General features: G+C 41.0%; 1 protein-coding gene, 1 long non-coding RNA gene and 1 pseudogene across 3 annotated transcripts; 1 reads left to right on the top strand and 2 right to left on the bottom strand.

Moving 5' to 3' along the window:
- Positions 1-4,012: 4,012 nt before the first annotated feature.
- On the top strand, positions 4,013-5,734 carry LOC106839449 (uncharacterized). Of its 2 annotated transcripts, XR_011499315.1 has the most exons (4): positions 4,075-4,304; positions 4,679-4,805; positions 5,006-5,097; positions 5,432-5,734. It is a non-coding gene; the product is annotated as an uncharacterized lncRNA (long non-coding RNA). The 2 variants fall into 2 exon arrangements; XR_011499316.1 differs by lacking the exon at positions 5,006-5,097 and having other exon boundaries at positions 4,013-4,304.
- Positions 5,735-25,737: 20,003 nt separating this feature from the next.
- LOC123281997 (olfactory receptor 7A10-like) lies at positions 25,738-26,666 on the bottom strand (annotated as a pseudogene).
- Positions 26,667-50,318: 23,652 nt separating this feature from the next.
- LOC106848560 (olfactory receptor 1571-like) lies at positions 50,319-51,266 on the bottom strand. Its single transcript, XM_070500822.1, has one exon. It carries the CDS (start codon positions 51,264-51,266, stop codon positions 50,319-50,321), a length of 948 nt encoding a protein of 315 aa, XP_070356923.1.
- Between the last annotated feature and the right edge of the window lie 20,823 nt (positions 51,267-72,089).

Raw genomic sequence — 72,089 nt, 5'->3', positions numbered from 1 at the left:
CCTGTGTTAGAGCTGAAGCCAGCAGCCCCTGAGTTGGCACCTCAAGGGCCAGAGCAAGGGCCACCATTAAAGGCAGCCCCAGAGCCAGCTCATGCACTTGAGCCCACTGGACGCTGACCTCCACTCAGCCTTCCAGTTCCATCTTCACCAGCCACGAGCCCTCCAGATCCAGCCCCGGAGCCCACCTGCCCCTGGGCTGTGACCACCGAGGACCAGCTGTGGGAGGAGAAGCCGAACATCTTGGACTTCCCTCCCCAGCTGGTGGCAGAGCAGCTGACGAGGATGGCTGCGGTGAGCAGCGGAGCTGGCAGGGCAGGTGACTCCTGCCTTCCAGGTGCCATGAGCACCTGCCATTCCCTGCTCAGGAATCTGATGATCTGGGTCCACATCCCTGCTCCCTCCCTTACCAACACTGTGACCTGGGTAGTTTTCTTTCCCCCCAAGCCTTCGCTGTCCCCTAGCAAACAGGGCACAGTAGAGACAGACACTCAGAGCATCTGCTGCACAGGGTGGCTGTGCAGATGAATGAGGTGGGAGAGAGTGGAAGGTGGGCAGAGTCTGGCCCTTTGGTGGGGGATGGGAACTCACTGAAGTGCTGCCAGGTCCTTGGGTGGATCCCCCATCTGCGCAGGTGGCCAGAACAGCCTCAGCACTTATCAGGCAGGTGATGTGTATTGATTCCAGTGGAGAAAAACAAAGCTGGTGGTTGTCCCTGCCTCGGGGGAATGTGCATGGGAATGGGGAGTGGGACCGGAGGGGGACTGGGATGGGTAGATGATGGCCCTTCTGGTGGGCATGTGTGGGCTGCGTTCTGGAGCTTGGAGGAAGTGAGACAGGGCTGGGAGCAAATGTCATCTCACTCCCCCACAGTACTGTGTCCAGGTTCATCCTGGACTGGGTGCATTCAGTGGACACAGCCAAACCCAGGGACTCCCACAAGCCTCAGGCCACATGCTCTGCTTCCTGAGCTCCAGCTCTGATCTCACCCTGCCTGGGCCTATGGAGGACTGTGGACACTGAGCTGGGGTGCAGCAGGGCTGGGTGACACTCCGAATCTTCTTCAGGAGCTGTTCAAGACATTGGTGCCCGCCCACTGCCTTGGCTCCATCTGGTCCGAGCGAGACAACAGGGAACGCGAGTACCTGGCACCCACCGTCCGTGACACTGTGACGCAAGACAACACCGTGGCCAATTCCATCCTCATCACCTGCCTTGGGGACCTGAGCATGATAGCACAGGACAGGGCCAGGGTAGTGGAGCTCTGGGTCTGGGTGGCTGAGGTAAGTCGTGGCAGGCCCTGTCTGGAGGCATGGGAATTGCCTCTTGTTTCTCAGCTCTCAAGATTGAAGCCTGGCGTCTGAGTCCCTGGACTGTCCCTTGACCCTCCTGCCAGGGCCACACTGACCTTGACTTGAGGTCCCAATGGGGACAAGCTCACTTCCTTCCTTGTGTTGAGCTACAAATCCTTGTGCCTGGAAGTGTTACTTGTCGGGTGCCACATGTGCCCTCCCTGGCTTCCCTGGACATCTGTCTCCTCAGGGACAGGAGAAGTCCGTGAGGGGATGAAAGCCAGAGGGAGCAGAGCTCCAGCTCCCCCTCAAGGCTCCATCTCTTCCCTTCCCCAGGAGTGCCGAGGCCTCGGAAACTTCTCTTCCCTCCACACAATCCTTTTTGCCCTGCAGAGCCCTACCATTACCCGTTTCCAAGACACCTGGGGACAAGTTTCCAGGTGGGTAGGCTGCTCTCCAGCCAAGCACCATCAGGGTGAGGTGGCCCAGGCAGCCGGCTTTGGGCCGGCATGTCCCCCAAATTCAGCTGAGACCACCTGGGAGACAGTGAATACCGGGCACAGGGACTGATCTGGGTGCTGGGTATCTGAGTCTCTCAGGGCCCTTAGGCCAGCAGTTCTGCCCCAGTGATTCATTTCCTTCCAGACCAGATCCTGGCTTGAGCCCAGGTGGAGATTATCAAGTGTTTCCTTTGCAGCAACAGAAGTCTCTATGCAGCTGAAATCAACACTGTTGCAAAGAGACCTGTTTGGGACATATGGGAATGGAGGCCCCAGGGGACAAGAGGAGAGGCCCCTCACCAGTGCCATGGGGACCTGAGAGCTCAGAGCACCCCAGTGAAGTCCCTCATCCAGACCCCAGGCAGTTTGGATCTGCTGGCTTCTCAAACAAAAGGGATTTGCCCTTCCACCAACCCACAGTTTTTCTTGTTATCTTTCTTTCTTTCCCCACCCCGCAGGGAGAGTTGTCGAAATTTTAAGAAGTGGTGCAGGAGAGAGCAGCGCGTGAACAGGGAGCTGCTCATGCAGGTAACCTGGAGGCTGGAGATCTGGAAGGAGGCCAGAAGGAGAGGGGAGGGGAACATCCTGAGGGGATCCTAGGAGGTGAGGTGCATGGCAAGGCTCGGCCCAGGCTGGGGGTCAGAGAGCCCTGTGAGGGTGAGGCAGGCCAGAGCCACTCAGCCAGGCCCCCCAGGACACCCTGCCCTCTCCCTCCCTGTCTGTTCAGCTGGGGTCTGTACAAACCCTCGAGAAACCAGAGGTCGGGGACTTGGTCAGATTTGGAGCTGGGGGTGGGGTGAAGGCAGCGGGGACAGGGCCTCTGGCTGGGACGGGGAGCAGCCTCTCCTCAATGGGTCCTTGAGCCAGTCACTGCCCCTCTGGGGGCCTCGGTCTCCCCCTCTGGGAAGTGGAGGGAAATGATCGGTGGTGCAGGCCTCCCAGCAGGGTGATACTGTCCAAGGGAGGACAGGAACGTGAGGAGATCTGTGCTGGCTCCTCCTTGAGAGGTGAGGGGAGAGCAGTGATGAGATGCAGATGACCCTGTGTCCTCAGGAGACTCCTGGAAGCAGGTGACATTTTCCTCACACTTTTCAGATGAGGAAAGAGGCTCAGGGAGGCCTGGGCAGGCCCAAGGTCACACAGGAGTGAGTCCTGGAGCCAGGCCTGATCTAGAATCAGACCACCCTGGAGGTGGGAGCAGCATAGGCAGCAGTGGCCTAGAGCCAGATGGCCAGGGTCTGAGTTCAGGGGCCTTGGTGGACATGTGGAGGGAGTATGGTTGCACTGTCCTTGTCCTCAGCACCGACAGGAGGCAACCTCTGTGTTAGTGACCGCAGAGAGGGCCTGCCAGGGAACCCAGGAGAGGCAGCAGCAGCAGGTGAGGAGGGTGCCTGTGGGGGAGGGGCCCAGGAGTCAGAGGAGAGGGGGCTCCCCCTCTAGCTGGAGACCTCCCTCAGGAGAGGGGCCATCCTCCTCCAGGGCATCTGCTGTGGCCACCTAGCCTGATGTGCCTGCATTGGCAGTGAGCAAGAGAGGGCCTGGAAGGGCTGGCAGCAGGACAGATTTGGGGTGGAGAGGAGCAGGGGCCACACCCCCTGGGGTTGGCCAAGAACCAGCCCTGGGATGTGACTGGTGGACTTTGGTGCTCCTGGAGGGAAGGGGAGGAGGGAATTGTGGGTGTTGGGGTGTCCCGAGGATCCTAGGCTGCTCTGTGTGAGAGTGTGTGGTGGGCAGGAGGCTGGGGTGAGGAGTTTCAGGGGACGGTTCATGGGGGCACCTGAGAGCGGGAGCTCATCACCATGCCCACCCTGATGGCGGCACAGGGTGTCGTCCCCTCCATGGTGACATTCTTCAGTTCCCTGGAGCTGCTAGAAGCTACGATGGTGGATTATGTGGAGGTGCGTGAGCCTGGAGGTGGGTCCGGGGGCTCAGGCTCCTGAGGGTGGGGAGGAGAGAGTCCTGCCCTGAGCCCTGAGCTCTCTGCATTTGGCAAAGATCCTCTCAGCAGGGCCTCCAGCCTCGTGTGGGAGTTGGGACATCAAGCTCATCTCCCCAATGAGTAATGCAGGCTCCGCAGAAGCCACCATCCAGATTCCTTGGGCTGCTGAGGCTCAGAGTTGCCTGACTGTGCGGCCGCAGGAGGTGGTGTCTGAGCTGGACTCAGCCACTTCCTCTGGCCCTGCCCATGAGGGAAGAGAAGACGGGCACCTCCCAGTCAGGAAGCACATCAGTGGCTGAGCTGTCCCTTCCTGCCTGAGGCCTGAGTCTCCCCACGTATCATCAGAGAGGGTTAGATTACAAGGTCTCTTGCCTCAGTTGCACTGTGCCCCCTGCACTGGAGCCTAGAGACTGGCCGAGTTCCAAGTCTTGTCTCTGGAAGGGCCTGCCCACTGGCAGCAGTGCAACATTGGAAGAGGTGTGGACGGGGGCTAGTGCTGGCCTAAGGGGGCCGTTTCTGATGGACTGGCTGTCTGCCTTTCAGGGGAATGTGCTGAACTGTCGGAAATGGAATGAGGTAAGCGGCTGCAGGCTCATGCTGGGGAGGGTCGGGGTGTGGAAATCAGAGAGCCCCCGCCCATGGGCAGGACCCCCTCTGGCCCAATCCCCAGGGTCGGACATTTATTTGCACAGTTCGATATACAGAGATGGGGATCCAATGGCATTGGTGGGTGGGGGAAGGGCTGGCATCAAAGATGCCTTCCTGGAGGAGGAGCTCTTTCGGGCCAAATGTGAGAGCAAGCAAGTCCTGACTGGAATTGCAGGGAGGCAGGGTTCCCAAGTGGGCAAAGGCCCAAGACTGGCTCCTTGCCCCCCTCCTCACCCCCTCCAAGAGCCCGGTAGTGTCCCCCACTCAGGCCCTGTGAGCATCCTGTGCTTGCTCTCTCCTAGGAATTCAAACTGATGGAGGAGATCGAGCTGTTCTAGGAGGCTGCAAATCTGTACACCGTGCAGCCTGACGAGCACTTTAGGGCCTGGTTCCAGGCTGTGGAGCCCCTGAGCAAGGAGGAGAGATGAGGTGGGTCAGGAGTTGGGGGAGGGCAGGGCAGACTCTCTCTGCTGACCAGCTCCAGAGCCCATGACGGTGGCTTCATGGTCAGCCTCAGATCTGGTGGCATCGCGACCCCTGGGGCCCTTGGACTCCACCTACGGGCAGGCTCCAGGACGCACATGTCATGTGTGGCTCCTGAGAGCTCCCAGCTCTACTCTGTCCTGTAGCTATAGCCTGTCCTGCCAGCTGGAGCCCTGATACCACTGGGCCAGAAAGATTCGATTTCTCTTCAAAGACAAGAAGAACCGCTCAGGACAGAGTGAGTGTCTGCACCGGCAGTGGCTGAATCCACGGGCTCAGGAAACATTCAGGCTGAGTGTGGGCCTGGGGAGGCAGACAGCTGGCACTGGGTCCCAGGTCCACTGCTGAGCAGTCCTGTCCTGGGCAGTTGCACTCACGTTTCTGGGACTGGATTCCTCCTCTGTGAAACGGGTGACGCTAAATATCAGCCCCTGTGTCAGAGACAGATGGGGTGCTGTTGGCTGTCTGAGCACTCAACACAGGGCTGGAGCACAGAGCACCTTGGGGGCAGGGAGGGGGTGTGCCCTGTGATTCCAGGGCAGGCCCCTCAGGAAATGCCTCTCTTTCTCTAGGCACCAGACCCCCAACCAAGCGCCCAGTGGTGGTGATCCATGACCCTCCTGAGACCAGCTGAACTACAGCACGGACACAGTGGGTACACTCAGGGTGCACAGGGCCACGTCCTCTGATTCTGACAAGGAGAACTTTGTGATCCATTTCCTGGGGTCCCCTGGAGGCCACGAAGGAAGGCACCAAACCCTCTTCTCCCTCCCCGCTTTTCCCCAGCACCTATTTCCGTATTTGCAGGGGCCGTGTTTTTGTTGTCAATGGTAAATGGTCCGTTTGGGTATTATATTAAATTGTTGCTTCTTTCTAATCCTGGGAGTGGAGGTGTGCGTCTTTTGCTCCCCGCGCTCATGGTAACCACATCCAGAAACTCACATTCCTCCTCGAATTTAGAAACCTCGCAGCATCAGCAGCTTAGTTTATGTGGAGAAGGGAGAAGGGCCAGTCCCCTCCCAGGCTACTGAAGGACATGCCCAAGTCCCCCTCCCTCCGAGGACAGGATCATTGCAGTGTAGTTCACCCTGTCCAGGAGCAGAGAAGGCCCCCGCTGACCTCTTGGGACTAAGGGATTGGAGGCATTTTCTCAGGCAGAGTGACAACCACTGAGCTGGGCGTGTCTTTCACACTAGCGTGTGCCTGTCGCTAGCACATGTCCTGCCCAGGACAGTGGCTCCTTTCTACACTCTTCAGGAAGAGTTAACAGTTTCCCGGTTTCTCTTGCACACAGATTAGAACTTTGCTTTCTGATTCAGTCTCTGGAATGGCTTCAGCACTTAGTGAGGAAAATACCGTCAAAAGCTCAAAACGTGCATGTGGGAAGGACGAGGCCAGAGGAAGGTCCTGTGCACAGGGACCATGGGCAGGCAGGACTCTGCCTTCTTGGGCCTACTGCAGGGCTCCCTGTTCACCCTTGGCCTAGACTTGCTCTTCCTGGGCTTCTGGTCCCTGACTCCAAATACCATTTCCTGCTTGTTGTCTATCCAAGGGGAAAGCTGTGGGATTTAGCTTTTAGGGCCTCAGCCAGGTCTCCCTCCATAAACCTACTGCTCCCTATAAGCCAGGATTTTCAGCATTTCTGCACTTCTGCATACAATTGTATCTTAGGGTAGAAATTCCCTAGATGCCCCTAGCCTTTCTGATGATCCTCCTGACCAGGAATGACCCCAGAGTCTCCCTGCTGCCAAGGGTGACTTCTGGGCCTGTGTGCTTTTCAGGCCCGTGGTGTTGGACAGTCCCACATTTACACAACCTGGAGTATTTGTAGTGGCTTTTCCTAAAGTCGTTGCTGTGCCTGAGCCCAGCAAGCGTGCAGCCCCTGGGCTGGCTGTGTTCTTTTCCACAGTCTTGTGTGGTGGTTCTGTCATGGGGATGTGTGCCTTTCCTGTTGGGAGCTTTGAAAGAGGAGGCCTAAGAAGGGTGTGAGTCATGGGTCCTGCTGGGAATGCCAGCAAACTGATGATCTGTGGATGTTCATGGACACAGCCTTACAGAGGGAAATGCTGAAATGCTTCCCATCTGGGTGCTAAACAGACACTGCTCTGAGCTCAACCAGAGCACCAGCTCCAGAACCAGGAATGAAAGCCTGACCACCCAGCCTTTGCCATCTCCTCCCTTGGAAACAGCCTGAAAGACAAGGGATGGGTGAAGCCCCTGGCACTTCTGACTTCTCCCCTGCTCCTTGTTGGCTGCAAGCATCACTCAGAGACTTGGCAGACTGGGCTCTTCCAGGGAGGCCGTCTCAGCACAGCCTGGAGCTGAGGATCAACCCTGGTACTCGGCAGCCCAGGGCCTTGCTGATGCGGCACAGCCACCCAGGAAAGAGATTAGCCAGAGGAAGGTGGGGAAGGCTGTGCTGGCCCTCAGAGGAGAAGGAGTTGTGGCAGTTCCCAGGGCTAGTCCAGGGCTGGGATGAAGGCATGGGTGTCCCAAGAGTGCCTCCTCCAGGACTGGGGTGCTCCTGAGAGCTGAACCGGCAGGTAGCAACATTTAGTTTGTTGCAGGAGTACAGCTGTAGACACAGGAGGCAGCATTTATCCCATCTTTGGATTTCCAAGTTGGAAGTAGACTGTGGAAGTCCACGAGGTAAGGAATTAGAAAATCTGGATGAAATGTTTCTTGTTCAAGACACACAGAAGTTACCAAAACTGGCTTCCTAAGAGCTGACTTAGGAGAAGAGAAAGTAACAATGTGAGTCCCTTAAAATGCCTCAGGTGAATATGGTGTTGGCAGGAAATGCTCAAAATGTTTGAGGAATGGTAAGCCGGGGGCCATTTAAACTATTCCAGGTCCAAGGTGGGGACAGATGCTTCCATCTTGTCTTCCAGTGCAAGAGAAAACAAGATCATGGTGGGATTCAACTCAGTCTTTCCAAAGTGGTCGATGAGACGGGGTTTGTACTCCTCACTCACAGACCTCGAGAATATCTTGCCATGTGGTCCATGCACAGATGCACATTCCATTTCTGGGAGCTAACAAAAAATCTGTCCAGTTGACAGCCACACCATCCAGCTCAATGCCATCTCCCCACGCTCACAGTGCCCTGCAAACCTGTCTTGCTGATTTGAACACGATTTGCCTCATCACAATGAGAGAGCCATGCCAGGGTGTTCCAGAGCCCTGGGAACCATGTTCACACCACCTCCATCTGCCAAGACAGGAGCATCTCTGGATGAGTAACCTGAGTCCAGAATCCTGCCTTTCCCTTGGCTTGGCTTAGGTTTTGTCCCTGAATGGCATGACTCGACCATTCTCCCAAATGCTGCCCCTCAGATTAGGTGTGTCTGGATGAATTACCAGGATGGATTGGCCTTTCCTTCGTTGTTGAGGAGAGCGACGAGAACACCCCTCGACTCGCCAACCTGCCCCTGGGTTTCCATATCTACCAGGCCTGTCCCCGTGATCCCAAGACCTTGGAGAGCACCCTGTTCTGGCTCTCTGGAGGGAATCAGACTCTCCCTAACTACAAGTGCCCGACAACAGCAAATCCATGGCCACCATTACAGGAACCACTTCAGCACTGTCAGCCAAAGTCGGAAGCCTTCTGGAGCTCTCCAGAAGTCCCCAGGTAAGAGGGTCTGAATCCTGGAGAGAGAGATTCTGCTCTTCCCCAATGCCTTTCTCTCATCCAATCACAGGGAAAGGCAGAGCTCTATGTTATTCCTCCCAGGGACTTCCTCAGATCAGGAAATTATTAACTGGTTTGGGAAGGAAGACCACGGTGAAGGAGAAGTGCCATTGAAACATTGAGACTCAGCCCAGAGTCATGCTCAAGGCCAAGGCATCCACCCCACAGCTCCTGGGAATATTGGCTGAGGACAGCTCACAGCTCTTTCCCTCACAGGACATGCCCACAGCATAGGGAAGTGACTAACCCGAGGATACAGCCCTCTCCAGGGACAGCCAGGGGCCCATGTCTGGCATATAAGGGAGTAAGAAGCCTGGTTCCCTTGTCTCAATTTGGGACAACACCAAAGGGCCGTCCCAGCTCCAGAGATCCCTGAGGGTTGGCTGAGATTCAGTGGCAATGGGCTTGTGCTTCAGCTTCTCCTGCGACCATCTCTGCTTTGCTAACTTCCCATAGGGATATCTCTCCAGAACACTTCCATACACTCTCCACATGCAATACTCCCCATCAGACTCAGAGTCTCTTGACAGGGCCCCGATCTGTGACAAACAGCCGTCAGCAGACATGACTTCTGACCATAGCAACATGAGATTCGGCCAATTCTGTTCTGGGAGAATCACCTTTTAGACAATCTGAGAGGGTAGGTCATCGTAATCTTCAGGACAACCTTAGGTAATGCTCTGGTAAGACATTAAATGCAACAATTAAGAAATCCATGACTAAAGATGTATTTCTCCTCAGATTTACATCAAACATTGGTCGCCAGGGTGAAGGGACCCCTGTTTCCGAAGTCTCGTTGGGCAAGGCTGATGGAGACCCCATGACCTTGTTGCTACACCATCTGGAAAGCACGCCTTCTTCCATTGCCAATGAAGGACATCAAGAGCACCTGGGGCCTTACACACCCTCCTTTCTCCTTTGGCCTAAAAGTGATGCCCTTGGGCAGAAGTAGCCACATGTCCATTCGAAAACCAAGAGGGCTAGGAAACCTAGTCTTCTGTGTGCCAGAATGAAAGGAGAACTGGATGCAGTCCGCCACACTCTTTCTCTACACCAAAGCAGATAGTCGCTCTCCCTGTCACATACAGAGTTCCCTTGCCCTCTTTCCCCAGGAGGACATCCTAAGACCCACTGAACTCAGGATCTCTGGCTGATCCTTAGGCTAACAGATCAAAGTATTCAGTGGCCACACATGACAAAGAATACAGAACTTTCAGGATTGGATCAGAATATCCCCCAAAGTAACTATCACCATCTATTGCAGTCAGCATCTCCCAGAAATGCTGGGGAGGGGGAGAACCTGATTTCCCTAGTTGTCATGTCATAATATTCCAAATGGTACGTTTTCTGCCCAAAGTTCCAGGGCATACAGAGAGACAAAGAAGGATGGCTTCTACCTAGGAAAAGTCCAAGAACAGAAGGGGCCCCTGAGGAAGCCCTCAGGGGCGAGCACACAAAGCTTTCTCTGGTTGTTGCTGTTCACATTCCTGTGTCGAGCCTCTGTCTTACTAAGCAGCAATATGCTGAACACCTCTGTTTCAGGGTCAAGATAGAGTCAGAGGCCAAGGATGCCGGAAATGGATTTGTCTCTTTTCTTCAGTCTTTGTCCGTGACTATATGTACTGCCTCATCTCGATTTACAGGGAAAACCTGGGAAACCTACCAAAACAAGTCTGTTTTGGTTCCTGTAGGCAGAATATGGAAAATATTGCAGTTGTTTTTGGTGACAAAACTGAAGGTCGTGGAGCCACTGTCCACCTCAAGGTGAATTTTGTGTAGAAAAAAATTAAACATAGAGTTATCAATGACCTAGCACGTTCTCTTGGGATGTTCTGGCATGGAGGGCTGTGGCATCTGATCTGAAGGTTCCACGGTGGACCATATTTCCCAAAGGCCAAGGGGCAGAGACACGCAGCTCCTACGTTTCCAGTCAAAAGACTCCATTTCCCAGCAGGCAGCAGACGGGAGGGGCGCGGCTCCAGGCCTGTCTGAGCAGGCAGGTGGCTGGCGTTGGCTCCGCCCCCACGGGGGCCATCCTATTGGCCACGCCTCCTCACACGCTCCGCCCCCCCGACCCCGAGCCAATGGGGAGGCCCCAGACATTAGCGTCAGGCGGGCGGTGTCACCGCGGAGCCAGCGAAAGGGGCGGCAGGTTCAGACCGGCGTGAGGGGCGTGCGTGAGGCGGAGAACTACGACGCTGGGGCCTTCCGGGCGTCCAGGACTACCAGGTTCCCCGCTGCCCAGTGCGCCCGGGGGCTTTCCTGGCCAGGCCTCGTCTCGCCTGGTGTGGACGCCTCCCTTCTCTCCCCAGCTCCCTGTCCTGGAACGACCTGGACACCCCGCTTTGTTGTAGCAGGGCGGTGGGTTTGGGGGACAGTCCAAGAGCCTCCTGAGTTCTCCTTCTTCTCTGTTTTACTGGGATCGCCTGTCGAGGCCGAAATTTGCAAGCGTAGGAGGAAACGCAGGGCAGCATTTCTTTGTAGGAGTTCAGAGGAAGGCCCCTTACGTTTCATGCCATGCTGAGCAGGATGGTTTGGAGAAGGATTTGGTCTATGATCATAAAGCATTTTCAGAGGGAAGCAGAGGTGATTCCTGTCACCATTGGGTCCTGCTAGTGTTTATGCTGTTGCAAGGGCGTCGTGATTAGCATTAAGTTTCTGGGTAGATAAGGCAATGTTCCTCTGCTCCCTGGAGAAGGAAAGGTCGTTTAGGAGGTCGCTTAACAGCATTCTCTGCAGAAGGGGCCGGAGGTGGTGTTCTCTGCCTCCTGACGGTGCCCATCAGATTCTGGGTCGGCACAGTGAGCAAACTTTTGGACTTAATAACAGGTCACCGTGTGAAGCACTCCTGTCACTTCAGCGCTAGCATCTGCGTGAAGGATCTGCATGGATATTTACAGGGTAACGGCTTGCTGTTGTGTTCAGCGCTGCAGCAGTTGTGAAGCCAATGAGATGATGCAGGGCTGTGTCAAGCGTAGAACCTGGCAGACAGCAAGTGAGAAAGGGCCCAGGAGGGGCCATCTGCCCTTCGTGGAGGCATGGCTTCAAACGTGATGACTCGTCCATGGAGGAAAGTGGATCGGTGCTCTCAGGCTGTTCTGTGATGACATCTAGCTGAGCACAGCATTTTCACAAGTGCTGAGGGGACGTGCGATGGTGTGAGGGAGCCTTTTCATTGGTAGTTACTTTGGGGGCATCACTAGGGAAAATAAATTATAGAGAATGTAGTAACACCAAGTCCTGCCAATACAGACTCTGATTCTGGAAGGAAACTCGGGAATCAAACATCTTTCTCTGATCTATCTTTTCCAGTGTTTGTGCTTAATCAGGTGGCCTTCATTCCTCAATAGTGTTTCCCTGTCTTTCATGGTTTATTCTTTTTCTCCCATTTTGGGAATGTCTGTTTATGCTTCTTCAAAAATTTGTTTCTGCAGTCATTAAAAGAATCTTTTTCCAGCAATTAATGTATGGTAGGCAGTAAATTTTATTCTGGATATTAAGTAATGACTAAGACACTGTTTATTCTCACAAGGCACTCATTGGCTAAACATGATGGGAGATGTAAAAAAACTGTAATATCCTGAGGTGACATTGAACTCTGGTGAAGTTTATCCAAAGAAGTTGACTCTTCAATGAGAGTTTAGTGAAAGCGTCACAGAAAAGCTTGTGACTGTGCTCAGCCTTGAACAAGGTGTTGGAATTCTCCCAGGTGGTCGGGAGGTGGGAGCACTCCAGGATGAGCAGGGAGGGGAGGACATTTAGGGATAATTAGACTGTAAGGTGTGTTTATAAAATGACAATATGACATTGTAATTGTAATGCAGATTATTACTATCTGACCAATACTCAGTAGCAGAGGGTGGGAAATGAAACCACATGAGCTTGGTCTGAGAGAACACAGTCAGATGAAGAAAGAGCCTTATATTTTGGCCACAGGATTGTAGTTTGATTCTGAAATTAGTGGACAGTAAATGCAGGTTTCATGCAAGGGGACAGCCGTGATCAGGTCTGCTCTGTGTAAAAGTCACCCAGGTCAGTGTGAGGAACAGACTGTTGCTGCTTTCAAAGTGTGAGAGAGACTGAGGGACGGAAACAGCACAGAAACCCTGGGAGTGGAAGGAGAGGAGCGGGTCTCTGAGGGGGGAAAAATAATGTATCCAAAAATTCCGACTACTTTTTCTATTAGCTAGTGAATGTTTACTAGAAACAATGCCAGAAATGTTGTATTCATCATTTAAATCTCCCAGAAACTATGAATTTGGTATCATTATCCTATTTTATGAGGAATGTGACTGACTGTAGTGATAGTGCTTGTGCAGGGCACATAATGGAGTCTGGAGACATGTTCACAACTCATCGTTTCCAGGTATTTTGCATTTTGCAAGTATTCTAATATTTAATTAACTTTATTTTTTGAACAGTTGTACAGTTACAAAAGGCTTGCTTTGATAGTACAGAGAGTTTCCCTCAGCTCCATTCCCAGTTTCTGCTCTTATGAACACATCCTGTCTGTTAACCTACACTACATTTAGTCCTTTCTGCCTAGCCTCCCCTGGCTGTGACAGGTTCTCAGGCTTTTCTTGTTTTTGAAGAACTTGTTACTTTTAGGGAGTAATGGTCAGGTGTTTCATAAAATGTTCTTTAACAGAATTTCTCTGTTTTATTCTCATGATTAGATTGGGATTATGGATTTGGGGCAAGAAGATCAGAGGAGTAAATTGCCATTTTCATCTCATCATTTCAAGGGTCCATGCTCTCCCTGTGACTTCCCCCCATTGATGTTGATGTTGGTCACCTGGCTGAGGCTGAGTTTGTCAGATGTCTCCCCTGCGCAGTCACTCTGTCCCCTCTGTCCACCTCGTCCCCTTTGTAGGGACTTTTGTCTGTGCAGCCCACGCTTAAGGAGCGGAGAGTTAGCCTTGACCTCCTTTAGCGCAGAATGTCTGCATGAATCATTGGTGTTCTTCTGCACAGGAGATTTGTGTCTTTTCATTTCTTTATTATTCAGTTATTTTCATTGGTGCAGTCATTGATATTCGGTACATTCTTCGGGTTATAATCCAACAACTTTATTTATTTTGTTGCTCACATTGTTCCAGCTTTGGCGATTGAGAGCTCCTTCAGTTCGCTGATGTGTCCCTTTGGCGTACCCCCACCATTCTTGTCTTTTTTTGAGTGGCATTTCATTACTTTCTTATGTTGAATGACACTTTAGTTTCATTTTCCTAGATTTCCTTGCCGAATCCTAGAACCAGTTATTTCTACAAGGAGCGCTGTTTCCTTTTGTTGGAACGTGGTATTAAAATTAAGATCTGGGTACCAGGTGTGTTTGCTGCTGTCAGGGCATTAGATCCTTTCAGCAGACATAGCAAGGAAATATATCTGTGTGTAGTAACCTGTGTGTATTCAAACCCCTATAAATATATCTATACTCAGCCTTCTGTGTCTATGTTCAGCTAAAGTAAGTTCACACTGATGTCTTCAACCCTGTTTCCACGTGGATCATTCTACCCTCTTCTCCTTGCTTATCTGTAAACTGCTACTCCAAATAATAACCTTATCCACACTGTTCACTATCCATTTGCTTATCTGCTCATTTTCAGTGCACATGTATAGAAGTATCAGTGTTGTTAACAATGCCCCCTGGGTCACAACTTTATCAGCTACAATACAGTGCTTCTGCACAGTTTCTTTCATCTTCAGTTTTATAGACTCAACTCACTTCCCAAAGTATAGATTTCTGCACTTTTTCACCCATTCCCTTCATTCAGAGTGTTTCATACATTTGTAATACAGTTAGATTTTTTCATTCACTTCTGGGATTCTCTTGGACACACACCAAATGCAGATTCCTGGAGACATTATAGTCATATACAGCAGAGGTTTACAAATGGCCACATGTTGTTCGTAGGCCATGGAAGCAGGAGCAAGCACTTGGCTGTCACGCAGTTAGGAAACAGCCTAAGTGAGCAGTGCACGCATTGAAGGAAATCTCCTTTTGTTTGTACAAGAAATTCTCAAGCATTTTGAGTGTAATAACAGAAATCAATAGAAGCTAGCTTGCTAAGAAAGTAGTACATTGGTGTCTTCAGTCTTGCTTCTGCTCTAATGACAAGGATCAAACCCAGCTTGCCTCCTACTGGGAAGAGGCAGATGGATAAGAATACCAGAGGGAGGGGCGTCTTCAACTCCTGATGAGCTGTGAGGTGCACAAGAATAAATGCTGACACCTGGGTGCAATTTAGCTGGGCCATGTGTCTGGATAAAGAAAGAATTAAATCCAGCTAATTAAATTTAAGTCTTAATATCCTGAAAGGCAATTTTACTGCTAATATGACTTTACTAATATTACAATTATTAGCATATTTAGAATCCAAGGATAGAAGTAAGAGCAAAAGGAGACATTTAGTGGGAAAAACTTACTTCTCTTGCCCAAATTGCATTTTGGAAGTTAAGAGCTGTACGAAAGGATGCAGCCCACACTGGCTGTCTTTTCAAAGCATTATATTATTTAAACTTTAACATTAATTTTTCAAAACTTCTAAACTATTGCTTCTGTTGAAAAAAATCTTAACAGTCACATAAAGGGAAAGGAATCTTCTGCAGTGACGTCACTCTGACAGACCTGTCACCATGCCTGAGTGACACAAGCTCCATGTTGCTGCAATGCCGACAGATGTCGAATGCTCTCCTTGCTCTATACTCACTGCCGACCACAGAGAGGGCACCATAGGTGGCTGCGCAGTGTTAATAACACACACTGAGAGGGGGGGACTTTATGAAAGGTACAATTACATCCTTCATAGGTGTTTACTCACTTCATATATTATACGCCCATCTTACAGATGAGGGAGAGAAGTCTGAGACGTTAAGCACCTGAATTAAGCCCAGACAGCTAGTCCAACAGCTGGAACTCCAACTTGGGTTTTTCTGATGCAAGAGCCCACCCCCTGATATGTTCTCACTATGCCCAATTTATTCTGTTGTTGCATGTCTAAATGTCTCCAACTGTTTCTTGACACAGTTTCAGAGACGTCTTTATATATAAAGCATCATCTTACCTGACTGAATGCAAGGGAATACCTCCAAATTTTAAAAACATTTTACTTAATTAAAATACAAGTGATACTGATTTCTAATAGATTTATACCAATTTGCATAGCTCCTAGCACTTTACTGTTTATTTAAAAACACATAGATTTGGATTACTTTTTTGTTAATTTTTATTTCTCTACTGTATTATTTTAAATGGAATATCTTCATATGTTTTTACCCATCCTTTTGCACTGTTATTCATAATTGGAATATATCAATAGAAGGTTTAGTTTAGGACAGGATAACATATATAGAAATAAAGATTCTTGTTACTAAATCCCATGATGTCATATTTCTGTCTCTTTCCATACAAAAAAATTCAAAACAATTTCAAAAAACCATAAATTGCTTTGTACACCCCAGAAAGTAGACTTGGCATAAATATTGCACAGATAAAGTAACTCATATTTCCTGTCTTTTCAAGGATTAATGACACTTATAGACTACACCTCTTGCTCAGGTCATTTTGAAAACTTTTCATATTATTGATTTTTTTATTTGTTTGCTTCAATTTAAGACGTTTATTGGGAAATAACTGTGGTAAGTTTATTCTAAAAGTTTTATATCCCATCTTGGAACCCTGATACACAGATTTTTAATGTCTAAGTATAGCAATGCTGGCCTGGAGGGAAATACAGACCTGGGAAAACTTCACTCTCCTCTATTCTAATTTACTTTTGGAGAAATGAAAGTCCATGATGAGAAAAAGTCAATTAAAAAAAGGAAGAGACAATTATGTAGTCGTTTATAGGGCTACTCAGACTAACATCCTTTTCTTGACTAGTGGCTTTAGGACATTTTTGGCCATGATCCACTGCTAGAAATATCTGTAATAGACATCATAAACACATACACAAATCTAAAATGATGGTCTCACATCTGGACATGTGAAGGCACAGATTAGGAAGGATTACCAGATTTCACTAAAATTTTCTGTTCAAAAAAATCCTTTTAGTAGAAACTGCAGGCTGTGGTGTAGTAAAGTGTGTTCACCATCTAGCAGTGTTTCCTTAGGGCAGGTATCTCCCTCCCCTCCTCCAACCCGAGGCCACCTCTCACTGCCCCAGCTCAGAAATGCAAATATACTCTGCTTACCTGCAACCACTTCCTAACTGCAGTATCTCTTGCTCTTCAGACATTTATTTCATTTCTTTTCTGATATAAAGTGTCAAGTCTTTCCTCACACTTTGCAGCTGCACCAAACATTTTTATTCTACATTCCTGTTATGAGGAAATATGTATGTATAAGCATGCATATATACATATGTACAAGTACACATGTACATATGAACATGTGTACCTGTGTATATGCAAATGTACATATTTGTGTATATACATGTGCATATATATATATACATATATATATATATATACACACACACAGAGATATATGTTTAACTATGAAGTATCAGCTAACATAGAATCAAAACCATAGGGAACTTAACCGTCTTTGGAGAAAGGCATGTCATTTCCTTCCCTCTCTCCAGAACTTTCAGCACAGCACTAAGCATTCAGTTTGTTGTTCTTATGTGCCATCAAGTCAGCTCTTACTCCTGGCGACCCTATGAATGAGTGCTGTCCACAATGCCTTGTCCTCAACAACCATACTCAGTTCCTGTATACTCGTGCATATGGCTTCCTCTATGGAGTCAATCCATCTTATGTTTAGTCTTCCTCTTTTCCTGCTGCCTTCTACTTTTCCCAGCATTATTGTCTTTTGCAAAGATTCCTGCCTTCTCGGGATGTGCCCAAAGTCAGCAAACCTCAGTTTTATCATTTTCACCTCCAGGGATAGTTGAAGCTTAATTTACTCTAGGACCCACTTGTTCATCTTTCTGGCAGTACAGGTTATCTGTAGAGCTGTCCTCCAACACCATATTTCAAATGAATCCGTTTTGTCTTGTCTGCCTTCTTCACTGTCCAGCTTTCACACTAGTACATAGCAATGGGGATTACAAGGGTGTGGATAATCTTAGCCTTAGTCTCTAAGGACACTTCCCGACATTTGATGTTCTTTCCAAATTCTCTTATTGATGCCGTTCCAAGTCTCAGCCTTCTCTTGATTTCTTGGCTACAGTCTCCATGTAAATTGATGGCTTAACCAAGGTAAACAAAATCTTTAGCAATTTCAGTGTCTTCATTGTCTATGTTACAGTTATGTAGTTCTTCTGTAGTCAGGATTCAGTAAGTCCTCAGAAAATACTTGCTGAATTGGACTGAGTTTTCTGTTCTAGTTCTTCATACCAACAAGCTTTCCATCATCAGTTACAGTCTTACACAATAGTTGGCCCATGCATTCTGATTCTTTTCTCCTAATGCCGCATTAAAACCTTCATTTCATCATAATGATAATGATCATTATATGAGACTAGAGTTTGATTCATGCCCTTAGTCAAATTATTCAAACTTTCTTGGCTTGCGTGCTAAAATAAAAAACACAGGAAATCTCCTTAAAGAATAAATGCAAAATTTCTATGTGGATTTCCTCATTCTATTTTATCTATGAGGAAGATAATGCATCGGAGTTTGTAGCACATTTCATATTTCTGTAATGAACAATTGCTTTTCTAATGACAGATAGCTATTAAAAGATGACATTTTGATATTTAAGCCAAAGCAGGGTATTGTAGAAAGATATTGTAAGTGTGATCACTTTTAATGATAGATAACTAATGAACAATCACTTTTAAAATGGGAGATAACTATCAAAAGATGGCATTTTGATATTTAAGCCAAAGCAGGATATTGTAGAAAGGATCTTGTAAGTGTGATCACTTTTAAAATTCACTGGCAGCAGGGAGACAGTGCTTATGGGTCAGGGTAAGATCCTCCAGGACTTGAACAAGGAGGTTACTGAACAAGAAAATCACAGAAAATCCTTAACTATTGGATAAAGATAGCTGTGGTTAAAGTATCACGTGCAATATGTCATTTAAATTAAAGACAGAACAGTGTCTTAAAATTTTAGTTCTTCAAGTATAGTCTCAGCAAAGAATAAATTAACATAAGAGAAATATGTAGCCTAATTGATATATTTTGTTATTTCAGCAAAGAGATGAGAGAATATATCAGGAGAAAGTAGGTGTTCTTCATAAAGCATGGACATGAAAATCAAAAACAATTCTTTGTATGTATGTATGCTTTCACCACATTCTATGGGAAGAGACAACCTCTTTGATGATTTTAAAAGCTTTTAAAAGCCCAGTTAGTGATCCCACAAATAAATTCCACTTTGAAATAATTTCTCGACTACTTGATTAGAAACTCACTAAGACACCAGCTAAGGCTTCACTGCTTAGCAGCTACAAGAACTTCAGTATGCCATTTCATCTTATCCTGAAGGTGGAGTATGCATATATATGCAAACATATTTGAAAGCATATTATGTATGGTCTTTTACCTTCAAACCTGTGGTATTTTATATTCAATTCACTCACATCTCATCTTCTGCCATAACTAACACACAGTAATCTAATAATAATTGCATTCATTAGGATAATTGTTTTGTTGTTCTCAATTACAGTATGTCCTTACACGCTTTTCTGATTTCTTATTTGCTTCTCACTATGCTCATCTCTACCAGGTGAATGATGGAGAGTTGGTGGGAAAACTCCTACTTAGCCCTCAAAACCTATTAGATCCCACGTCTCCCATAAAAACCTCCGTGTTAATGCAGGCCTCAAAAAAATGAGTTTAAATTGTTCACTCCTCTTCAAGTTTTTAGAAAAGTTGGGCATTCATTGCTTAAATGTTAGTAGAATCCACTAGTGGAACCCTCTATTCCTGGGCTTTTCTTTGTTGGGAGGTTTTGTTCCATTTCTGCTGTCATGCTTCCTTGATATTTCATGTTTCTTGATTTTCAGCATGTTAAGATTTGCATTGCTGTCTGCATGTACGAAGACATGGTCCCCTCCTCTAGTGTTTGCTGACTGGCTGGGGAGAGGAATACCTTCCCTAGAGCCTGTTAGTGATCCTAAGGCATTTTCAGAACATATATATCTATATAGTAAGACCTCCAACTTTGTTCTTTTTCAAAACATTTTTGTCTATTGTAGGTTCTTTGCCTTTCTATCAGAACCTTAGAAGTGGTTGTCAATTTCTACAAAAGCAATTGCAGAGATTTTGATTTCACAGCATCTATAGATTATTTTAGGGAGAATTGACATGGTCCAATACTGAATCTTCCAATTCATGAACATGGTGTGATAGCCATTCTCAGAATGCCCCAAGATTCTTGTTCCTGGTACATGAACCCTGGATACATCTTCCTTTGAGTGTGCATTGAAGGATTTAGCTCTCAAGACTAGGATACAATTTATGAAAAATGAAGGTATTTTGCAAATGTAATTAAGGTCTCAATTTAGTTTAGAATCGTTGGGTTCAGTCCAGAGAAACTTGGTTCCAAAAGGGATCCCCTCACAGGGATTTTACCCCATGGGGAAAGGAGCAGAGGAAGACCTCAGCAATCCTCATCACTGCCATGGTCATCTGCAGCCTTTGAGATCAAGAACCCCACAGTCTTCACCAACACTGAGCCCAGCTCATGGAGCTGCCCATAGATTCCAGTGCTGTATCATCTGCCCAGGGCTGAAACTGTCACTTTTGTGAGACCTGTTCCCAAGGCCTGAGTCACTCCTGCACCCACTCTTCCACTCTTCCTGCTGTCTCCCACTCTCCAGCATCAGGAGTCACAGTGCTGTGCCATGTGAAGACCAGAGCTGCTGCTGCACTGCCCTCTGCCCCTCAGCTGAAAGTCACGGGTTTGACCCACCCATCACTGGCCTGTGCTGCTGCTGCTGTGTGTCCCATACCTGAGTCAGGGAATTGAACAAAGACTTAAAAATTGTAATAAAGAATGAAAAAGAAATTCTGGAGCTAAAGAATACAATGATTGAAATAAAAAGTACCTTCTAGGCCTTCAACAACACAACTTGATCGATTATAAGAAAGAATGTGTGAAGTTGAAGGCAGATCTCTTGAAATCATCCTGTTAGAAGAGGAAAAAAAAAGAAAAAGAATGAGAAACCATGAAGAAAGCCAATGAGTTATGTGTTACCATTAAGTGAGTGTTTGTTTTTTGCATTATGGAAATCTGAGAAGGAGAAGAGAAAGAGAAATAGGCAGGAAGCTCACTTGAAGGAATATTAGCTGAAAATTACAAATCTGGGAAGAGATATCGACATTCAAGTACATGAGACTCCAAAATACCTGAACAGATTCAACCCAATTCCAATGTGTGTGTGGATTTTCCCTACACAGCCAAGCAATTCTCCAACACCAGCTGGGTGTCCTAAAGTTTGACTCAATGCTGACACTCTCTACCTGGAGACAGCCTTAGACACCACAGGTTAGGAGCTCAGTCCCACAGACTGCTTTCCACTTCAGAGGCCAGTTGCAAGTCAGGTTGTTACCTATGCTTCTGACCAGCTGGTTGCCATTCAGAGGTTCCCCTGATCTCTTCCTGGGCTCAATTAATTTGCTAGAGTGGCTCATGGGTGTCAGACAAACATGTTACTTACTAGGTTACCAGTGTACTATAAAAAGATTTAACTCAGGAACAACCAGATGGAAGAGGTGCATAAGGCAAGGGATGAGGAAAGGGCGTGGAGATTCTCTGAGTGCATCACTCTACCAAACCTCTTTGTGTTTACCAATCTTGGAGATCTCTGAACACCATCCCTATGGGTTTTTATACAAGCTTCACTACATAGGTATGAAATCATTGGCCACTGGGGATTTACTCCAATTTTCAGCCCCTCTCCCATCCCAGGAGGTTTTGGGTGGGACTTGAATTCCAACCCTCTCACCACATGGCTGGTTTTCCTGGCAACCAGTTCCTATCCTTAGCTGGAGTCCAAAATCACCTTTTTAATATAACAAAAGAAACTTTATGGCTCTCAACACTTAGGAAATTCCAAGACTTTTAGGAACTCTGTGACAGAAATGTGATGAAGGCCAAATATATATATTCTTGATTATAAATCACAATATCACTGATATAAACAGAAACTTGATGGAGCCTTGATTGGACCTCTGTCAGGATGCTTCCAGTTCTCAAACTCTGGCACAGTGGTGCTCAATCAGAGATGATTTTGCCCCTGTGGATATTTGGCAATGTATTAAGGGATACAGCAAACTCATATAATCCACATGACAGTATCCACTACAAGAATGTATTCAGTTCCCAACGTCAACAGTAAGAAGGTGAGGAAACCTTCCCAGACCAGCACTTCTCCAACTTCATGTGCATACAAATGGACAAAGTCTGTAGTTCAAATGCAAATTCATCAGGTCTCCAGTGGGCCCAGGGACTGTGCATTTCTAACAAGCTCTCAGGTGGTGTCAATGCTGCGGGTCCTGGTCTGTGGATCACAGTGTGAGTAGCAAGGCTGTGGACCTGAGTAAGAGGTAGTTTTAGGTCTTCTCCACCCACATCTTCTTTGGATGTAATTTTGAAAGAACAGTTTTTCACTCACTCTACAGGTAGTGATAAATTGTGCTTGACTCTTTTAAATATGATGGCTCTTCAAGGACATCAAATAATATATATCTGAAATAGACTTTACAGGCAGAATAAGGGCCTCCAAAATACTGTCCACATCCTAATCCCAAGAACTTTTGAATATGGTGGTTTACATGGCAAAATGGAATTCAGATAGCAGGTGGAATTAAGTTACTATACATTTACCTTAACATAAGAAGGTTGGCCTGAATAATCTGGTCGGACTAATGTAATCATGATCATCCCCTAATTGTAGAGGAAGAGGAAGAATTGGAGTCAGAGAAATATTTGAAGATGTTGTGCAGCTGGCTTTGAAGGTGGACGAATGGCCATGAGCCAAGCAATGCAGGTGGCCGCTAGGAAGTCTAAGAGAAAAGGAAATTTATTCTTTCTTGTAGCTTCCATAAGAAACCCGGGACTGCAGTCATCTTGATTTTAGCCCAATAAGATGCATTTTGGGCTTCCAAACTGTAGAATGTTAAGGTGTAAATTTGTTTGTTTTAAGCCACTAGTGTCGTAATTTGATAAGCAGCAATTGTAATCTAAAGCAGACATTCATCTAAAACTGTTTTGTTCAAGGAAACTGATGTTAAGCTTCTCAACTCATTCATTTAGATTTTCTTGGGTCAAGGCATTTTTTTGTTGAAATCCCACCTTAAATAAGAAAAGAATATTAAAGTCAATTTGCAGACATATGGCTCCCTTAGTGCAGAGAATTTCTCATTGTCTAAACATAAATGTGTTTCTAGCTGAGGCCTTTGAGTCTTTAAAGGAGGAAAAGAAATTCGTCATTAAAATTAAGGTCACTCGTTCTACTCTAAATCTTTGTGCCAAAATTTTTACATTCTTTCAATTTCATGTTTCTTCAAATGTTTATTATTTTTATCCTGTTCCTCTTTCTCTCAAGTTTCCTTTCAACCAAGAAGATGGGATTATCAATGGATCTGTTTTTGTGTGTGTGTATGTATACACAAAGACATTCCTCAACTTACAATGGTTCAACTCCTCATTTTTCAACTTTATGATGGTGAAAAGCAATACATAATCAGTAGATACTGTACTTTAAGTTTTGAATTTTGATCTTTTTCCCAGAGAAGTGATATGTGGTACAATACTCTCCCATGATGCTGGTTTGTGGCAGCAAGCCACAACTCCCACACAGCCATGCGATGACGAAGGTAAAGAACCCAAACACTTACAACCATTCTGTACCCATATGACCATTCTGTTTTTCACTTTGAGTACAGTGTTCAATCAATTACATAAGATAGTCAACCCTTTTTTTATTGTTGTGTTTTGCTGAGGAAGGTTTGCCCTGAGGTAACATCCATGCCGATCTTCCTCTATTTTTTATTATGTGGGTTGCCAGCACAGCATGGCTGCTAACAGAGCAGTGTAGATATGCACCTGGGAACCAAATCTGGGCTACTGAAGCAGAGAACACTGAACTTAACCAGTTCAGTGGGCTGGCCCATCAACACTGTATTTTAAAATAGATCTGTGTTGGATCATTTTGCCTAATTGTAGGCTAACGTAAGTGTTCTGAGCACATTTAAGGTGGTCTAGGCTAAACTATGGTGTTTGGCAGTTTAGATGCATTAGATGTATTTAAATGAATTTTTGAATTATGACACTTTCAACATATGATAGGTTTATTGAGATGTAACCCCAGTGTAAGTGAGGAAGATTTTTACATATATATATATAAATACATATTAATATTACATAACATTAATATTAATATAAAACTATAGAATTCTATATAATATAAATATATAATTAATGTTATATAATATATTATAAATAAACATATATAAATTTGCCAATTTTTACGTAATTATACTCCAATAAAGTAGAGTTTAAAACTTCTAGAGGTCCATAACCCAGGGTCGGGTTTAGAGCACAGGTAGCTGAGTTATAAGACCTAGGAGATATATCTTATAACTTGGAAGAAAGAAAACTGTCATATACAGAGATAGGAACTGTGAAATTAAATTAATGCCATTTTCACTTGATAAACTATTTTTCTCACAAACTCTAAGTTTTAATCTACATATATAAATGGAGTGAACTAGCATACATTTCTTGAAGAAGAAAGTGCAAAACAGCTGCACACAACATGATGGATGAGCTTCAGAGACAATGTGAGGAATCACAGCTGAATATAGACTCACGAGGAACACAGCAGAGATCAGAACAACTCTCCTCCACACTATCTCATTCGATAATCAAGGCACTTTACTACCAATTGCTTCTACAACAGCTTATTAGGCAGCAAGAGCTAACTGATACAAAAATAAAAACAAACAGAAGTGAAGGCAATTATAATAATCTGCTTCTTCTCATTCTACGCATTTGTCCTGATATTTGAAGATAACATTCATGATTACTCTGTTACTTAAGATTATTTCAGATAAATGTATCAAAATTTGACTCCACTGAGGTTCCTTTCCAGGTAAGCAGGAGAAGGTGGAAGGACATGCAAGTTTGTTCAAAACCTGTGACTGAATCACATGACCGGGTGGGAATTCAAGCTCTCTAGGGAGTCATCCTCTCATCAGGAGGAGATAAATACATACATGTTATTTAATGTGTGATATTGATATTGTTGTTCACTGCCCATTTAGTGTTTATGACAAAGTTTTTACTGCATTTAGAGTCATGGAAAGGGTATGACTTGTGGCAGCACTGGAAGTTTTCAAGATGAAATGAAGATAATTTAATAAAAAGTTTGAACACACCAACCAATTCAACCCAATGAAAAACCCACTTACACACAGGCATCAATCTCTCAGACTTCAATGTGTATATGTATAGCTAGAAATAGAAATATTTTACTTAGTAATACAAAGTACCTTACAAGTCTACTTCATCACACTTAAGCTCTATTCTGATTCGGAGGCCAAATAAAGTCAATCTGTTTATTCAAATTTGTGTTTGTGTATACTCCACTTGGAGACGTGTCTTTGGTAATCATTTTGCTGTCACTATGGAGGCACTGTGGACACAGATCTGAATAAGAGAACAGGATTCTAATGAGGAGAATAAAATTCAATGACTACCTATCAAACACTATATATATCAAAGTCTACATTTTCTGGGTAAGAATTGGGGTAGTGATATACAAAGGAACGATGTACAAAAGTGTGTAAAACAGTGGTCTCATATTTTCCCCTATTATAAAATTATATAAATTGCCTTGGTTGTCAATTGTAGTTTTTTTAAATATGAGTAATACAGCTCATCACTATTGTATAAGGAAAACAGAAAAATTTTTGGGGGTGGTATATGTCATTAGGGAAGAAATTATTTTTAATAAATTCATGTTGTCCATGAAAAAAATGGGAATTTTGAAATATTTCAAACACAAAGTTGGGAAAAACTTTGATAAATAGGAAAAAAATAAATATTAGAAAACTGTTTCTATATCAGAGTAAGTGAAAGCTTAACAGAATGAGCTACTTAAATTGTATAAAGAAGTTGAAGTCAAAGAAATGGACAGATATGGAAAAAAGGGAAAGAACAAGTTTTACTTGCATTATACAATCAAAGAAAAGCAATTTCTGCCTCAGAAACTTTTAGCACTGCAATCAAGGATACTTCTTCTGACCCAGGAGAGTTATTCCTTTTATAGCTATCACCTCAAGGAATGATTTCAGAGCCTTCTTTATGTCTTTATTCCTCAGACTGTAGATGAAGGGGTTCAGCATGGGTGTGACCACAGTGTACATCACTGAGGCTGTGGCACTGGAGTGTGAGCTGTGGGTGGCAGCAGAGCTGAGGTACACTCCTAGGCTCGTACAGTAAAATAAGGAGACACTGAAAGGTGAGATGCACACGTGGAAAATGCTTCATACTTTCCCTGAGCTGATGAGATCCCACGTATGGAGAAAACTGTCTTAGAGTAAGAGTAAAGGATACCAACCTGGGGACCACCAGCCAGCAGCACAGCTGCAACACGTATCACCATGTTATTGAGAAAGGTGTCAGAAGAGGCAAGTTGGACCACCTGATTGAGTTCACCGAATAATTGGGGGATTTCCACATCGGTGCAGAAGGACAATCAACACCATTAAGCTTTGTAACAAGGAATAAAAGGCACTCACGAACCAGGACACCAGAACCAATAGTCTACAGAGCTGGGCGTTCATGATTGCTGAGTATTGCAGTGGGTGGCAGATGGCCACAAACTGGTCATAGGCCATTATAGTCAGGAGAAAGTTATCTATTCCTACAAGTAATATGTAAAAATACACCAGGAGATGCAGCCTTCGTAGGTTATGACTTTGCTCTGCATCTGGATGTTCAGCAGCATCTTTGGGATGGTGGTGGAGGTGAAGCAAATGTCTACAAAGGACAGGTTGGAGAGGAAGAAGTACATGGGTGTGTGGAGGTGGGAGTCAGAGATGGTGGCCAGGACGATGAGCAGGTTTGCAGACACAGTGATCAGGTACATGGAGAGGAAAAGTGCAAATAGAAGGGACCGCAGTTCTGGTTCCTCTGAAAATCCCAGAAGAAGAAATTTTTAAAAATGTGTGTCATTCCCTGGTTCCATGTGTTGAAGGTGACTACTAGGAAATAGAAAAATAAATGACTTACTTTCACACAAGCAAGCAATAGTAACCTAGAATAACTGCGATATCTATATTTAGAGTCAAGAAATTTAATTTCCAAATTTTGTGTATGATCTTGTCCCCATTAAGGCATCTCCAGTGCTACTTCTCTTTAGGAATTCCTTTTCCACCATCAAACTGTTCCTCAAAGATAATGTTCCTAATGTTTCATTGAGTATCTTTCATGCATTTGAGTAAGATATATTGAATATAAGCCATATTCCAAGCACCATCCAGAAAATAGAACCTAGAAAAACAAAGTCCCTAATCTAATGATGGAGAAAGAATATGACCAAATAAAAATAATGATACAACATATGCAATGGTGACAGACACTGATAAAAAGGTGGCACATCAAAAGGAGACAGTGGATGGGAGTGTTATATTTTATTGGGAGTTGAGGCAGGAGCTGCAAGTGAGGTGACGTTTTAACAGAAACCTAAAAGAAGAGTGAGTGGAGACACAAGTTTCTCTGAAGAAAGGTGTGCCTGGCAGAATTACCAGCCTTGCAAAGACCCTGAGAAAGACGATTGCTTTATAGAATCAAGATACAAAATGTGTCTAGGGGAATGAGCAAGGCATAGAGTGATGAGATGGTGTGAGAAAATGTTGAGGAATGAGGTGGCCTCCCTGCTGCTGCTGAAACCTCAAGAAAAGGGGAGTCCCTTGTCCATATCATGTAAAACTTACACTTTATTAATCTGGTTGCAAAGGAACCCTGTGAATTACAAAGGCTATCCTCTCACACCTTGTCTGGATGAAGTTCTGGACCCTCTATTCTAAGGGTTACCTTGAAATATGTGAGTCCAGGTAGCCCTGTTCTGAGGACTGCTCTCAGTTCACAAGGATCACACGCACACACAACACAGTACACCTAGCCACCCTCCTCTGTGTTCCCTCTCCATCACTGTTTAGGCTGTGAGTGGCCAGAACTCAAGCTATCCTGATCAGGATTCTATCCCCTAAAAAATTTAGAAATGGCATCCATGTATTCCTATTGCAACCTCCCATGACAAATAAACTTGGGGCTCCATAATGAAGTCTGCATTTTCTGCCCTGTATTTAAAGAAATATAATCAGTTCAATAAACGTAGAGGGAGAGAGAGTAATAAAATGGGAATGAGGAAGAAAAAGATTTAATAAGCTCAGGTGCTTCCTGAGAGACAGTGAGGAAGAAAAGATTTCACTGGTTTCTGGCAGCACTCCAAAGCTGATGACATTCTGTTGATGCCAAGCAAAAATAATAGAGGAGAAAAAATAAATTTGTCCAAAAGACAAAAGTAGTGATAAATTTGTGGTGTGGAACACTTTACAAATTGAACATCCCAAGTGAAAACTGACCAAAGAAACTAAATAATTCACAAAAGAAAATATACAAGAAAAGTTGGGTATTTTTAAAATCAAGCCATAGAAGCATTGTCTTCCCTTTGCCTATTCTGTATACATTTGCCCAGTTCGTTTTTCCATGGTTGGGTAGCAGACAAGGCAAGCGCCTTCTCACTTCTCTTATGTGTGATCTTCTCTTTGTTTGTACATTAGGTTTCATTATTTTTTTGACAAACCCAATGTGAACACTGTAGGCCTGACTATCGTCATCAGACAACCAGCAAAGGCCCCCAACACCATCCTCTACAAGGTCCTGCACCTGCTGCATCAAGTCCATCCTAGTACCTGATGGGCTCTTTTTCTATGATTGATCCCTGAGCACATGGTGTCACACACACATTTATTTCATTGTACTCTGCCTTCACCACTATAATGCAAGATCCAAACAAGTAGGGCTTCACTAGTTTTGTTCACCTTTTCTTTTCATAAACGTATGGTATATTAATATGTGTACTCTATAGGACCAAACTTAAGTAAAAGTAAAGTCATGAAATAAAAAGAATGGCAAAGAGAATGAGACCAGGTTAAAGACAGTGGCTTCGGAGTAACTGCATTAAAGGAAATTCAGTGGAGCATCAAAAACTAACAAAACAAGATATAATTTAACAATAAAAACATGACATTAATTAAATTGTCAAAAGAATAGACATAAAAAATATAATGCATAATGTTCCTAGAAATTATGGCAGATAGCTGATGCTTATTTGTTGAATGACTCAGGAACTAGGTGTCAGTATATGAGTACATTTCCTATATGATACAGTTGTAGTTCAATATATGAGGAAAGATTGGATTTTTGAATAAGTCTTTTAAAATGGATATTGACCTGGAAGAAAAGGAAGTTGATTCCCACTCAGTCATATCACAAACATCTCTGAGGAATCAACTACTATGGTAAGAGTAATCGATACTTTTTAGATAAACCTCTAGAAAACTATATATAAAAATCTATGGAGGGGCCAAATCATCTTAATTAAGACACAAAACTTGGAAGTAAGAAGATAGACATATTTAACTAAATATAGAGTAAAACATATTCATGTTCAAAATATCCCACCAAAGTCAGTAGAGACACAATGAGTTTTGAAGATCATTTGAAAAGCTGATTAACTCTAGAATAACATGCTAGTAATATATGGACATATGAAATTAATAGACAAATCAAATGGTAATTAAATATCTAAATCTTGGTCAACTTCAGCAATAGTTTACAAAAAAACAAGAAATCTGTTTCAAACACATTAGCTCAGGAAAACACATAAACAGCTATCACATTGATTGGGGTGGAAACTTAAACAGGTGGCAACAGGGTACTCCAATTTTCCTGGCAGAAGTGTGAAAGTGTCATGACTTTGGGGAAATAATCTGAAGACACCTATAATGCTTAAAAGTACAGATATTCTTTAACTCAGTTTTTCAGTCTCAGCACTATTTACATTTTTTGGCCAGATTATTCTCTGTGCTGGGGTCTGTTCTGTGCGTTGTAGGCTGTTTAGAGTGTCCTTGGCCTCTGTCCACCCTTCCCCAGTGTGACAGCCAGTAATGTCTCCAAGCATCGCTCAATGGCCCCTGGAGGACAAAATTGCTCCTGATTGGAACCACAGTTTGAACTTAACAATCCCAAAATATTTTTGTAGCATTGCTGTAATAGTAATGTCAGATAAAGATAATGAAAGACTTCACAAAGTATGAGTAAATATTGTGCAACCACTGGAATAATATATCATCATTTCCCTGGTTCATTGGGAGTAAGTCTGTAAGGAATTATTGAGTAAGAAGAATAATGGCAGATAAGGTTAAAAAAAGGCTGCTCTAAAATGCAAAGGAAATTGATGTTGTGCTTAGTGTTCTATTCACACATTTGTATAAAAGTATATGAATATGTATGTAGATGTGCATGATACAGAAACAGAAGTTTTAAATGAAAATAAAATCTTAGGGAAAAATGTTAGTGAGAATGAAATTAGGTTCACATAGTAGTTTCAAACAACTGTATGTCACAGAATTGGAGGAAAGTCTATAACTAATTCATATGAAGACATAAAATAGTAATAGTTTAATAACAGCAACAAGGTCACTAATCCAAGATTAAATTGTCAAAGATTTAGAGATAAAATCATATACCAAAGGCTCTTCAAATGTTGGGGGGAAGTAATATCTGTTATAATTTCATCCTATATAAAGATACATGGATTCAAACATTTTATGGAGATATATGTTATCTTAGACATAGGGTAAAAAAAAAGTCTTCCTAATGATGAACGCCTTCCAAACGCCCAAATAAATGTGAGTTTCAGAAATAGATCTAATCCCCAAATGCCAAAAGGAACAATCAGGAGTAACAGAAATGTGAAAGCAAGTTGGAAATATGTAAAAGAGTAATTTATTATCTCTAAGGAGGTAGAAGAACTTTCACGGTCCTTTTCCTTTAAGGCAAAGATTCACAAGTGAAGAATATTGAAATGACAGCTCAAGTGTTTCAGTAAGAAAATAAACAAATGAAAACAAATGGAACACAAAAAATCTGACTGACAGAATTGACCAAACAAAATTTATGAACTCACACATTCTCCACAAATACATCTACACACACATAGGCTAACTAAATGACACCGCCAGTTGGGGACAAAAACAATTTTTTGTTTGAAAGAATGCAATCAAAATGATGAGTAAAAACACTCTGACCCCACATTATAAAAGAAAAAAACTCACACAGATAATTTGCAATAGAGAAAGTAACTGGCTAACTAACCTACATTATATACGACCTCACAGGTAATGAAACAATTGTAAAGTAATGCTCATCAGCATACTCCTTTTACCTATTAATTTTTTTATGTGAATACCCAGACTGAGAGAAGATACTGCGAAATGCACGTCTCACTGCCACTGCAAGGACGTGTCTGCAAGCATTCCATGGTCTGGGTCTTCCTCATCAATTTGGAAACACAGTCAAAGACGCCCCATCTTAAAAATAAAAGATAAGCACTCATTTCACTGTATATCTGCACACAGCTAATACTCTACTTCCCTGCTCCCCTTAATTAAAAAGACCCTTGGACTTATGTTCTACTCTCATTTAAGTGTCAAAAATGACACTTGCTTTTACCAGTTTCAATGTTCACTTCTCTTTTGAGGATCATAAATAAATGCCTTAATTTAGTAATCAAGCCAGCAAACACCAAGCAAGCTCTGATTCTCTCTGGCGCTTTACTGAAATACATACTGGGCCCTCAGACTCACCGGGAGTCCCTGAGAGGCAGGTCTGTGTGTGGAAGTCTGAATTCCTCCCTGGATGGTTGATGATGGAGACTGAAGCTCTGTCCCCTGACAAGACAGCAGGAAGGAGTCAAGCTTTCTGTGCCCAAGGCAGACCTAGGACTCCAAAAGAAACACTGTCATCCTGTCCAGCCCAAGGTTGCACGCCCTGGGGCACTGCAGCAGAGGAGATATTTGTAGCTCCCTACCTCTGCTCATTAGGCACATTTTCCTCCTGTTACTCTTAGCCTCTAAGTACATGATTTCCCTATGGGACACTGGTCTGGACAGAATGGAAATTTTTCTTGCTGACTGTTTTGTCCTAGGAGATTGCACTATAGGCCAAGTGAATTCAGTGTTTATTACTTATTCTCCACAAACTCTGCTGCTCCAGATCTAAACCTCCCAGCACCTCATCACAACTCTGAGTTTTAGTTTTCTCAACAGTATACTACTGAGGAATTTGTCTGCTAGCACTATGGATCTTCAAAGTGTTGACTTCTGATGGGGACACAACCCCTGATATCTATACAAAATTATAATTCTTCTCTTAAGAGGAGCAATGACTTTATTCCTTTAATATAAAAACGTAGGCACTAAGCTCTTTGTTTTCATGACAATATTGCCAAAACAATCAGGAACTTCATAGTTATGTCACAAATTCACAGATGTCATTCATTCCTCATTATAAAATGCTTATCAATTGTAACAAATACATTTAGATTTTATGCACCATGACTTAGCACATTGAAGTGATGACATGACTTGATTTTTACAATAGTTCAGTCTATGAGGTGGTACTGTTATGACCCCGTTCTCCATTATAGAGATGGGGCTCAGAGAGATTTAATATTCTGCTCAAAGGTATACACCAAATAAGGGGTGGAGTCTTGATGGAAATTCTGTCAGGATGCTCCCAGTTCTCAAACTGTGGTGCAGTAGTTCTCAGCCAGAGGTAATTTTGCCCCTGGGGATATTTAGCACGATCTAAACAGATGCTGCTCATCTCCTGTAATCCACAGGACAGCTCCTAGCACAAACAATTATCCAGCCCTAAATATCAACAGTGAGAAGGCTAAATAACATATTTTAGACCAAGATTTCTCCAACTTCATTGTGCGTAACCATGTCTTGTAGTTAAAATGCAAATTCTAATTAATCAGGTCCACAGTGGGCCCAGGGACTGTTCCTGTGTTGAATCAGGTGTATGTAGTTTTAGGGCTTATACACTAAGAATCATCTCTACATATAATTTTGAAAGGAAATTTTTCACTCATTCTAGAGGCTGTAATAAATTCTGTTTTTGATTCTTTTGAATATAATGGCTCTTGAGTGAATTCAAATAATATATAATGAGTCATAATATGTAGTAGGCAGAATAAGGGTCTCCAAAAATGTCCACATCCCAACCCCAAGAACTTTGGAAGATGTTAGCTTACAGAGCAATGGATTGATGTACTAGTGGAATAAAGTTACTCTTCCCTTACCTTAAGATAAGAAGATTAGCTTGGATTATCAAGGTTGGGCTAATGTAATGACAATGGTCCTCTAAATGTGGAAGAGAGAGGATGAAGAATTGAAATCAGCGGGATATTTGAAAATGCACACTGTTGGCTTTGAAGATGGAGGAAGCACCCTGAGCCAGTGAACACAGCTGTCCTCTAGAAACTGAAATAGGAAAATAAATGCGTCCTTCCCTGCAGCTGACAGAAGAAACTCAGCCCTACATTCGTCTTGTTTTTATCCAATAAGATCGTTTCAGGCTTCTGAGTTCCAGAACCTTAAGATACAAAGTTGTTTGTTTTAAGCCACTAGTGTAATTTGTCACAGCAGCAACTGGGATCTAATACAGACATTTGCCAAATAAAAGTCTGTTCAAGGGAACTGAGTTTAAGCCACTAACTTCATTCAGTTAGCTTCCCTTAGGTAAAACCATTTTGTGTTGAAATCCCACCTTAAATCCTTAAATAGAAAAAGAAAATGAAAGTCAATTTGGAGATTATGGCTCCATTAGCTGGTACAGTGAATTTTCCATTGCCTAAACACAAATATGGTTCTGGCTTTGAGGCTTTTGGGGCATTAAGATAGAAAAAATAATTCGTTATTAAAATGAGGGTCACCCATTTTACTCTAAATATTTATGTCAAAATTTCTCTTCTTTCAATTTTTCTTAATTCAAATATCCATTCTTTTTCTTTCTGTCCTCTCCAGCTTTCAAGTTTCCTTTCAACATGAAACATGAAATTATTAATGGGCCTCTGTTTACATGTATGTGTGCATGTGTTTATTTGAAAGACAATTGCGTATGAACACACACACATACATATCCACACACACAGTCCTCAACTGTGAAAGAGTTTTCAAATTCAAGTATTTCCACACATTTCATTTATTCCTCACAGCATCCATCCAATTTAGGTTTCTTATCCCAGCCTACCATCATAAATAAGGAAAGTAAGATTCAAGGAGATTCAATTTTTTTATGATTACATTACAAAGCAATTAAATGTTTATGTGCTTTCTTGAATTATATATAAATTGACCCATGAAGTATTTATACTTAATTTTTGCATGGTTCCTTAAATTCAGCAAATTTTGCATTTTATTTATTTATATTTTTTGGCATTTGTAAAAGTTTAATTGGATAGAAGAATTCTTATTTAGTGTTGATCCTGTAGGTAAAAATTACTCAACTGTATTTATTCCAAATCTATTGTGGGTAAATCATCCCGTGTTCCAGGGTTATACAAGACACAGCTCTACCTTGAGAGGCCTCCAGCTTTTTATTCTTCAATTAATTAATTAGTTATTTTTTGCTGAGGAAGATTCACCCTGAGCTAACATCTGTTGCTGATCTTCTTCTACTTTGTGTGTGGGTCACCATCACAACATGGCCACTAATGAGTGGTGTAGGTCCAAGCCTTGGAGCTGAACTTGGGCCACTGAAGCAGAGTGCGCTGAACTTAACCACTAAGCCATGAGGCCAACTCCTAATTTATTTTTTTAAAATTATTTTGCTGAGATCATATTGGCTTATAACATTGTATAGACTTCAGGTATATGCAAATTTTACATTTTAATATATGCAGTTTATTGCATGTCATTATGCTCCAATAAATTAGATTAAAAGGAAAAAATCTAATGATTCAAGATTCAAGTTAGGATTTAGAGCACAGGGAGCTGAGTCAGTTTAACAGTCGTGGGAAATACATCTAATTGGACAGAAAGCAACATGTCATATATGGAATATAAAAACAGCAGAGTTAAGGCAGTTCACACTTGATAAACTCTTTGTTTTGGAAACTATAAGATTAACCTACATAGATAAATAAACTGACATAAATTGGTAAAAAACAGAGATGCTGCAGTCTCACAACATAATGAATGAGGTACAGATGCACAATGTAGAGACTCACAGCTGATTACAGACTCCTGAGCATCTGAGCAGAGCTCAAAATAACTCCCTATGATATTATCCAGTTCAATAATAAAGGCGTTATGCTAAACCACTTGATTTAGGATGGCTTGGCATGCAGCAATAGCTAACTGACACAATAATCAAACAGTGACAAGCACGATTATAATAATCTGCTGCTTCTGCTTTTCACATATGGTCTGATATTTAAAATTGCATTCATGATTATTCTGTTATTGAAGTCTATTTCAGATAATTGCACTAACAAGTGGCTTTATTGAGGTTGCATTCCACAGAACTTGGAAGAATATGCACATTTGGGCAGAAAAACTGGTGACCCTGAATTGCATCACAGGGCAGGAATTCAAGCTGTCTTGTGAGTCATCCTTTGATCATGATGATTGAAGAGATTCCTGAGCATGAAGGAGATACTAAATGAATGGCCTCGGTGTTGTCCATTCACTGTCCCTTTAGTAGTTATGACTAAATTTAGAAAATGGGAGATACTTCATAGAGCAATAGGAAGACCCATATTTTTAGACTGAACTAGAGGTTTTCAGGTAGAAACAGGAAGGTACTTAATAACAGAACATGACATACTCCAACCAGTTCTTCACTTCAGTGAATAACCCCTCGCTGGTGGCCAGCCATCTTCTTACTTCAATGCGTGGATGTAGAGCACAAAAAAAAATTAGCATGGTAATAAAACGTGTGATTTAAAATTTTGCCTCCTCATTTTTAAGGTCATTTCTGATACTAGGACCATATTAGGTCAATCTATGTATGCAAATTTGTCTTTCCATGTAGACTCCACTGGGAGATGTATACTGGATAGTGAGTTTTTGCCAGGGACCATCATGGACATTTTGGACACTGAGCTGAATAAGAAAAAAACCAGGAGGCCAGTTATAAAACTGTAGCATATTAAAGTCTACGTTACCAGTAAGAGCTGAGAAGGGAGTGAAATTCAAAAAAGATGTGGACCCAAAGTGAAAACTGCAGTTTCATATTTTGCTGAAATGAATTATATAAATGCCCTTAGCTGTCATGTGTAGGTTTTTTTTTTTTGTATGATTAATACAACTAATGACCATCCTTTCAGGAAAACTAAAGAAAAGTTAATTGAGATGATAGGTGACTTGCGAAGAAATTATTATTAAGCAACCCACATTGTCCCAAGAGACAAATGAGAATTTCCAAATATTACAGACCTAATGTAGGAAAGTTTGTGAAAGTAAGAAAATGGTCAAGGGGGAGAACTGCCTATACATCAGAGAGAGCAGAAAGCTTCCAATAGTGAGTTATACAAATTCTATAAATGGCAGAAATCAAAGAAGTGGAAATTCCAGGAAATAATTAGAATCTGATCAAAGAATAGTAATTTCTGGTTCTGAGGCTTCGAGACCTGCAATCATGGACAATTCTTCATCCCCCAAACAATTTGCTTTTCTATACCTACCATCCGATTGACTCTTTCCAGAGCCCCCATGTGTCTTTGTTCCTCAGACTGTAGATGAAGGGGTTCAGCATGGGTGTAACCATTGTGTACATCACCGAGTCTGTTGCACTTGAGTGTGACCTGTGAGCAGAAGCAGAGATAAGGTACACACCTAGGCTTGAACAATAATATAAGGAGACAATTGAGAGGGGGCAGACAGGTGGGAAGTGCTTTATCCTTCCCCTGAGCTTATGAGATTCCACATATGGAAGAAAGTATCAGAGTAGTATTAATGGATACCAGTGAAGGGACCACCATCCAGCAGCACTGCTGTAAAATAGAAAATAAAAATTTTTAATTAAGAAAAGTGTCAGACCAGGCAAGTCGGACCACCTGTTTGATTTCCCAAAGATAGGGAGGATTTCCACATTGGTGCAGAAGGACAGCCACAAGGCCATTAAGCTTTCTAACAAAGAATGCAGGGAACTTATGAACCAGGACACCAGAAACAGCAGTTGAAAGAGCTGGGGGCTCATGATGACCATGTAGTGCAGGTGGTGGCAGATGTGATCACAGGCCATCACCATCAGATGGAAATTCTCCAACACTGCAAACAGAATGTAAAACTACATCTGGCTGATGCAGCCTTTATGAGTTACAACTTTGCTTTGTGTCTACATATTCACTAGCCTCTTTGGCATGGGGACGGAGGTGAAACAGATGTCCACAAAGGGCACTTTGGAGAGGAAGAAGTACGTGTGTGTGGAGGAGGGAGCCTGAGATGGTAGCCAGGTTCATGAGCAGGTTTCCAAACACGGTGATCCAGTATATGGACAGGAAAAGCGAAAATATGAGTGGTACCATTTCTGGTTCTTTTCATAGTTCTGAAAGAAAACATTTTGAATTTTAAGTATCATTGCCTGGAACTATGTAGTAAAGGTTACAACTAGGAATGAAAAAATAGCATGATTAATTTTCACACAAATGGACATTAGCAATAGTGAAAAATGCTATAGTTATATATTACAGTCAAGAGATCAATACATATTCTTTGTATGGACCTCATACCATTTAAAGGATCTCCCCTGACATGTCTGATTATAAATTCCTGTCCCACTCAGATTTTTCCCCAAGACGTCAAGTATTATACAATTTTCAGTACATATTATTTCATGCCTTGAGGAATACTTGTTGAGTACTGACTGTCTTCTAGGCAAAAAGTATAGGATGCTGAGAAACAAAAACCCAAAAACGTAATAGTTGTGAAAGAATATAAGCAGATAAACATCATATATCATGTCACATGGTGACAGGTGCTATGAAGAAAAAAGGAGGTATTAAAAAGAGTCAATTGAGGTGTTATTTTTTACTGGGAATTCAGGAAAATCTGCATACAAGGAAGACAAATGGGAGATGAGATTGTCTGGGGAAGTGTGTGCCCTGTAGGAGAAAGAGCCAAAGGAGAGACACTAAGGAAGATGCTTCTCTCAGATCTTCAAGACTCAGATGAAGCCAGAATGGTGAGGGGAAGGAGCAGGAGGGAGGGCGATGGGAGATGGTGTCAGAGGATGCTGGGAAATGAGGTGGTCCCCCAGCACAGCTGGAACTGCAAGACGCAAGGAGTCATTTCTTCACATTGTTCCCTGCACTTCTTAATTTTGTTCCGGAGGAATCCTCTGGGTGGAAATTATCCCCTCATTTTCCTCTGTCGGCTGACATTCTGGCGTCTGTATCTTCAGGGTCACACTTTGGAATACATGGGCTAGGTGCCACTCCACTGAGAACTGCTCATGCCTCGCAAAATACACAGATATACACACAACAAAAACACACGCAGTGCACTATGACCTCCAGGGGACATGTTACTGCAAGGCTCTTCTCTCTCCAGCCACAATAAGTAGGAAATAAATGAAGCAAGGAAGCTGTCAACAGTAGACAATCTTTACCTTAGAGAATGTAAAAATAGTACCCAAATTCCAGTTATAAATCCTCTCATGAACATGTAAGCATGAGGCTCCATAGCCCTATGACCATTTTGTTTTCTGTATGTAAGAAAAGATGAAAAGCACTTCACAACCATAGAGAGGAAAGAAATAGACACGATTGGAAAAAGAAGATCTAAAATGCCCAGGTGACCCTGCGAGACTGTGATGTGGAGAAAGCTTCCGTGGTTCTGGCAGCATTCCAGCACACTTATATCCCTTTGATGGCCAGAACAAACAATACAGCAGAAAAATCAATTAATTCTCAGAAAAAAGGAATGGTATCTTACAATGTTAAGACACTTACTGATTGAACATCCCACTAGAAAAAATAAGAAAGGGAATAAACCCTCCTTTTATAACAAAAAAATACTACATTAAATAGTAGAGGATTTTTTTTTTCGCAAGGATAGATTCATATCTGTTGCCAATCTTCCTCATTTATTCTCCACTGCAAAGCACCAGTGCATGGTTGTATATCCTATTAGTAAGTCATTCTTGGTCTTCTATGTGGGCCACCACCACAGCATGGCACCCAACAGACGGGTGGTTCTGCAACCTGGAAGCAAACCATGGCCGTGGCAGCAGTGAATGCCAAACTTTAACCACTAGGGCATCAGGGCTGGTTAAATAGTGGGGAATTTTAAAAGATGAAATGGTAAATGACTTTCTAAATGATATTAAATGCAACAAGTTGGAAATGGAAAATGGAGTTTTGAACTTGGATCTACCACATATTAGCTGTTTGTCCAAGGAGACCAATCAGACCATTCTGAGTGTTAACGTTCTCACTCTGCTAGTAGGGATGGCAGTGTCCTTTGCCTGGAGATGGTGAGCAGATTTAGTCAATACATGTAACATGCTTGACATAGTTAAAAAATTTTGGTTAGTGAATGATTATCGCTGGTGATGAGCTGAAGCCAAATTTTTCTTCTACCTCTCAGATGTTTCTGTTGCTCCTCCAGGTCTAGATAATGAAATAGTTTTAAAGTAAAACTCATTAGCATAATTCTTTTTGCATACTAAATCTAATTTTTTATGTGAATACCCAACATGCCAGACAATACTGTGAAATGCATGCCAAGACTGCTGTTGCAAAGTAACATCTACTTTCTCGATCTGGGATTCCTAGTAAATACAGAACATGCTCAAATGCATTCCATCTTAAACATTTTTAAAAACTGCAATCAGTTCACTGCACAGGCCTTAAAACCTTACACTCTATTTTACAGCTCCTCTTCAGTGCAAAGCTCCTCAGATAGGTTTTAATTTTACTGGAGCCACTTTACACCTCCCATTCCTTTTTCATTCATTCCACCTACATGTCCTTTCCCATCACTTAATTACAACAATTATCTTTATATTTCTGAGTCCAAAAGACACTTCTCTTTTTGTTATACTAAATAAATTAATTGTAAATTAGTCAGTCTACCTAGCAAACAAACATGACAATCTCTCAGTTCTGGGCAAGGCTGCTTTGGCTCTCAGGTGACCTGAGGTAAAACTTCTCCTCTCCCACTTTCTCTGAACCTTTCATAAGGTACCTGCTGAGCTCTCAGACTCACCTGGATGGAGTCTCTGAGAGGAAGGGGTCCATGTGGAAGTCTGAATTCCTTCCTGGATGGTTGATGATGGAGACTGAAGCTCTGTTCCCAGAGAGGACAGCAGGAAGGAGTGAAACATCAGTTCCCCAGCAAGACATAGGCCTCCAAAAGCAGCAAGCATGTTGATTCAGCTCAGTGTTGCACATGCTGATGGCCTGCAGCAGAGGAGATGTTTACAGCTCTCTCCGTCTGCTCACTAGGCACTGTTTCCAATGTTGCTCCCGTCTCTGAGCACATCATTTTCTGTGGGACACTGATATGGACACAAAGAAAATTATTCCTGCTGACTCTCTGTGCTCAAGAGACCAGATTAGAAGTCAAGGTATATCTAGTTTTTATTACAACTTCTCCAAGAATTTCCCTGTCTTCTGGAGGTCTAAACCTCCTTGCATCTTATCCCAATCTTGAGTTAATGTTTTTTCCAAATCTGAGACTGATGAATCTGTTTTGGCTAGGTCCCTTTGTTCTCCAAAGTATTGACTTGTGGCAGGGAACAATTCCTAATGTCTCCCCAAAATTTCTCTTCCCCTCTTCAACAAGGGAGGGAGGTGTGTTTCTTTGATATGAAACCATGGGTATAATCATTGATGTGAAACCGTGGGTATGATCATTGATGTGAAACCATGGGTACTATAACCTTTGGCTTCATGATACTTTTGATAAATCAATTATGAGTTTCATGCTCTTAACACAAAGTAAAGCTGTCTTTTAATCCTTTATTTGAAACAATATTACTTAATTATAAGATACATTTAGATCTTTTTATGAACCATGGACAGAGCTAACATCCTGGTGTGAGTTTGCTCATTTAAGTTTTACTAATGTCCATTCTCTGCGGTCAGTACTATCATAAACTTGTCTTCTTTTGCAGAAACAGAGCTCAGAAGGGTAAAATGATTTTCCCCAAGTTATGACTGAGTAAGGGATGAGATTTCTTTGAATTCCAAGTTATTTCTGTTCTCATACTCTAGGTCAGTGGTTCTCTACCAGGGGTGATCTTCCCAGCAAGGACACTTGTCATTGTCTAGAGACATTATTGCTTTCTATAACTGGGGAAGTACTACTGCCACCTAAAGGGTTGAGGCCAGGAATGTTGTTGAACATTCTATAACACACAGGATATCCCCACCACAAAGAAATTCTCAAGCATAAATGTCAACAGTGAGAAGATTGTGAATGCTATTCTAGACAAGAATTTCTCCAACATTAATGGGTATGTGAATCACTTGTGATCTTGTTCAGATGCAAATTTGGATTCAGCACATCTAACGTGAGGCCAGACTTTCTACATTTGTAACTAGTTCCCCATTGATCCTAATGCTACACGTTTTGGTCTGTGGTTGACTCTAAGTATCAATGTTTGGTCCAGTACAGGATCAGATGTAGATATTTTGAGGGCTTCTCCACCAAGAAGCCTCCCACACACCTCAGGTCTGACATTGTCATCAAATGGACTCAATAGTTCAGCTTTTGCCTACACACGTTTACACACGCCTCTTGATTATTTCCCTCTTGGCAGGAAATAAAATTTTAGGCCTCTTTTTTTTTTTTTTGTCTATAAACTCAGGAAATTCCATCTACATTATGGAGTGGATGTGAGAATTAAGTAATGTTTTAGATCTCAGCTATAAAGATTAAAAATGCAGATATTCTTTAGGTGAGAATTTCTTAGTCTCAGTATGATTTGCATCCTGGGACAGATCATCCTCTGTGGTGGGGTCTGTCCTGTGCGTTGCAGAGTGTCTAGAACGTCCCTGGCTTCCACCTACACCTCTCCAATGTCACAGCATAAAATGTCTCTGGACACTGCTCAATGTCCCCTGGGGGACAAAATTGCTCCTGGTTAGAACCACAGTTTAAATTTAACCACTTCAAAATATATTTGCTGATTGGTATAGTATCAATTGTTATAAACAATGTGAAAGACCATCAAAAGTGTAAATAGCACAGCCATACCGTGAAATATTATGAGCCCACCAAAGTAATGAATCATTGTTACAGGTTTTGGTTAGAGGGATGTCCATAAGGTAACATTGGGTAAGAAGGAAAGGGAGAGACAAGCTGGAATAGACGATTGTCCTAAAATGTTAAGAGTACTTATCTTCTGCACAGTATCCTATTTATGTATTTAAATTAAAAGTATGTAAATATGTATTGATGTATATACAGAAAGAAAACTTCTAAAAGAAAGTAGGAACTTAAGGAAGGAAGAATGACAGTAAGAAAGAAATTAGGTTAAGTTTAGTGCTTTTAAAACAACTGTAGAAAACAAAATAGATTGAAAGTTTCAAACTAATTTGATTTACATATAAACTATTAATACTTGAATGGTATCAGCATGGGTCACTAATTCATGATTAAATTGCCAAAGACTTGGAAATAAAAGAATATAATAGAAAGCCTTTTAAAAATCCAGAGAGGAAGCAGTGTCTAAAGTTATAATTTCTTCTTATATAAAGATTCAAATATGCTTATGGAAGATACAGATAATGGTCAAATGGTGAAGAAGAATGCCTCCAGATGATGGCTAAAGGGGATGCAACTTTGAGAAATAAATCTAATCAAAAAACACCAAAGTAAAAAGTAAAGACTAACAGAGATGTGAAGCATGTTGCAAATATATATGAAGGGTGATTTATTAGCACAAAGTATGCAGAGGAAACTTCACTTTGGTTTTTGTTTAAAGCAAGGACTTGCATGTGAAGAATATTAAAGTGACAGGTCAATTTTTTCAGTAAAAACAGCAAAGGAGGAACACAATACGAGCAACTGATGCGTCAGAGCAGAGACAATTTTGTTCTTTCTGATGAAATTGTAAATGGGAACTTTTTAAAATATTTCTCCTTCTGAGAGTTTGTCGTTAGTGTGTAGAAACACGATAGATTTTTGCATATTTATTTTTTATCATGCAACTTTATTGAATTTGTTTTATTAGTTCTAATGGTGGTTTGGTGGAGTCTGTATGGTTTTCTGTATATAAAATCATGCCATCTGCAAATATTGACAGTTTTACTTCTTTCTTTTCAATTTGGATGCATTTTATTTCTTCCCCTTTTTTGCCTAATTGCTCTAGCTGGGAATTCCAATCGTGTGTTGAACAAAAGTGACAAGATTGGGCATCCTTGCCTTGTCCCTGATTAGCGGAAAAGCTTCAGGCTTTTCACCGTTGAGTAGGATGTTATCTGTGGGCTTGTCATTTATAGCCTGTCTGTTGAGGTACATTCCCTCAATACACACCTTGTTGAGGGTTTTTATTATAAATGGAAGCTGCATTTTGTCAAGTGCCTTTTTTGCATTTATTGGGATGATCATATGATTTTTTCTCCTTCATTTAGTTAATGTGGTGTATCATGTTTATCTATTTACAAATGGTAAACCACACTTCCATCCTGGGAACAACTCCCACTTTGATCATAATACATGATCCCTTTAATGTATTGTTGAATTTGGTTTGCTAATAGTTTATTGAGGATTTTTGCATCTATGTTCATTATGGACATTGGCCGGTAATTTTCTTTTCTTGTGGTATCCTTGCCTGGTTTTGGTATTAGGGTAATGTTGGAATTGTAAAATGACTTTGGAAGTATTCTGTCCTCCTCAGGTTTTTGGAAGAGTTTGAGAAGGATTGGTATAATTCTATTTTTAATATGTGGTCTTTAACTCTTTTGTTGGTTTTTGATTACCATATCAATCTTCTTGCTAGCAATTGGTTTATTGAGATTTTCTATTTCTTCATGCTGCAGGCTTGGAAGGCTGTATATTTCTAGGAATTTAACCATTTCTTCTAGGTAGTCCAATTCCTGGTGTATAATTGTTCATGTAGTGTCTCACGATACTGCATTTCTGTGGTATCAGTTGTGATGTCTCCTCTTTCATTTCAGATGTCATGCAGTCAAGTCCTGTCTTTGTTTGTGGCTGTGGAGCCTGGCTAAAGGTTTATAAACTGTGCTTGTCTTTTCAAAGACCCACCTTTTAGTTATATTGATCTTTTTTTCCCTCTATTTCATTTATTTCCCTCTGAGATCTTTATTTCCTTCCTTCTACTACCTTTGGGCTTCGTTTGTTCTTTTCCCACTTCCTTGAAATGTCAAGTTAGATTGTTTATTTGAGATTTTTCTTCTGTCCCAAGGTATGTCTGTATCACTGTGACTTCCCTTTTAGAAATGCTTTGCAGAATATCATAAATTTGGGTATGTGATATTTACATTTTAATTTGTCTCCAGGTACTTTTAAATTTCTCTTTTGACTTATTTTTTGACATATTAGTTGTTCAGTAAAGTGGTGTTTTATTTCCACATATTTGCGATTTCTAGTTTTCTTCTTGTAACTGATTTCCAGTTTCACACCATTGTGGTTGGAAAAGATGCTTGATGTGATTTCAACCTTCCTAAAGTTATTGAGACTATTTTTGGCCTACCATATGATCTATCCTGCAGAATGTTTCATGCACACTTGAAAAGAATGTGTGTTCCACTGCTTTTGGGTGGAATGTTCTATATATATTGATTAAGTCCATCTGGCCTAGTGTGATATTTAAGGCTGAATTTTCCTTCTTGTCTTGATGATTTATCCATTAATGTAAGTGGGGTATTAAAGTCCTCTACAATTATTTTATTGCTGTCAATTTCTGTCTTTAATATTGGCTTTTTATATTTAGGTGCTTTTACGTTGGCTGCATAAGTATTTATAAATGGTAGATCTTGTTGTTGGATTGACCCCTTTATCATTATGTAATGCCCTCTTTGTATATTACTGCAGTCTTTGTATTAAAACCTATTTTGTATGAAATTAAGCATAGTTATCTCAGCTTTCTTTTGGTTTTAATTGGAATACAACATCTTTTATCCATCTTTTAACTTTCAGTGTGTGTATATTCTTACATCTGAATTCAGTCTCTTGTGGGCATCATATAGATGGGTCTTATTTTTAGATCCATTCAGCCACTCTGTGTTTCTTGACTGGAGAATTTTGTACATTTGCATTCAAAGCAATTATTGACAAGTGTGTGTTTACTGCTGTTTTTAAAATTATTTTCTGGCTGTTTCAGTAGTTACTCTCTGTTACTTTCTTCTTCTCTTGGTCTCTTCTTTTATGGTTTGATGACTTTCTTCACTATTATGCTTAGATTCCTTTCCCATTATCTTTGTTTATCTACTATAGGTTTTTGCTTTGTGGTTACCATGTAGCTTACATAAAGCAAGCTATATTTATAACAGTCTACTTTATATTGATAACAAGTTAGAGCACATTATAAAACTGCATTTTTGCTCTCTCCTCATGTTTCATAATTTGATGTCACATTTAACATCATTTTATTCTGTGTATCCCTTAACCTATTATTGTAGTTATAGTTATTTTTACTACTTTTGTCTTTATCTTCATACCAGCTTTATATGTGATTAATTCACTGCCTTTGGTATATATTTACCTTAACAGTGAGATTTATAATTTCATATGTTTTGTTGTTGCTAATTAGTGCCTTTTTTCAGCTTAAAGGTGTCCCTTTAACATTCCTTGTAAGGCTGGTTTAGTGGTGATGAACACTTTTAGCTTCTGCTTGTCCTGAAAATTCTTTATTTCTTCCTCAATTCTAAATGAAAACTTTCCCAGGTAAAGTATTCTTGGTGGAAACCATTTTTTTTTTATCAGCACTTTGAATAAATTGTGCCTCTCTTTTCTGGCTGAGAAGGTTTTGCTTAAAAATCTGCTGATATTAATATGTTGGTTCCCTTGCATGAAACAAGTTGGTTTTGTCATGGTGCTTTTAAGATTTTCTCTTTATCTGTAATTTTTGACATTTTAATTATACTGCATCTGAGTGTGGATCTCTTTGGGTTCATCCTATTTAGAATTCTCAGGACTTCCTGGATCTGGATGTCTGTTTCCTTCCCAAGGTTAGGAAAGTTTTCAGTCATTGTTTCTTCAAATATAAATTTTTTGTCCCTTTCTCTCCCTCTTCTCCTTCTGGTACCCCTATAATGTGGATGTTATTCTATTTGATGTTGTCTCAATGTATGGTGACTTTTTATAATTCTTTTTTCTTTTTGCTGCTCTGTTTGGGTATGTGCCACTGTCCTGTCCTTGAGGGCACTGATCCTTTCTTCTGCTTCATCTCATCAGATGTTGAACCCCTGGAGTGTATTTTTCAGTTCAGTTATTGTTTTGTTCAGCTCTGTGTATTCCATTTGGTACTTTCTTAAACTTTATACCTCTTTGTTGAAATTCTCAATGTGTTCATCTCTTCTTCCTGAGTTTGAAGAGCACCTTTATGACCATTATTTTGATATCTTTATCAGGAAAATTACTTATCTCTGTTTTATCAAATTTTTTTCTGAGGTTTTCACTTGTTTTTCTGTTCTTAACATATTCTTTTTTGTCCCCATTTTGCTTGATTATCTGTGTCTTTTCTATGAATTGGGTGAAACAGTTACTTTTCCCCATCTTGAAAGAATGGCCTCATGTGGAAGATGAAACTTATTGTTTATCCTTGCCTTAATTCTTGGTTTTCTCTCAAATCTTTATGATGTCCAATCATCCTGTTTTATTTTTCATAGCTTCCTGTTGTTGTAGGTGTGCCAAGACCTGTCAGTGTTCCAAATGGCAGAAGCTTAGTCAGCATCTAATTTCTGGCAAATTGAAATAAGACCTCAGACAGCAGGTTTTAAAATATGCAAGTGTATAGAGTCCTGTGGGACCACCATCATAAACCTTGCCAGCCTCCAGGCTAGGTGATCTGGAAGTGTCTTTTGTGCAACAGTTGGGAAAACCAGGACTCTAGATGCCAAGTGTATAAGCTCCTTTCTGGGAGGTACCAGTGAGCTGTGGTAAGACAGAGAGAGTTCAAAGAAGGTGCCTCCAGTCGACACTGTTTGAGAGCCAGTCAATGAAGGAGAGTCCCTTGTTGAGTATCAACAGAAGCTGAGGTACTGGATGTAAACCAGGCGCATCAGACATGAGGAACCCCCACCCAGAGACACTGGTGGACCAGATGCAGTAAAGAGAGTGTTAGATAGGGCCTATCTTCTGAGACCTCTGGGTAGGTTGTGGTGAGCCCTTAGATGTGTGTTATAGTAGAAGCCTGCCCCTCAGGCAGCAGCTGCAGTGATAAGCTGTAAGCCTCTTTCACAGAGAGACTGAGCTCCTGGGCCTCCTGCTCCTTGCTGTGCCCTGAGGGCAGTTTCTGTTTAATGACATTTTTTCTGTTTTTTATATTCTTGAGGGGCCAGTGTACATAAGCTCTGCTGGGTTCCAGAGCCGGGTGATATAGAGATGTCCCCTGGCAGCAGCGGCAAAAAATGGAGCACCAGACAAGGGTATAAACTCCTTTCTGGGAGATACCAGAAGGCTGGAGCAGGGCAGAGGGAGAGCCCAAAGACTGCATCCCTGGCCTCTGTTCCTTAGGAATGCCTCCCCTGGCCTTTATGAATATGGTAGACCACAATTTGTCAGGCCAAAGCACCTGGGAAAGTAAATAGGGCTCTTTTTTCGGAAAAAGTATGTGCCATGTTTCAGTCTTCCATCAGTGAAGTGTCCTGGGGTGGCTGCCAGCCAAGAACTGTCTCTCTGATGGTTACAGTTCATGGGACCCAAGAGCTCAAGCCCCCCTGGCCTCGTGAGCCAGCTTTCCAAGTGGTGTCCCCTAGGCTCCTACCTTAAAAACTGGGGCTCTGTAGGTACAATAAAAAGCATGGGTACCAGGTATATGTACAATCTCCCCTGCACAAGACACTGGCACTATGGAGTGTGGCAGAAGGAGAGCTCATGAAGTGTGCCTGCAGGCATTAGCTAGGCAGTGGGGGTGTCAGGGATGGCATGCACTGGCTTTAGCAAGGCAGAGGGGGAACAAGAGGGGTGCCTGACACTTTAGCGAGGCAGAGGGGAGATCAGTGAGGGAACTTAACCAAAGCAAAGGGAGAACGCAAAAATGGTACCCACCAGTGCCTCCTTCCTCAGAAAGAACCTTGACAGAGCACTCCCCCTCTGGTGGATGCATTAAGGTTGGCAAATTATTCCCCTTCACATATGGTCTGGGCACTTTTCAGACTGCTGCTTCTGCGTTGGACACTGAAGCAAGTGAGTACTTGCCCAAACGCCTTAAAAGCAGTTTCTCCATTTTCTGTATCCATTTGGGCTCATGGTCATAATTCCCAATTGTTTTCAAATTCAGATGTTTTGGAGGCTTGTCTTGCAAATACAGATCTTCAGAGTTGAGGTGCTTGAATTGGGGTGTGAGTCCCTCACTCCTTGGGGAGAAGCTCCAGGTTTGTGAGGTCCCCCTGTTTGTGGGTTTCTGCCCCAGGGGTGGGGACTTGGGCAAGACTAAGTCTCAGCCAATTTTAACAACTACCTTAAAAGGTCATTAAAGTTTATTGTGAACTTTCTTAAATTTTACACAAATGGAAATGTAGTGTGTGTAGCATAATTTTTGTATGCCTCTTTTAATTCATCAAGTTATACATGTAAAATATGTGCACTTTGTAGTATGTAATTATTCTTCAACAAATTACTTAAGAAGGGAAAATTCTAGAGGTGCCGAGATCAGGACAGGATCCAGAGCACAAGCAACTGCTTCACACTGAGCAGCGGTAGGAGACATCTCGTCTACCTGGGTGGAAAAAAAGTGTCATCAATGGATACAGGGACAGTAGAAGTAAATTAAAGCAATTTACACTTGATCCACTTTTTTTGGGTAAAACTGCTTCGGTGGCTTGGGGTTCACTGATTCGGATCCCGGGTGCGGACATGGCACCACTTGTCAAGCCAGCTGTGGCAGGCGTCCCACATATAAAGTAGAGGAAGATGGGCACGGATGTGAGCTCAGGGCCAGTCTTCCTCACCAACAAGAAGAGGATTTGTGGGGGATGTTAATGCAGGGCTAATCTTACTCAAAATATATATAGATATATATATAGAAACAGAGTTAACTGATCATATATTGATTCAAGTGAGAAGAGCAACATGGCCTCACACAATATCATGGATGAGCCTTAGAGACACAATGTGGAGACTCACAGCTTGCAGACCCACGATGAGATCAGCAGAGCTCAGAACAACTCCCCACCATGCAATCCCTTTGGTAATAAAGGTAGTATATTAAATCTGTTTCTTTCAGGATGGCTTGTTATGAAGCAACAGGTAACTGATTCAATAAACAAATTGAACAGAAGGGAGGACCATTATAATAATCTGCTCCTGATTATTCTTGGCATTTGTTCTTATTGTTGAAGACAGCATCCGTAGTTACTCTGTTATTTCATTTTATTTTAGACAACTGTATTTTAAACCTCTCATAAGGGTTCATTTCCAGGTAACCAGGAAAGACTGAAAGGACATGCATGTTTGTTCAGGAAAACTGGGACCCAGATTCACATGGCTGGACAGGAAGTCAAGCTCTCTTTTGGGTCATTCTTTAATCATAAAAGATAGATATCCTGAGCATAATGGATGATAATGATAATGATCATTCAACATCCCTTTCATAGTGATGACAATACCTAGAAGGGGGAAAACATTTTTTCTTTATAGCAATGAAAGCGTTTGTGTTGTAAATAACACTGGAAGTTTGCAAGCAGAAACAAAAGCTAATTCAATAAAAAGTAGAAAAACATCAATTAATCCTTCTTCAAAAATACAAAACCATTTACACATGGCTACCAATCCTCCATACTCCAATGAGTAGATGTACAGAGAAAAAAATAAATATTCTGCACAGAATACAAGGTGTTGTTGTAAGTTTGACTTCATAAAATTGAAAGTCCTCTGTGATTCTAAGGTCATATTAACTCACTGTGTTTATTGAAACCTGTCCTTCAATGAAAAGTCCTCTGGGAAAAATGTGCTTGATGGGCATTTTGCCAGTGACTAGGGTGGGCCTTGTGGACACCAGACTGAAAGAACATAAGACCCTAATGAGGAGAATAAAACCCAGTGACCAATTACACATCACCACAGTGTGTTACAGTCTACATTACCTGGAGGAGCAGTTGAGACAGTGACATACAAAGGAATGCCTGGCATAAAGTGAAAATTGTGCTCTCAGAGTTCCTCTATTATAAAATTATACAAACTGCCTTGGTCATCAAGTGCAGTTTTTTTTTCCATACAAGCAATACAATTCATGATAATTCTTTTGGTAAAACAAAAGAAAAATTATTTGTTATGATATATGTCATTTGAGAAAAAATATTCTAAAAAAAAATCCATGCTGTTTCATTAAGCAAATTGGAATTTACAAATATTCTGATCCATGACTGGAATAAATTTTGAAAAGTAAGAAAACAACAAAGGGAAAAAATGTTAGTTATCAAAGAGAGCAGAAAGCTTAATAAAGGGAGTTACTTGAATAGAGAAGTTGAGGTGAAAGAAGTAGAAATACCAGGAAATAAATAGAAAGAACAATATCACTTCAAACCTCTGATCAAATGATCATATCTTCTGTCCCTGAGGTTTTGACCTCTGCAAACATGGGCACTTCTTCAGTGCTGGGACAATATTGTAGTTTCCTTCACAAAGAATGATTTGAGAGCCTTCTTTATGTCTTTGTTCCTCAGGCTGTAGAGGAAGGGGTTCAGCATGGGTGTGACCAGAGTGTACATCACTGAGGCTATTGCACTTGAGTGTGAGCTGTGGGTGGCAGCAGAGCTGAGGTACACTCCTAAGACTGTACAATAAAATAAGGAGACAGCAGAGAGGTGAGACACACAGGTGGAAAATGCTTTGTACTTCCCCTGAGCTGATGAGATTCCATGTATGCAGGAAACTATCTTGGAGTAAGAGTAAAGGATACCAGCAAAAGGACCCCCACCCAGCAGGACGGCTGCAAAATACATCACCACATTGTTAAGAAAGGTGTCAGAACAGGCAAGTTGGACCATCTGATTAAGTTCACAAAAAAAGTGGGGGATTTCCAAATTGGTACAGAAGGAAAGCCTCAATGCCATTAAGCTTTGTAATAAGGAATTCAGGATACACACAATCCAGGATCCCAGAATCATCAGTCCACAGAGCTGGTGGTTCATGATGACTGTGTAGTGCAGGGGGTGGCAGATGGCCACAAACCGGTCATAGGCCATCACTGTTAGGAGAAAGATGTCCAACACTCCAAAGTGTATGAGAAAATAAATCTGTGTGATGCAGCCCTCATAGGTTATGACTTTGCTTTGTGTCTGGATGTTCCACAGCATCTTTGGGATGGTGGTGGAAGTGAAACAGATATCTACGAAGGACAGGTTGCAGAGGAAGAAGTACATGGGTGTGTGGAGGAGGGAGTCCGAACTGACAGTCAAGATGATGAGCATATTTCCACACACAGTAATCAGGTACATAGTGAGGAAAAGCCCAAATATGAGGAGCTGCCATTCTGGTTTCTCTGAAAATCCCAGAAGAAGAAATCCTGAAATTTGTGTATTATTGCCTGGTTCCATGTGGTGGAAGTGACTTCTAGGAAAGAAGGAAATAAAATGACTAATTTTCACACAAACTCGCATTACTAACATACTTGAAATGCTACAATTTATCATTTGTAGTCAAAAAATTCATGTTACTATTATGTCTATGGATATGGCCCCTTTGGGGATCCCTCATGCTACATCTGATATGGAATTTTTGCCCTAATCAACATTTTTTCTTAAGGGTCATGTATTCTACAGTTTTAATGACAGGTTCTTCATGCATTTCAGGAATGTAAACTGAGTGTTGACCATGATTTAGGCACTGTCTTGCCCATGCATATAAGATCCTGAAAACAAAAGTCCCTACAACTCAATGATGGAGATGAATATGTAGTGTAGGTAAATGATAAAATTACATAACATTTCAGATGGTGCAGGTGGCTGAGGAAAAGGAAAGCAGGCATAAAGGAGAGAGTGAAGAGGGTATTCTATTTTTCATGCATATTTAGCCAAGACCTGAAAACAAGGCGACATGTGAAGAGAGACCTCAAGTAGGACAAAGAGGGAGATGCAAGTTTACGTGGGGAAGTGTTTGTCCGGCAGAGGGAATGGTCAGTGGAAAGGCCCCATGGAAGGTGCTTCTTTCAGATGTTCAAGTCAAAAAAAGTGAAGTCAACATTGCAAAGTGCGTGAGGCTGAGAGAGTGATGAGAGATCTTGTCAGAGTGTTATGGAGTGAGGTGGCCTCTCTGCTACAGGTGAAACCTCATCCACTCTAGCTCTTGACCTTTTTTTAATCTTCTGAATTGAAACAGATCCCTGTCATAGTACTTTGTCTTGATTGAATACTGGCCCATCTATTGTAAGAGTCACCTTAGTATATGTGAGTCCTGCTACCCCTCTTCTGAGGACTTCCCACACTCCACAGGTCACACAGACACATGCACCTGTGGCACACCACGGCCTCCTGGGTTGTGTTATTCCCATGTCTTTCTCAGGTCCACACATACTGAAAATGCTAGGAATGAACACAACCCAAGTTGGCCAGATCAATGATCTCTTCTTCTGTGTAATATGGACATGGTTCCCAGAAAGTCCACTACTTAAGCCCAAATAAACTTGGGCTCCATATTGGGGTGGCCATTTTCTGCCATCCATTAATATAAACATTAAAAAATCTACTCAGTAAACAGAGAGAGAGAATAAAATGGATGAGTAGAAAAGAGATCTCATAAGCTCAGGTGTCAGCTGAAATTTCAAGACACAGAGAGCCCTACATTCAAATGCTCTTTATTAATTTTGTTTCCAAGAAATCCCCAGGGTAGAAATGATCCTGTCATTTCCATCTATTAGTTAACATTCTGGCATCTGTATTTTAAGCGTCGTGTTTTGGAGTACATGGGCTAGGTACTACTGCCCCTAGAACTGTGTTAGTCCCGCAAAATACACATGCACACACGCACAACCAGCAGACACACACAAACACACACACACACTGTGCTGTGACTTCCTGGGGCCGTGCTACTACCAGACACTTCTGACCCCAGCCACAATAATTAGGAAAGAAATGATACAAAGGAAGATGTCAACATCAGATTATCTTTACACGAAAGCATGTAAGTGTACACAAATTACAGCTTGTAAGCCTCCCATGAACATGTAAACATGGGACTCTATATTCATATAAACATTGGGTCCAGTATTTAAGAAAACATAAACAGCACTTCAAAAACTGAGAGAAGAAAGATACAGATGAAGCGAAAAAAAAAAATCAAACAAGCTCAGTTGGTTCCTAGCAATTGTGATGAAGAGAAAACTTCCTTGGTTCTGGTGCATTCCAACTCCAGTTAAATCCCCTTGATGCTCAGAATAACTAAGAAAGCAGCAAAAAAACTCACAGTTTATCCTCAAGAGAAGATAACTTAATCTTACAATAATGAGACATATTACTAATCGAACGTCCGACGAGAAAGATGAGCATAGCGAATGGGCCCTCGATTTATAACAGAAAATACACAACATGCAAGTATTGTGAGGGGTTTTTAAAAATGTAATGGTAAAAGACTTTTTAATAGTATTAAATGCAAAAATTCTGCAATTGGAAACTGAGTTTTGAATCTTGGAACTACCACATATTAACTGTTTATCTATGGAGAGCCAACGGACCATTCTAAATGTTAATATCCTCACCCAAATAGTCTGTAGGTGGTCGACAGATTTAGTCAGTATGTGAAAAATGCTTAAAATATCTTCTTCCTGTTAGTAAATGAATGACTATCACTGGTTATAAATTGAGACCAATTTTTTTCTGCTACCTCTCGAGTGTCTCCATTGCTTCCCCACTCTAGGGGGTGGAATAATTGTAAAATAAAACTCTGTAACATACCTTTTCTGCATAATAAATACATTTTTTTTATTGGCTATCCAACATGGAGACAATACTGTAAAATGTACCTCTCAAGAACTGTTGTTGCAAAGTAATACCTACCTCCATGGTCTGGAATTTCTAATAAATACAGAACATGTTCAAATGCACCCCTCTTAAATATTTAAAAAATGTCTTTAGCTTACTATACATACTTCCAAACATAACTATATTTTACAACTCCTATGAACTGCAAAACTCAGATATGTTCTAATTTTACTGGAAATGTTTTACACCTCCCCTTCCTTCTTCATTCTTATCCAACTGGACTTCTTGTCCCATCATTTAATTGTAACAACAACCTTTGTATTTCTGAGTTCAAAAGATGCTTCTCACTTTTAACATATTAAATAAATTAATTATAAATTAGTTAATCTACTCATCAAAAAATGGCAATATTTCAGCTTTGGCTAGACTGGTTTGGCTCCCAGGTGACCTCAGGTAAAAGTTCTCTTCTTCCACTCTCTCTGAACCTTTTATGAAGTACCCAGTGAGCTCTCAGACTCACCTGGACGGGACCTCTGGGACAAAGGTCTTCATGTGGAAATCTGAATTCCTTCCTGGATGACTGTTCTTAGAGATTGAAGCTGTGTTTCCAGACACTACAGCAGGAAGCAGTCAAACATCAGTTCCCAAACCAAACTTAAGATTCCATGAGCAGTAACGATACCCTGTCCAGCTCAAAGGTTGCGCATGTGGATAGACTGTCACAGAGGAGATGTTTACAGCTCCCTATGTCTGCTCACTAGGCGCTGTTTGCATTGTTACTCCCACCTCTGAGTGCATCAATTCCCTGTGAAACACTGGTCTGGACACAACAGAAATTATTCCTGTTGACTCTCTTTTCTCAAGAGACCAGATTAGAAATCAAGTGAATTCATTTTTTATTACTCCTTCTCCATGCACTCATTTGACTTCAAGAAGTCTAACCTCCCTTGCATTTATCTCAACCTTGATTTAGTGTTTTCAGCAAATCTAGATGGATGAATCTGACTTGATTAAGTTACTTGAGGCTCCAAATTATTGACTTGTGGGGGGGAGCAGCTCTTGATATCTATAGAAAATTGGTATTCCTGTCTTCAACAAGGAAGAATAGTGTGTTCCTTTGATATAAAACCATAGGTACCATAACCATTGGCTTCATTGCACTTTTGACAACTCTATTAGGTGTCTCATTCTTTTAGCACAAATTAAGAGCTATCATTTAGTCCTTCATTTGTAAATGTTAGTTAATTATAACACATATTTAGATGCTTTTATGCACCATAAACCTAGCTTAGGTTCTTATATGGCTTATCTCATTTAAGTTTTTAAAAGTCCATTCTATGTGGTCAGCCCTATTATGAACCTCACTTTACATTTTCAGAAATGGGGTTCAGAAGGGTAAAGTGACTTCTCCAAAGTTATGACTGAGTAAGTGATGAGTTCTTGTTGAAACTCCAAGTTGTTTTTGGTTCTCACGCTCTATGCCAGGAGTCGTCAACCAGGGGTAATTTTGCCTGCAAGGACACTTGGCACTGTCTGCAGATGTTTTTGGTTCTCACAACTGCGGAAGTATAACTGCCACCTAATGGGTTGAGGCCAGGTGTACTGCTCAGCGTCCTACAATGCACAGAATGCCCCCACCACAAAGAACTGTGCAGCACAAATGTCAACAGTGGGAAGATTGAGAAATACTATTCTAACCCAGAGCGTCTCCACCATCAAAGTGCATACAAATCACTTGTGGATCTTGTTCAAATTCAGATTCTGATTCAGCGCGAGTAAGGCTGGTCCAGAGATTCTGCATTTGTGACTGCTCCCAGTTGATGTTGATGCTGCAGGTTTGATCCGTGGACCACTCTGAGTGTCCACACTGTGGTCCAGTGTTAGAGACAGATGTAGGTATTTTGAGGCCTCCTCCACTAGGAACGCTCTCACACAGCTTAGGTCTGACATTGTCATCAAAAGTTGGCCTCAGTAGTTCAGCTTCTGCATACACAAGTTTACACATCTCTCTCATGTATTTCCCTCATGACAGGAAACTGAACTTTTAGGCCTTTGGTTCTTTGTCTATAATCTCAGGATATTCCATCTCTGTTATGCAGTGGATGTGAGAAGTAAGAAATATTTTAGAGCTCAGCTCTAAATATTAAAAACAGAGATTTTCTTTAATTCAGAATTTCTCAATCTCAGCACGATTGGCATTCTGGGACAGATCATCGTCTGAGGTGGGGTGTGTTCTGTGCATTGCAGGCCTCCACCCACCCCTCCCCAATGTCACGTCCCAAAGCATCTCTGGATGCTGCTAATGCCCCTTTGGAACAAAATTGCCCCGGTAAGAGCCACAGTTTTCATTAACCATCTCAAAATGTTTTAGTTGTATAGGTATATCAGCAATTTTGATAAAGAATATAAAAGAACAGCAAAAGTGTAAATGGCACAGCCACATCATGAGAAATTTGGGGACCATCAAAATAATGAATCAGCATTTTGCTGGTTTATTAGAGTGATGTCCATATGGTACCACTGAGTAAGAAAGAAAGGGAGAGACAAGATGGAATAAAACATTTTCCTAAAACATAAAGAGCACTTCTCATGTGCACAGGAGTCTGCTTATGCATTTGAACTTAAGGTGTGTGAATATGTATGGGTGCATACATCAAAAGAAAAGTTTTTTTTTAAAAAAAAAAAAAAACTAGCAACTTAGGGAGGGAAGAATCACAGTGAGGATGCTATTGACTGAATGTAGTACTTTCAAAACAACTGTAGGAAACCAAAGAGATTGAAAATTAGAAATCAACTTCATACAAATATAAAATATTAAAATTTGATGACATTCATGAGTGGCTATTCATGATTCAATTGCTGAAGACTTGGAAAAAAGGGATATAACAAAAAGGTTTTTTTGAAATTCAGAGAGGAAGCAGTATCTAAAGTTATAATTTTATTTCATATGAAGATATAGGAGTTTAAATATGCTTATTGTAGATACAGATAATGTTTAATCAAATGTAAAGGAGATTGGCTTCCAGATTATGGGCAAAAATGATACACCTTTTAGAAATAGATGTAATCACAAAACACAAAAAGAAAAAATCAAGGATTAACAGAGATGTTAAAACAAGTTGGAAAAATGTATAACGAGTGATTTATTAGCACAATATGCAGAGGAACCTTCATTTTGATTTTTGTTTAAAGCAAAGATTCTCAAGTGAAGAATAAAAATGACAGCTCATCTTTCAGTTACAAACAAATCAAAGGAGGAACACAAGATAAATGACTGATAGAATCGACCACAGAATTTATAAACTCTTACACATTCTCCTCAGTAGATCTATACATGAACCAGTGAACCAAAAGGAAAACAGCTAGTTGGTGAAAAAAAATCCTTTTATTTTTTGAAGGAATAAATACAGAAACAGGAATAGAAACACTGTGACCTCGTCGTACAAAAGCTAAGGACTCCCATGGACAATTCACAACAGAGAAGCATAGGGCTACAAACCCACAAACACAGTCAGGTTCACAGGTAATAAAATAAGTGGAAAGTAAAGCTCATTAGCATACCTCTTTTCACATGTTACATAATTTTCTATCATGCGAATACCCAGAGTGAGAAGATAGCATGATAGATATGCCTCATGACCTGCTGATGTAAGATAATCTTTTCAAGCATTCCTTAGTCTGGATCTTTCTCATCTTTAGGGAAATACAGTCAAATACGCTTCACTTCAAAAATAAAGAAAGAAACGCCCTCACTTCACGGTACTTCCCTTCTCAGTTGATACGCTATTTTTCCACACTCATTAACGGCAAAGATCCCTAGAATTCTGTTCTGCTTTTGTGGGGAGAACTTTACACCTCTCATTCCCTTTTCTAACTGAGCGTCCATTACTCTAATTTAACTGTCAACACTGGACCCGTGTATTGCTGAATTCAACGTTCACTTTTTGGTTTGACATTACAAATGAATACATTAATTACTTGATAAAGCAAACAAACAAACACAGTGAGCTCTGCAATCTGGGCTGTGCAGGATTGGCTCTCAGGTCACCTCAGGTAAACCTTGGATTTCCTGCTCTTGAACCTTTCCCACAGTGTCTACAGGGCTCCTGGATGTTGTCTCTGAGAAGAGGGTCTCTGAGTAGAAATATGATTTCTGCTTGGATGGTAGAGGAGGGAGACTGAAGGTCTATCACCAGACAAGAGAGCAAGAAGGAGTCAAACATCAGTTATGAACAAGACTTAGGACTCCATAAGCAGCAACCACGTCCCACCCAGTCCAAGGTGACACATGCTGAGGGACTACAGCAGAAGGGACATTTACAGATGCCTATATCTGCTCATTAGGTACATTTCCTCTGGTTATTCCAACCCCTGAGCGCATAATTTCCCTGAGAGACACTGGTTTGTTCAAGAGGGAGATTTTTCTACTGATTCTCTGTTTCTTGGAGATCTGGTTAGAAGTCAGTGGGAGCCAGTTTTGCTTCCTCCTTTTCATTTAACCCTCCTGCCTTCTAGAGGCCTGGAAGTACATTATCACATCCCTGAGTTTAAGTTCTGTCTAATAGGTAAGATGGAGAAACTTGTGGATTAGACCTCTTGTATCTTCAAAGTATTAATTTTTGATGGGGACACAGCCCCTGACATCTCCAGAAAATTGCTTTTCCAGTCTTCAATAAGGGTTGTGAGAGAAGTGTTGCATTTGGGAGTAGCCACATTTTCGTTAAGACAAAAAGGTGAAGGTGATTATTTCAAGAGAACAACTGTATTCATGCAAGATTTTTGTTCTTTTGATGGACTTAAACCAGATTTGGGGACCACTCATTTCCTATCTTTCCATTTACACGTCCTCTGTGCTCTCCTAGTAATCCTCAATTGCTTTGACTTTTCTGATGGCAACAGTCTGTGTCTGACATTGTCCCAGGATGGCTTTTCCACATGTGAACTTCATCCTGGGCATCCCTTGTCATGAAATCTGCACTGACTCTCCACTATTTTCATAAATAAGTGTCAATTCTGTAGCCAAAATATGTGCATTTCTGTTTTCTGAATGCTGTCTACCTGCCCAGGATCATGGTTCAATTTTCATCCTTTGCCCTGACTTTTGGTCAAAATAATAAACTCTTTGAAATATCTTGTGTACACCTTACAATTCAATTATCATCCACATTTATCCTGTGATCTCTCTTCCTGGAGACATTTTACCCTTTTATTCACCTTTAAGGCTCAGTAGTATGATAAGCTTGTCTACGTGGCCTTCACTAACCTCCCCTGGAAGAGTTGACTATGTTTGTATCCTCTTTGTCAGATTTCAGTGCCACCTCAGGTAATTGCATTCATTTATTTTATGTCTCTTATCCTGTGAATGCCTCAGGAGAAGGAACAATTTCTTACACTTTTCTTCATCCTTGGGACATAGTTTAGTGCCTACCATATAGTAATTGCTGCATAATAATTTGCAAAATGCCCAAAAGAGCAAATGGTTAAGTGACATTAAGCAGATATTGTCTACAATGAAAGAGAAAGGAGAAGAAGGGAAAAAGGAGAAACGTTCTTGAGCGGGGGAGGTTCCATGATTGTGAGCCATTTGGAGAAAGAAGATATTAAGGTATTCAGAATCTCTCTTACAAAACAGGGATTGGACAATTATTATGAGATATTCCGATATTAACAGTGAAAACACCTAAAGAGAGGTGACCTCCTCCTGGGACACAGAAGTTTAATAGTAGAAGAGGCGATCACGGAACACCAAAGCTGTTTCCCAAGATTGAAGTTGGGACAAATTGGCATCCTGTTTTTTGTCTCCTGGCTCTGGAGAACTAAGTCTCATAAGGGGAAGAGAGACAAAGAATATTTCATTAATGAAATTCATGGGAATTGAGCCCCTAAAGAAGCAGAAATTGTGAATGCTTCTGCTACACCCACTACAATCTATTCTCCCAATCTCAGGTGATGAGAAAACATCATTGCGTTCTGGCAACTTCATGAGTGGGGCCATCTGCCCTTCATGTAGGCATAACTTCCAACATTATTTATCATCCATGGAGGAAAGTGGATCAGTGCTGTCAGGCTATTCTGTGATGACATCGAGGTGAGCACAGCATTTTCACAAGTGCTCAGGGACCGTGTGATGGTGTGAGGGAGCCTTTTTATTGGTAGTTACTTTGGGGGCATCACTAGGGAAAGTAAGTTATACAGAATGTAGTAACAGCAAGTCCTGCCAATACTGACTCTGATTCTGGAAGGAAACTCGGGAATCAAACATCTTTCTCCGATCTATCTTTTCCAGTGTTTATGCTTAATCATGGGGCCTTCATTCCTCAATAGTATTTCCTTGTCTTTCATGGTTTATTCTTTTCCTCCCATTTTGGGAATGTCTGTTTATGCTTCTTCAATAATTTGTTTTTGCAGTCATTAAAAAGATCTCTTTTTTTTCCAGCAGTTAATATACGGTAGGCACTAAATTTTATTCTGGATATTAAGTAATGGCTAAGACACTGTTTATTCTCACAAGGTACTCATTGTCTAAACACGATGAGAGATGTAAAAAAACTGTAATATCCTGAGGTGATGTTGAACTCTGGTGAAGTTTATCCAAAGAAGTTGACTCTGCAATGAGAGTCTAGTGAAAGCTTCACAGACAAGCTTGTGACTGTGCTCAGCCTTGAACAAGGTGTTGGAATTCTCCCAGGTGGTCGAGAGGTGGGAGCACTCCAGGATGAGCCAAGAGAGGAGGACATTTAGGGGTTAATTAGACTGTAAGGTGTGTTTATAAAATGACAATATGACATTGTAATTGCAATGCAGATTATTACTATCTGACCAATACTCAGTAGCAGAGGGTGGGAAATGAAACCACATGAGCCTGGTCAGAGAGAACACAGTCAGATGAAGAAAGAGCCTTATATTTTGGCCACAGGATTGTAGTTTGATTCTGAAATTAGTAGACAGTAAATGCAGGTTTCATGCAAGGGGACAGCCATGATCAAGTCTGCTCTGTGTAAAAGTCACCCAGGTCAATGTGAGGAACAGACTATTGCTGCTTTCAAAGTGTGAGAGAGACTGAGAGACGGAAACAGCACAGAAACCCTGGGAGTGGAAGGAGAGGAGTGGGTCTCTGAGGGGGGAAAATAATTTATCCAAAAATTCCAACTAATTTTTTCATTAACTAGTGTATTTTTACTAGAAACAATGCCAGAAATGTTGTATTCATCATTTAAATCTCCCAGAAACTATGAATTTGGTATCATTATCCTATTTTATGAGGAATGTGACTGACTGTAGTGATAGTGCTTGTGCAGGGCACATAATGGAGTCTGGAGACATGTTCACAACTCATCGTTTCCAGGTATTTTGCATTTCGCGAGTACTCATATTTAATTAACTTTATTTTTTGAAGAGTTGTACACTTACAAAAAACTTGCTTTGATAGTACAGAGAGTTTCCCTCAGCTCCATTCCCAGTTTATGCTCGTATGAACACATCCTGTCTGTTATCCTACACTACATTTAGTCCTTTCTGCCTAGCCTCCCCTGGCTGTGACAGGTTCTCAGGCTTTCATTGTTTTTTAAGAACCTGGTAATTTTAGGGAGTAACGGTCAGGTGTTTTGTAAAATGTGCTTCAACAGAATTTGTCTGTTTTATTCTCATGATTAGGTTGGGATTATGGATTTGGGGCAAGAAGATCAGAGGAGTAATTTGCCATTTTCATCACAGCATTTCAAGGGTCCGTGCTCTCCCTGTGACTTCCCCCCATTGATGTTGATGTTGGTCACCTGGCTGAGGCTGCGTTTGTCAGATGTCTCCCCTGCGCAGTCACTCTATCCCCTCTGTCCACCCCGTCCCCTTTGTAGGGACTTTTGTCTGTGCAGCCCACGCTTAAGGAGCGGAGAGTTAGGCTCGACCTCCTTTAGAGCAGAATGTCCGAGTGAATCATTGGTGTTCTCCCGCACATGAGATTTGTGTCTTTTCATTTCCTTATTATTCAGTTATTTACATTGGTACAGTATTGATATTCATACATTCTTCGGGTTATTATCCAACAACTTTATTTATTTTGTTGCTCAAATTGTTCCAGCTTTGGCAATCGAGAGCTGCTTCAGTTCGCTGATGTGTCCCTTTGGCGTACCCCCGTCATTCTTGGCTTTTTTTGAGTGGCATTTCATTACTTTCTTATGTTGAATGACACTTTAGTCTCATTTTCCTACATTTCCTGCCCGGATCCTAGAACCAGTTATTTCTACAAGGAGCGCTGTTTCCTTTTGTTGGAGTGTGGTATTAGAATTAAGACCTGGGTACCAGGTGTGTTTGTTGCTGTCAGGGCATTAGATCCTTTCAGAGGACGTAGCAAGGAAATATATTTGTGTGTAGTAACCTGTGTGTATTCAAAACCCTATAAATATATCTATACTCAGCCTTCTGTGTCTATGTTCAGCTAAAGTAAGTTCACACTGATGTCTCCAACTCTGTCTCCACGTGGATCATTCTAGACTCTTCCCCTTGCTTATCTGTAAACTCCTACTCCAAATAATAACCTTGTCCCCACTGTTCACTATCCATTTACTTATCTGCTTATTTTCAGTGCACATGTATAGAAGTATCAGCATTGGTAACGATACCCCCTGGGTCACAACTTTATCAGCTACAATACAGTGTGTCTGCACAGTTTCTTTCATCTTCAGTTTTACAGACTCGACTCACTTCCCAAATTACATATTTCTGCACATTTTCACCCACTGCATTCATTCAGACTGTTTCATACATTTGTAATACAGTTAGATTTTTTTCACATCTTTCATTCACTTCTGGGATTTTCTTGGACACCTACATGGCTTTTTGTTTGCACACATTGTTTCACTCTCTGTGCTGTAAAGTTAAAGGTTTTGATAACTATCTAATGATTTGTCCATATTTACAGTATTATGCAGAAGAATTTCACTGTGCTAAAAAATCCCTTGTGCTTTATCCATTCGACTATCCTTCCTCTTCCGTGAAGACCGTGCTACCACTGTCATTTTATTGTCTCTATATATTTGCCTTTCCTAGAATGACATAAAATTAGTGTTATACAATAGCCTCTTCAGATTGCTTCTTTTACTTAGAATAAGTGTTAAAATTCATTCATGTCTTTTTGTGACTTAATGCTTTGTTTCCTTTTATCACTAAATAATAATACTCCATTTTATAGCCATACCCCTGTTCTTTCTCCACTCACCTATTGAAGAACATCTTGGTCATTTCCAGTGCTTAGAAAGTATAAATAAAGCTACGCTACTATCTATATTAGCCCACAGGTGCTTTGTAAACCTATTTCCAAATTACTTGGGTAAATACCTAAGAATACAGTTGCTGGATTGTGTGGTAAGTCTATGCTCATCTTTCTAAGAAACTGCCAAACTGTCTTCTGATATGGCTGTACCATTTTGCTTTCCAGATCACAATAAATGAGAGTTTGTTTTGCCCCATATCCTCGCTTGCAGTTGGTATGGTCAGTTTCCTGCATTTATCAGTTCTAATAGGTGTGTAGAAGTGTCTCATTGAGGTTTTATTTGAAATTCCCGAATGACCTATGGCAGTGGTCATCTGTCCTCAGGCTCATTTTCTGTCTGTATGTCTTCTTTGGTGAGGGATATATTCAGGTCTTTTGCCCATTTTTCAATAAGGTTGTTTATTTTTTTGTTATGGTTGACTTTTAAGAATTCTTTACATATATCTTGGACATATTTTCTTTATCATATATCTGTTTTGCAAATATTGTCTGCCAGTCTGTAATTTGTCTTTTGACTCATCGATTTTGCCTTCCACAAAGCAGGAGTTTTTAATTTAATAAAGTCTAACTTGGGCCCGGCCCGCTGGCGCAGTGGTGAAGTTCACGCACTCCACTTCAGCAGCCTGAGGTTCACAGATTCAGATCCTGGGTGTAGACCTACACTCAGCTTGTCAAGCCATGCCATGACAGCATCCCACAGGCCAAATAGAGGAAAATTGGCACAGATCAGGGTCAATCTTCCTGATTAGCTCAGGGTCAATCTTCCTTACCAAAATAATAAATAAAGTCTAACATCAGTTTTTTTTCATAGATTATATTTTCAGTTTGTATCTTAATAACATAATTCCAGATTCAAGTCCACTTAGAGTTTGTTGCATAATTTTTTTTAGAAGTTTTATTGTTTTGCATTACATTTAGGTCTCTGTTCCATTTTCTAAAAGTTTGTGAAAGTGTAAATTCTATATCTATGTTCATTTTTGTAAGAGCTTTAATGAGGTGCAGTTGATAGAGAAAGAACCTGACATATCTAATATGTACTATCTGATGACTTCCCCCCCCATACCAACTGACATATATGTATAAATTTCTCCTTTAGCCTGTGACAGGGTGGATCACATTGATTTGATTTTGGAATGCTGATGAAACCTTGCATACCTGAAACAATTTCCTCTTTGTCCTGGTGTATGATTGTTTTACATTGTGGGCTTCAGTTTTCTAATATTTCATAGAAGATGGTACCTGCTCATTTATGAGAATTGTTGTTCTCAAGTTTTCCCTACTTTTAAACTCTAGTTTTGCTTTTAGGGTATTGCTGGCCTCATAAGATGAGTTGGAAAGTGTTGTCTCTGGTTATATTTTCTGGAACAGATTGTTGGGAATTAGTATGATTTCTTTCTTAAATGTTTGGAAGAATTCACTAGTAGTTTTTGTTGAAAACGAATAGTTTTTATTATAGCCACATATATGTAACATAAAATTTGCCATTTTGACCATTTTAAGTGTAAAACTCACTGGCATAAAGTACATTCACATATTTTTTTAAGATTTTTTTTTTATTTTTCCTTTTTCTCCCCAAAGCCCCCTAGTACACAGTTGTACACTCTCTGCTGTGGGTCCTTCCAGTTGTGGCATGCGGGACACAGCCTCAGCGTGGCTCGATGAGCAGTGCCATGTCCGCACCCAGCATTCGAACCAACAAAACACTGGGCCACCTGCAGCGAGCGTGCGAACTCAACCACTCGGCCACGGGGCCAGCCCCAAGTACATTCACATTTTTGTGAAGCTTTCACCACTTTCTCCCAAAGTTTTTATTATTATTATTTTTTAATTATCCCAAACTCAAACTTTATGCCCTTTAAAGAGTTACTCCTCTTCATCCTCCCTGTACCCCCTGGTAATCTCTGTTCTACTTTCCGTTTCTTTGAATATAACTTTACCAATGTGCCATATGTATAGAGTCATGCAATATTTGTGCGTGTGTGTGTGAGTGCGCATGTGTATGGCTTATTTCACTTAGCGCAGTGTCTTCAAGGATCACCCATGTGGTGATCTGTATTAGTATTTCATTCATTTTTGTGAGTAATATTTCCCTGCATGCATACATCACATTTTGTTACTCTCTTAGTCCACTGGTAGGATTGGGACATTTTGGCTATTGTGAAGAATGCTCTTATGACTACTGGTGTACAAATATCTGACTGAATCCCTGCTTTCAGTCTTTTTGTGGATGTACCTAGGGTTGGAAATGCTGGTCATATGATAATTCAGTGTATACATTTTCTGGAAGAGCCACAGTTTTTCACAGGGGCTGCACCACTTTTGTTCTCAGCAGCAGTGTGCAGGGGTTCCACTCTCTCCACATCCTAGCCAACACTTGTTACTTTTTCTTCAATAATATCCATTTCCTTGGTGTTAAGTGGTCTAGCATTATGGTGTTGAATTTCATCTCCCTAATGACTAATTATGTTGAATATCTTTTCATGTACTTATTGGCTATTTATCTTCTTTGGAGAAATGTCTATTCAATTCCTTCAGCCATTTATTTATGTATTTATTGCTGAGGAAGATTCACCCTGAGCTAACATCAGTAGCCAATCTTCCTCTTTTTGCTTGAGGAAGATTTACCCTGAGCTAATATCTTCCTCTGTTTTGTACGTGGATCAGCGCCACATCAGGTCTGCACCCAGGAACAGAACCCATGCCATCAAAGCAGAACACACCAAACTTAACCACTAACTTTGCCCAGATTTTAATCCATTTGTTTGTTTTTGGTTGTTAAGTTGTAATAGCTTTCTATATATTCTAGATGTTAGTCCCTTATAAGATAGAAGATTTGTAGATGTCCTCCCCATTCTATGAGTTTTCTTTCCATGCTGTTGATTGCATATTTGATGCACAAAAAGTTTGATTTTCTTGGAGAATAGTTTATTGATTTTGTTGTGTTCGCTGTGCTTTTGGTGCCATTGCCAAAGAAACCATTGCTAAATTCAACATCACAAAGATTTCCTCCTATGTTTTCTTCTAAAAGTAATATATTTTTACCTCATATTTAGTTCTGTAATCCATTCTGAGTAATTTTTTGTATACAGTGTAAAGAAAGAGTCTAAAGAACTTGAAAACACAAATGCATAAAGATACATGCAACCCTATGTTCATTGCAGCATTATTCACAATAGCCAAGTCTTGGAATCAACCTAGGTACCCATTAAGGGACGAATGGGTAAAGAAGATGTGGTATATATACACAAGGGAATACCACTCAGCCATAAGAAATGATGAAATCCGGCCATTTGTGGCAACATGGATGGCCCTTGAGGGTATTACGCAAAGTGAAATAAGTCAGAGGGAGAAAGTCAAATACCGTATGATCTCACTCATAAGTAGAAGGTAAGAGCAACGACAAACAAACACATAGCAATGGAGATTGGATTGGTGGTTACGATAGGGGAAGGGGAGAGAGGGGAGGGCAAAAGGGGGTATTAGGCTCACACATGAGGTGATGGGCTATAATTAGTTTTTGGGTAGTGAACATGATGGAATCTACACAGAATTCGAACTATAATACGATGTACATCTGAAAGCCATATAATGTTATAATCCAATGTTGCTGCAATAAAATAAGTTAAAAACAGAGTCAATTTTCATTCTTTTCCATGTGTATCCAATTTTTCTAGCACCATTTACTGAAGACTGTCATTTCTATATTGAATATTGTTGGCATTCTTGCCAAAAATCATTTTTACATATATACATAAATATATGTTCATTTCTGGGCTCTCCGTTATGTTCTACTGGTTTATATTTCTGTCTTTATGACAGTATCAAGCTGTTTTTATTACAGGTTTGAAATTTTTTATTATAAGCTTTGAAATCAGGAATTGTGATTCGTCCAACTTTGTTCTTTTTTAACATTGTTTTGGCTATTAGGGGTCCTCTGCAGTTCCATGTGAATTTTAAAATGGGATTTTCTAATTCATTAAAATGGTTGGCATTTTGATGGAAATTGCATTGAATCTATGGATCACTTTGCATAGTATTCTCATCTTAACAATTTACAATTTTCCAGACCATGAACATGGGATATGGTTCTTCTTATTTATATCTTCTTTGTATTGTTTTGTAGTTTGTATTTGTAGCTTCATGTGCACAAATATTTTGTCTCCTGGATATTCTTAACTATTTATTCTCTGTGATGCTATTGTAAATGGAATTATTTTCTTAATTTTCTTTTTGAATTGTTCAGTAATAGCATGTGGAAAAGCAAATGAGTTTTGTGATTGGTTTTGTATTCTGCAGCTTTGCTGAATGTATTAGCTTAGCAGTTTTTCTTTTTTTGTGATGATTCATGCTTTTTTATAAAATAAGATAATGTCCTCTCTGAACAGAAGTCATTTTACGTCTCCCTTTTTAATTTTGTACCTTTATTTCTTTTTCTTGCCTACCTGCTCTGTTTACAACTTGCAATAAAATGTTGAATAGAAGTTGTGAAAGACGACATGCTTTTCTTGTTTCTGATCTCAGGGCACGTTTTCAGCCTTTCACCGTTGAATATCGTGTCAGTGGTGGGTTTTCATATATGGCTTTCATTAGCTTAAGGAAGTTCCTTCCATTCCTAGTTTGTTGAATGTTTTTATTATGAAAATATGCTGAAGTTTATCATTTTTCTGCATCAATTGAGATGATCTTGTGCTTTTTTCCTTTAATATTGTTAATATGATGTATTACAGGAATGATTTTCATAAATTAAACCATCCTTGTATCCCAAGAAAGAATTCCACTTGGTCACGGTGCAAATTTTATATAACATGAATAAAAGCCTACCAAATTCAGTTTGCTAGTATTTGGTCAAATATTTTTGCATCTATATTCCTAAGGAGTGTTGGTCTGTACTTTTCTTTTCTTGTAATGTCTCTATCTGGCTTTGGTGTCAGTGCAATGCTGGCTTTATGAAATTAATTAGAAAGTATTTTCTCCTCTTGAATTTTTGGAAGAGTTTGGGAAGGATTGGTGTTAATGATTCTAACTCCATCTGGTGTTTTTGATCCTTAAGCCATGATGACTCCATTCGAATGCCTGGATTACAAAACTCAACTCTCCTAGGAGAGAGAGCTCTTTGGCTCATCTACTAAGCTGTTCTCTACTGCCTAAATCAGTGATGATTTAGGTGAAGGGTATGCGACACTACAATCATGGATCTATCTCTTTCTTCCTCTTTGTGTGTGTGTGTGTGTGTGTGTAGAAAGTACGGATGTTATCAGTGAGCTATACACAGGTAAAGCAAGTTGAAGCTGTGTTATGCAATAAAAAATGCAGAATTTAGACCAACTGGAAACTGAGAGAGAGAGAAAATTATGGAGGGATGACATATCCAATTTGTATACATTACACAAAATGTATGCTGTTTAGATATCACATATAATACTATATATATGTAACCATCACTTGAAATATCATTTACTGATGTACTAATATTCTATTGTCAAGTGGAACACACACATATCCTAGAACAAATCTCTTCAAGCTCAAGCTTATGTAAAGTTGATATCACTGCTTTCCCCAAAGTGTTCAACAATAGTTGGCACAAAAATATAAGTTACAATATTTGTTAAAATAAACAAAAAAAGCCTCAGGGAATTTATGTAGGAAAGCATTGCCTTGGAAATGTTTCGATTAAGAGAGAGGATGGATAATCAGTTCCATCTGCGTGGAAGGCAAGGGGCATGTGGGATTCCTTGACATTATCAGCTGCATGTGCTAGATCCGTATATAATATATAAAAATTAACTAATTAAAAGTGTTTAAAACAGTAATCACAGCATTACTCTTAATTTTTGATAACTACTTTTGGCTAAATTTGCAATGCTCTTGTCTCTATTCCAGCAGTTTCATCAGTTACATATAGCAAAGAAATGAAATCCGCATTTCTGACTTTATCCTCCTGGAACTCTCAGAAGAAGCAGAGTTACAGCCACTGCTCTTTCCGCCATTCCTGCCAATGTATCTAGTCATGTTCCTTGGGAACTCTGCTGATTTTGGCTACTATCACTGACTCCCTCCCTACCCTCCGATGTACGTCTTTCTCTCCAATGTGCCCTCTGCAGGTACCTGCTCCCCCTCCACCACCATAACAAATATGTTGCTGAACATCCAAAGTCAACCTATGAAGGCTGCCTCACCCAGGGTTGTTTTTGCTTCCTTTTTGGAGGATTAGATAACTTCCTCTTTCATTGATGGCCTGTGATCAGTGTGTAGCCATCTGTCACCCATTGCACTACATGGTCATAACGAACCCCAGGCTCTATGGTATCCTGCCCTTGCATCCTGGTTTTTGAGCATTCTGGAGTCTTTATTATAGGACTTAAGTATTTTGCGACTTTCTTTGTGTACAGAGTCAGAAATCCCTCATGTTTTCTGTGAACTCAATCAGGTGATCCTCCTTGCCTGTTCTGACACTTCCCTCAATGTCCTAGTGATGAATTTTGTAGTTGAACTTGTGGGTGTTAATTCACTCACTGATACTCTTTTTTCTTGCTCTAAGATTGTAACCTCTTTTGTGAACATTTTGTTAGCTGGGGGCAAGTATAAAGCATTTTCCACTTGCGAGTCTCACGTCTCAGTGGTCTCTTTGTCCTATTGCACAGTCCTTGGAAAGCATCTTCGTTCTGTGCCATACAAAACTCCAGCACAAGTGCAACGGCCTCAGTGATGTAGCCTATGATGACACCCCTGCTAAAACCTTTTGTGTACAGTCTGAAACAGGGACATAAAGCAGGCCCTAAAAACCTCTTCAGCTAAGAAATTTTCTCTATACAGGACAGTTTGCCTCAGGATTAGAGAATTTCTCTAGAATAACAAGTCTCAAACCGTGAAAGACCTAAATCGTGATACTTGTATTAGTTTATTGAAAGGTAATCTACAATTTACCTTGTTTATGTAGTTCAATCTTTTAACTTTTCACATCATAAATGTCTCTTCTTCGTTAATTTCTGTAAATTATTTTTACGTCTCTTACTGTGTTCTTTGGGTTCAGTATAGACAACAGAAGGCATGTATGAATTTTCTGCAGTAAAATCTTTAATCCAGGGAATTGGGTACTTATAAAATTATAGGAAGAGCTAGAAGAATGATGCTGTATTACAGTCCTTGCCAAATGAAAGCAACTGCCTCTTGCCTTATATCCCTGTGGATAAAAATTATTTTCTTTTCAAAGACTGTGTAACAGGGGCATTAGTTTATGTTAACAATGCCAGAAAAATGTCATGTGTGAAACTGGAGTCACCATATAGTTAAGTTTATAATAGCCTTCTTCTGGTCTCCAATATCTAATTTTCTTCTGCACAGTGCAGAAAACTTAAGTGTGGGTTTAATAGAAATTATAATCTCTGATCTTTCAAACATTTATGTTGTCACTAATCTCTCTGATTACCCACAGGTGTGTTATTGATTTTCTTTTAATATTTTGATAGTACCTCTGTCAGGCCAGATTCCTTGGCAGTTCTTACCTTAATACTCCTCATTCACAGCTCATAAAAGCAATGTGCATGTTATGTCAACTGCCAAGTACATGTCTTTCGGTTGTGCATCCAGATGTTGGGATGTGCTTTAAAATCCTCTGTAATCTTTGTGAGAGAGTAAGGCAAACGGCTCTTTTGTTACCTGACCTTGGAGCTACCGCTTTGATTTCTAAGCGACGGGTGCATATTATTGCACTTTGTTGTTTGATTTGTAAGCAATGGGGGCATAGGCACATTCTCTCATAACCAGTTTCCAATTTTGCAAAAATTGATCTAGATTTTACCAGCTCAAACTTTTTAAATAGATTTTATTAAGGTCATAAAAGTTTATAAGATTGTGAAATTTCAGTTGTACATCATTGTGACTCACCATGTACATGTGCCCTTTAACTCTTATGCCTGCCCCTCAATTCCCTTTCCCTCTGGTAACCACTATTCTGTTCTCTTTAACCATGTGTTTATCTTCCACAGATGAGTGAAATCATGCAGTGTTTGTCTTTGTCTGGCATATTTTCACTTAACATTACACCCTCATGCTCCATCCATGTTGTTTCAAATGCAACAATTTTGTCCTTTTTAATGGCTCAGTAATATTCCATTGTATATCTACACCACATCTTCTTTATCCAGTCATCAGTTGAAGGACACTTGGGTTGCTTCCACATCTTGGCTATCGTGAATAAGGCTGCAATGAACATATGAGTGCATAATTCTCTTTGAATTGCTGATTTCAAGTTCTTTGGATAACTATCCAGGTGTGGAATAACTGGATCCTATGGTATATCTATTTTTAATTTTTTGAGAAATCTCCATAGTTTTCCAAAGTGGCTGCACCAGTTTGCATTCCCACCAGCAGTGTATGAGGGTTTCATTTTTCTCCACAACCTCTCCAACATTTGTTGTTTTTTGTCTTGGTAATTATAGCCATTCTGACAGGGGTAAGGTGACATCTCATTGTAGTTTTGATTTGCATTTACCTCATAATTAGTGATGTTGAACATGTTTTCCATGTGGCTGTTGGCCATCTGTATATCTTCTTTGAAAAAACATCTGTTCATATCCTTTCTACATTTTTTGATCAGGTTGGTTTTTGTTGTTGTTGAGTTCTATGAGTTGTTTCTACATTTTGGCAATTAACCCTTTGTCAGATATATGATTTGCAAATATTTTCTCCAAGATGGTGGGTTGTCTTTTTGTTTTGTGCATGGTTTCCTTTGCCTTGAGGAAACATTTTAGTTTGATGTAGTCCCATTTGTTTACTTTTTCTTTTGTTTCACTTGCCTGAGTAGACATGATGTTCAAAACGATGCTGCTGAGAACAATGTCAAAGAGCATACTGCTTATATTTTCTTCTAGGAGTATTATGGTTTCAGGTCTTACATTCAGGTCTTTAATCCATTTTGAATTAATTTCTGTGTCTGGTGTTAGAAAATAGGCTAATTTCATTCTTTTGCATATGGCTGTCCAGTTTTCCCAACATCATTTATTGAAAGAACTTTCCTCTCTCCGTTGTGTGTTCTTGGCTCCATTGTCAAATATTAGCTATCTATAGGTCTTTGGTTTTATTTCTGAACTTTCAGTTCTGTTCCACTGATCTGTGTGTGTGTGTGTGTGTGTGTGCTTGTGTGTATGTTTTGTGCCAGCACTATGCTGTCTTGATTCCCA

Source organism: Equus asinus, chromosome 29 (genome assembly GCF_041296235.1).
Source record: "Equus asinus isolate D_3611 breed Donkey chromosome 29, EquAss-T2T_v2, whole genome shotgun sequence".
Taxonomy (NCBI): Eukaryota; Metazoa; Chordata; class Mammalia; order Perissodactyla; family Equidae; genus Equus; species Equus asinus.
Note: the sequence above shows the minus strand (reverse complement) of the source record. Positions and strands in the feature narration are given on the sequence as shown.

Excerpts from the sequence above, each read along its gene's own strand:
- LOC106848560 (XM_070500822.1), bottom strand. The coding sequence starts at position 51,266 with ATGGAACCAGGCAATAATACACAAATTTCAGGATTTCTTCTTCTGGGA.